The sequence below is a fragment of the Trachypithecus francoisi genome, unplaced genomic scaffold (genome assembly GCF_009764315.1).
Source record: "Trachypithecus francoisi isolate TF-2019V2 unplaced genomic scaffold, Tfra_2.0 Lachesis_group0, whole genome shotgun sequence".
Taxonomy (NCBI): Eukaryota; Metazoa; Chordata; class Mammalia; order Primates; family Cercopithecidae; genus Trachypithecus; species Trachypithecus francoisi.
In genome coordinates this window covers 154,680,366-154,752,454 of record NW_022681453.1, presented here as the reverse complement: position 1 = coordinate 154,752,454, position 72,089 = coordinate 154,680,366, and the positions used below count along the sequence as shown (strand labels likewise).

Genomic DNA, 72,089 nt, shown 5'->3' with positions numbered 1-72,089 from the left:
CTCTGTGGCAGGAAGGAGAGAGGGTGGAGGGTCTGTCTGCAGTGTCAGTGGAGAAGGTAGCATGAGGCTGCATGAGAAGGAGAATGCATTCTGTCTCTGTGTGAGTCCGAGAGATGCCCAACACGGAGCGGGGCTGCCCCAGCTCCACTGAGGGCCTGGCCTGGAAAGGCACCCTAAGGTTTAACCGCCTGGGTGGACGCCCTGCTCCAGCATCTGGCTCCCCACGACGGTCCCACAGCGCCACCTAGCGTCCCCCGCCCGGAGAACACGCGTCCCTCACTACGCGGAGAGGGCGCTGTCCAGGAAGTCGCAGCACCTCCGAACTGGCCAGGTGTTTGCATGCCACCTCCAGTGCCTGCCGCTTGGCCCACACATGCCTTGTCCACGCTGTCCCTGCTCCTCACCTGCACCCAGGTGATCATCCCTGCCCTTCCTCTCTCAAGTGATTTTGGGGAACAAATGAAAAGGCCATAATGTAAAATGGTAAAGTGCTCTGCAAAGGCAGGACTGGGTACCACTCACTGAGAACCTTCTCTGCACCCCACGCTGCTAGACATTTCGTGAGGATTATCACTAAACCCCACGGCAACACCGAAAGGTGGGGATTATCAAGCCCATTTTACAGAAGAGAAACTGAGTTTCAGAGAAGTGGAGTAAAACATACAAATTCACCCCGCTAGTACAAGACAGAGCCGGGATTCACATTAATTCCAAAGCCTGTGGGTTCCTGGCTCCCTTGGGAAGAACCATTGCTATTATCGTCATTGTATTCTTAGAACTGCTGCTGGTGCTGCTGCAGTGGAAGAACACAGGCTCTTCCAACACACCGATATGGGTTCAAACCACTTGCCGCTCAGCAGCTGTTTGGGCTTGGACAGGCCACCTACCACCCCACAGCTCCACCTCGCTCCTCCTTCCCAGAAGTGTCCTCCCCTCTTGCCATACCTCAATTATCTCTTCCTCTAGGGAGGCCTCCCCCACTGAGCACCCAGCTCTCAGGGTGAGGGGGCTCGTTGTCCCCTGGTCTCCTGCCACCCTGCTAGGAGCTCCAAACTATCTGATGCCAGGCTGTCATGTTGTCCCCATCATCACCCACTCCTATGTCAGCATCACCTGCCCTCAGCTGTGCTGGGGCCTCCTCACAGTACACAGGCCCAACATGCGGCAGCACTCCACAGGCACTCTGCAGGGCGGTCTAGAAACATGCCCACACGTTCTTTCACACTTGTTCCTTCAAAAAGTGGAGTCTATTTCATCTCTCCTTGAATACTGGTCAGCCTTAGCAACTTGCCTCTACAGGATAAAGTGAGATGGGAGTGATGGTGTGTGATTTCCAAGATCAGGTAAGAACAGGTGAGAACAGCTTTGGACTGGCTGTCTATCTCCTAAGATGCTGACTCTTGGAATCCAGCCACCAGGATGTGAAGAAGTGCAGACCACACAGAGAAGCCATGTGTGGGTATTCTGCCTGACAGCCCCTACTCAGCTGATGAGATCTCAGCTGACAGCCAGCATCAACTGGCAGACATATGACAAATGAGCCTCTGGATAATCACAGGCACAGCCTTTGAGCTACTCCAGTTGGTACACAAGAGGGCAGAGATGAGCTGTCCCCACCAAGCCCTACCCAAATTTCAGATTCATGAGCAAACTAAATGCTGCCAAGTTTTGGAGTGTTGGTTACAGTGCAGTGGACAACCAGAACATTCTGCTAACTTGCACAATTGTGAGCAGCCACTAAGTACTGAGCACACACGAGGGTGAACTGTGGGCTCTGTCCGCCCCCCAGGTCCTTATCATTGCTGCTCTCCAATTCTTAGAAGGGCTGGTTCTTCTCATCCTTGCCTGGAGGCCTGGGCCCTGCTCTCCTAATTCTACTCATCATTATTAATTTATTTGTTCATTTATTCAGTGGGATTTTTTTTTTTTTGAGACAGATTCTTGCTGTGTCACCCAGGCTGGAGTGCAGTGGCATGATCTTGGCTCACTGCAACCTCTGCCTCCCAATTTCAAGCAATCCTCCTGCCTCAGCCTCTCGAGTAGCTGGGATTACAGGCGCGTGCCACCTTGCCCAGCTAATTTTTGTATTTTTAGTAGAAACGGGGTTTCACCATGTTGGCCAGGCTGGTCTCACACTCTTGACCTCAGATGATCTGTCTGCCTTGGCCTCCCAAAGTGCTGGGATGACAGGCATGAGCCACTGCACCTGGCCCATTTATTCAATGGCTGTTTATTGAGCTTCTACTATGTGTCAAACACACCGATGTCTGCTGAAGGTATAGTGCTAAAGGCTCTGCCCTCATGGAGCCTTTAGTCAGGAAGGTAAAATAGATAATAACCAAGTAAACTAACAATTATTTAACTAAACTCTTCATAAGCACTCTAAATGCAGGGCTAGGATACTATGACAGCATGTAACAGGGGAACCTGCCTTAGTCTTGCTACTCACCTCTCTGCAGCCCGCCTCATCCTTTAGCTCACCCCAACCATTCATTAGGAAATTCTCTACCATGGAGACCCTCCATCCTAGATATTCAGTGGCAGTTCCAACTTCTTGGAATTTCATGCTTTTTATAATTGCTTCATGATTTGTATTACTTTGTGAGTCCTCATCAACTATAGTTTTTAAACCAGAAGAAAAATATCCTTTGAAAATTCTAGGTCTAGAAAATGCATGGCCTGCAATCTTAAATTACTCCCTAATGGTATCATTGAGGTGTTTTTGTCCTGCCAACTTCATTCAGAAGGACTTCCACTTCCAACCAAGATAGAGGAACAGGGACCAGACTTACCTGAAATAAGGAAACAAAATAGCAAAATATATAAAACTGGTTTTTAAGATACTGGACAGTGGCTTGAAATGAAGGTCAGTGATTCCTGAAAGAGAGGATACAAAGAGGAGGATCCCTACTATTTTCGCAACTTACTGCCCTGAGGGACTTTCCAGGCGACGGCACAGAGAGGGGAATCTAGCCAGAGCCTAGAAAACTCCCTGCATTCAGGAGATAATGCTGATTGCTCAGGGAGACCAAGGTGGCTAGGGTTTGCTAATCAGAGTACCAAACAGACAGAGAGCTACACACAGAGAGAACTCAGAATCTGTAAAGGGTTCTCATCAATTACTCAGCAGAGTACTGATCAGAGCATGTGTATAAAGAAACTACCTGAGAGCTGTGGGTCAGGGAAGGCATCCAGGAGGATTAGGAACAGTGGACAGTACACACAGAGTGCTGAAAATAGTGCCTGATTCCACCAACAAGAATGGAACGACTCCTATAGTATGGGGATTGGGTAGAATCTTTGTAAAGGTCTTGCCTCAGTAATGGGAAATAAATAGCTCTAGACAGAGCACTACTCCAGACCCACCCAACAAATTGTAAAGGAATATCCAAAAAAACCCAAATGTTTCCAATTTGCTCAACTACACTCTGGACAAGAATATCTATAAGAATATCAAAAAACGCAGCACCCAACAAAGTAAAATTCGTAATGTGTGACATCCAAACAAAGATTAACAGGCACATAAAAGCAGAAAAAACATAATGCATCATGAGAATTAGTTAATGTAAACTAACCCAGAACTGACACACACATAGAATTAGCAGAGAAGGACATGAAAAGTGATTATAACTGTATTCCATCTCTTTTAAAAGTTAAACATAAACATAGAACTTACAAAAAATGCCTAAATCAAAACTTGTAGAGATGGACACTACAATCTCTGAGATAAAAACACACTGAGTGGGATTAATATCAGATGAGACATAGAAGGAAAGATTAATGAATTTGAAACCACAGCAATAGAAACCATTTAGAATGAAACACGCATAGACACAGAAGAAGAAAAGATTAATGAATTTGAAACCACACAAATAGAAATGGTTCAGAATGAAACATGCATAGAAAATAATTTTTTTTTTTTTTTTGAGACGGAGTCTTGCTCTGCCACCCAGGCTGCAGTGCAGTGGCCGGATCTCAGCTCACTGCAAGCTCCGCCTCCCGGATTTATGCCATTCTCCTGCCTCAGCCTCCCGAGTAGCTGGGACTACAGGCGCCCGCCTCGTTGCCCGGCTAGTTTTTTGTATTTTTAAGTAGAGACGGGGTTTCACCGTATTAGCCAGGATGGTCTCGATCTCCTGACCTCGTGATCCGCCCGTCTCGGCCTCCCAAAGTGCTGGGATTACAGGCTTGAGCCACCGCGCCCGGCCACTTTTTTTTTAACAAAATGGAAAGAGCATCAGTAAGCTGTGGGACAACTTCAGGTAGCCTAATATGTATGTAATTGAGTCCCCGAAGGACATCAGGAGATGGGAAAGTGAACACAAAATATTTGAAGAAATAGTGGACAAAAATTTTACAAATTTGATGAAAACTATACATCTACTGATTCAAGAAGTTCAATAAATCTCAAGCACAAGAAACATGAAGAAAACTGCAGAAAGGCACATCATAATCAAATTATTCAAAGCCAATTATAATAAGAAAAATCTTAAAATCTGACAGAGGGAAAATAATAGACACATCATGTATAGAGAAACAAAAAGATGACAACAGATTTCTCATCAGAAATCATGCAAGAAAGAAGACATTGGAGCCACATATGATTCAGCAATTGCACTCCTAAGTATTTACCTGAATAAGTTGAAAATGTATGTCTGCACAGAAACCTGCATATGAATGTTTATAGCAGATTTATTCATAATTGCTAAAAATCAAAAGCAACCAAGATTTTTTTTTAGTAGGTGAATGAACAAACTTTGATACATCTAGATAATGGAATACGATTCAGCAATTTATAAAATGAGCTATCTAGTCACAAAAAATATGGAGAAACCTTAAATGCATATTTACTAAGTGAAAAAGGGCAGTCTGAAAAGGCTACCTACTATATGATTTCATCTATAGGACATTCTGGAAAAAGCAAAACTTTAGAGACAGTGATAAGATCAGTGGTTGTGAGAGGTTGAAGGGGAGGAAAAACAGGATGAAGAGATGAAGCATGGGGGATTTTTGGCCAGTAGAGCTACTCTGAGTGATACTTCAGTGGTGGATATTTAACATCATGCATTTATCAAAGCTCTAGAACTGTACAACACAAAGAGTGAACACTAATGCAAACTATGGACATTGGCTTAAAATACTGTACTAATATTGGTTTATCAATGCTAATAAATGCACCACACTAATGCAAGATGTTAATAATAGGGGAAACTGTGTGTGTCTGTTGGGGGAAGAGGTTGTATGTGGGAACTCTCTGTACTTTTCTTCAATTTTTCTGTAAATCTAAGTCTTCTCTAAAAGAATATACTAAAATAAAAAATTGGCTTTTTAAACAAGATATAATAAAAAGATAATTGTTTAAACAAGAATAGTAACTGCATTACAGGCTTTATAATATATATAAAAGTAAAATATATGATAAATAGAATGAAGGCTAGGAGGGAAAAAAACAGAAGTATACTGTTGTAAGTTCTTACCTGTGAAGTGTTATACTATCACATGAAAGCAGACTGTGTTAGAAATACTTACTATAAATCCTAAAACAATGTCTAGAATGAAAATATGATAACACAATAAAGGATATAAAATAGAATTTTAAAAATTCAACTAATTTGGAAGAAAACAGAAAAAGAGGAAAAATAAAGCAATAAGAGTTTGGGCAAATAAAAACCAAATAATAAGATGATAGTGAAAAGCCTTCGCACAAAGTAAACTTTAGACTTAAATGGCTTCACTGGTGAATTCTACCAAATATTTAAGAAAGAAATAATATTAATTCTACACAACTGTTCCCCCAAATTAAAGAGGATGAAAGACTTTCTGATGTAGCCTGTGGCTAATATTACTCCAATATCAAAGCCAGACAAAAATAGTGAAGAAAAGATAACTGCCGACTAATATCTTTTATGAATATAGAGTAAAAATTCTAAAAATATTTTATCAAATTAATCCAATAATATATAAAGAAGTATTATATGTCCTTCTCAAGTGGGGTTCATCCCAGGAATATAGTTGTATTAACCTTACAGAAACCCCACAAAGGATAAAAGTAACACCCCATGCGTATCTTAAAAGATGCTGAAAAGGCATTTGATAAAACCCAACATCATTCCTGATGAAAAAAAAAAAACTCTCAACAAACTAGAAGTAAAACGGAATTTCTGCAACCTGACAAAGGACAAAAACCTACAGATGAAAAACCCACAGACGACATACTTAACCTAAAAACCAAATGTTCTTACTCTAAGATCAGGAACAAGACAAGGATGTCTGCTCTCATCACTGCTATTTAACATTCTCCCAGAGGTTCTAGTCAGTGTAACCAGGTCCTGCACCAGCCCTCCCAAGAAAAGAAAAAGAAAAAGAGGAAAACCTTTCCAGATTGAAAAGAAGAATTAAAGTTGTCTTTATTCACAGACAACATGTAAAACATCTGATATAATCTACTCACAATGAACCATAGATTTAAATGTAAAATATGAAACTATGAACTATGAAGATTCTACAAGTCTCTAGAAAAAAAACATAGGAACCACTCTTTGTGACTTTAGGTTAAGCAAAGGATGATCCATAAAAGAGCATGTTGATAAATTGGACTTCATCAAAATAAAAGACTTACCTTTAAAATATATCGTTAAGAAGGCCGGGCGCGGTGGCTCAAGCCTGTAATCCCAGCACTTTGGGAGGCCGAGACGGGCGGATCACGAGGTCAGGAGATCGAGACCATCCTGGCTAACATGGTGAAACCCCGTCTCTACTAAAAAATACAAAAAAAAAAAAAAAAAAAAAACTAGCCGGGCGAGGTGGCGGGCGCCTGTAGTCCCAGCTACTCGGAGGCGGAGGCAGGAGAATGGCGTAAACCCGGGAGGCGGAGCTTGCAGTGAGCTGAGATCCGGCCACTGCACTCTAGCCCGGGCAACAGAGCGAGACTCCGTCTCAAAAAAAAAAAAAAGGATATCGTTAAGAAAATACAAAGGTAAGCCACCAAATGGGAGAAAAATGTTTGAAAACATATTTTAATATTGGACTTGTATCCAGAATATACATATGTATATTCCGATATTTCAGAATTCATGAAATTAAAAAATAGAAAAACAACTAGATTTCTAAAGTAGGCAAAAGATTTGAATAGATGAATCGATAAATGAATGGAAAATTAGCACATGAAAAGATGCTCCACATCAATAGTCATTAGACCAATGAAATTAAAAACCACGGTGAGATACCACAACACATTTATTAGAAGGCTAACATTAAGAAGAATGACTATTTTAAGTGTTGATGAAGATGCTGAGGAAACAATACTCTCATATAATATGTTGATGGAGATGTAAAATGGTACAACTACTTTAGAAAAATGTTTCTTAAAAAGTTTCTTAAAAAGTTAAACACAGTCAACTATTCATTCCCAGATATTTACCCAAGAGAAATGAAAACATATGTGCAAAGACGTGTACACAAGTGTTTATAGGAGTTTTATTTGTCATAACCAAAGACTGGGAAAAACCCAAAAGCCCCTCGACAGATGAAAGGATCACAAGTTGTGGTCCATAAACCACAATAGATATTACTCAGCAGTAGAAAGGAACAAACTACGGATACACATGACACCATGAGTGAATCTTAAAATAATTACGTTAGCTGGAAAAAGTCAGACAAAAGAGAATACAAACTTGTGGTGCCTTTATATGAAACTCTAGAAAATGCAAACTATCCATAGTGAAAGAAAGCAGTGGCCTCCAGAGGAGAGAGTTATTTGGGAAGAGCAGGAGGAAGGGATTACCTACCAAGTAGTACGAGGAAACTTTTGGGGTGATGGATATTCTCATTATCTTGACTGGGGTTACGGTTATATGGCAGACACATATGTCAAAACTTATCAAATCATATGCTTTCAGTGTGTGAAGTTTGTTGTATGCCAATTATACCTGAATAAACCTATTTATTTATGTATTTATTTATATAAAAAAACAAAACTCCACTGGGAAATTGTTGAGGTTAGGGATATGTGTGTTCTCTTTCCGTATTTTCCACAGGGTGTGTCTCAGGTCTGAGTGTGCGGAAGGTGGCCAGCAAATGTTTGATTACTTTCATCCCTACAGGAATTACCAGCGTAGAAGGAAACTCACTGAGCAAGGATGTTTACTGGTACAATTCAGCTGATGGGGAAATTGTGATTTGCTGAAGTAGCAAAAGTCACAAGGGGTGAGGGGACTTTGTTTGATCGTTCATTTCTCTGGACTGCTAGATCAAGTCAGTTCATTTCAACCTGGAACATTTGCATCCCTGGACAGTTTCTAAAGGAGAGTGAATGCCACCCAGCATTCCTAAGGAATAAGATGAGATGGAACAAGAATGATCATGAGGAGGATGAGGATGAGAATGATGAAGATGATGATGATAGTAATAGTGATAATACTGTTTACCACTTGATGGCCACTGACTGTGTGCCAGAGCACCATCTGCTTCCTGTCTGTTCACTCTCACCCCAGGTCTATGTGGAAGTTGTTATCATCCCATCTTAAAGAGGAGGACCTAGTAGGTGGTGAGTAAAATGGGCTCATATAGCTAATAAGTTGCAGAGCTAGTATTTGAACCTATATCTGTCTGATTCCAAAGCCTGTGCTCCTCTACCATTAAGTGTATCCCATTCCCAAGCCAATATACACATGTGAACACATGTATTTCCACCTAAACACCCATGTAAGGCCACACACACACAGACACACACATGCTCAACCACACGTATACAAATGTACCTGCACACACATGGGTACACATACACACATGCACATATTTGAACACACATTTGCATGCCTACAAAAGTGGCCACACACATACACAAATGCATACGCATGTGTCCCTTGAACACACACACCTATGCACATACACACTTGCATGACACATACAGCTGAGCACCCACATATGTGGTTGCTCATGTACACAGGCACACAATTAGGGCATCCTAAGAACATACATTTTCCGTTTCTGGCTCTGACTTTCTGCAAACAGCCACCACTGCATCCCTCTGCCAGCCTCTCCCAGCCCAGGCCCCAGGAATCATCAAAACACTGAAGTCCTAAGTCTCAAGTGAAATTATGCCCGGGCCCCTGATCTGGGGGCTGCATGCAAGTCAGGGCAATCAGATACATCACATTTTCCCATGAAAGGAATTTCTGATGGGTTTATTAACCTTTGAAAATACCAATTCTTAGTCCGACGGACTTCCCGAGTCCAGATAAAATTGAAAAATAACCTAGTGACAGACCACCCGGTTCTGAGCTGATGGGAATTACTTTCAACCCAGGCCAGCATGTCCTTTAGACGAAATGTTCCACATACCCAGCCTGACAGCAGCCAGCTCTTGGGAGCAGGGGAGCCAAGTGCCATCTATTACAGAACATATCCACGATCGCTGTGTCATGGGGCCATTGCTCTGGGCCCAAGTCCTTGTGGGGGGCAGCTGGGGTGGCAGGAAGCAGCCAGCGTCAGTGCCTTTGACATTTAGATCCGTGTGCTATAGGACAGAGGGTCTGCCTGTCATCACAGAGTGATGTAGCCTTGGCCCTGGCAATCATTTCCTGTTTCAAGTGTTCAGTTTGGTGTAGGATTGTAGCTCAATGGATGCTATCAGAAGAAAAAGGACAGAGTGTCACGTGGAAAATTGTTGATCAACTGATAACTCCAGGGTTAGAGGAACTGACTCATCCGCCCCCACTGTCTCGTGGTGGAGGACAGTCTCCCTCCTTCTCTCTTTTGGGCCACATTCTGGCTCAGAAGTCAGTCTATGTAATTTCTGGAAGTGTCGGTGTTTTTCTTCACCCCATAGAACACATGTGGAACAGAGCTTTTCCATCATAAGAGCTGCCAGGTACCTCAGAGTTCAGCCTTGTCACTGTGTGGAATAAATTGGGTGGTCATGCACAGGACCCTTAACTTCAGAGCCTCAGTTTATGCATATAAAAGATGGGAATATCAGTGCCTACCCTGTCTGTCTTACCCACTTGCCATGAAGACCAACAGGGCTGATGAGAAGACAGTGCACTCTGAGTAAGAGGGAAGGGGCTTGGGCCATCATATCTTCAACCATTCCCACCATCGTTCAAGGATTTTTTGCTCAGACACACCCTCACACAGGCTTCCAGGAATGTCTTCAAATGTTTCCCCTCTTTCTCTGGAATTATCTCCTCTTCTGCACTGCCACTGACTGTCCCACTGCTCAGTGGGCTGCATCCCAGCCATATGCCCAGCCCCGGCAGATACTTCAAACTGCTCATTCCTGTGGTTCCCAACACAACTGTACCTCTTCTCAACGAATGATTTTGCTTTCCAATGCTCAGAAAAAGAGGGACAGAGAGACAGGAAGTCTCTCTGATTCTCTCCCCCAAACATATCCACTCTAACCATCCTTAACTCCTGGCCTCCTGGTGCAAAGGCTCCTTGCATCTACTACCAATGCCTCCACTTAGAATCTTCCTCCCCTGAAGCTTCCTCAGGGATCCACAACATCACTCGTCCCTTCTCAGCACACAAAGGGGAATTTCGGCCATGGAATTTGTGTCTCTGTGGGAACATGTAAGAGGTTTGGACTTGGAATAGGGGGCAGAAGAATAAAAACTCTGGGTGAAGACAAAAGTGGGGTGGATGTGGACCTTTCAGGAGGCCTCAAGGATAGAGAATTGAAGACTATATAGAAGTCACATGAGTGTGGTTGCTGGAGACTGCAGGGGTTCTTGCATTGTCCAGACTGTCACCTTTCTTCCTTGGGCTCTGTTCTTCCTCTCTCCATTCCTCTCCCTGACTTTTATGCCCAAATCCCATCTTGAATTCTGAAAGCTCGGAATAAAATCAATGTCTTTTAAAAAACACAAATCCAGACCCTGTTAAATCACTGAGAGTGGTATAAGGCACTCCCCACTGAGGCATCACTATGCTTTTGTTTTACAAATAATAGAAAACCATCCTTGCTCCACAGAGCTGTTGAAGATATGACCTAATGAATCCTAACAGTAGCTGCAGCCAGATAGCCTTGGGACTGTCAATCAGATGGTCAACGCTCCCCAACCCCCAGTGGTAAACAGGATCCCACCCAGGCCAATCAGCCTCTCTCACCAGGAACTTAGATTAGATGGAAGGCAGGGAGTTGGAACCAAGCCATTAGGACAGCAACCTCCTGGAGAGATCTCTTGAGTTCCTGCCTCTGGGGTTCTCGGAGCTGCCATCTTTCAAGTCCTTCTTGAGGCTTGGCTGTTGAGCTTTTTCTTAAATTCTGTGAGATATTCAGTATCCTTCCAATTATTTCCATTTCAGTTTTACTCAGGAAAGATTTGTTTCTTGCAACCAAAGTACCTCTGAATACCATCCTCAGAAAGTAACTGACTTGGGCACTGTGGCTCATGCCTGTAATTCCAGCACTTTGACAGGTTGAAGTGGGCAGATTGCTTGAGCCCAGGAGTTCAAGACCAGCCTGGACAACACAAAAATTAGCTGGGCATGGTGGTGTGCACCTGTAGTCTTAGCTACTTGGGAGGCTAAGGAGGGAGGATTGCTTGAGTCCAGGAGGCAGAGGTTGCAGTTAGCTGAGATCATGCTAATGCACTCCAGCCATGGTGACAAAGTAAGAAAGACTCTGTCTCAAAAGAAAAAAAAAAAAAACGAAAAGAAAAAAACAAAGTAACTGACTTGCCACCACACAACCTTCTCACACTATCTTTATGAAACACGGGACATCAGATCCTGAAAGTACTTTATTCTCAAAGTCTGCAAGATAAGTATTGTCATTATGCCCATTTTGCAGGTGAGGTACTGAGGCTCTGAAAAATGTGGGCATCTGTCCAAGGTCATAGCTTAAACCAGGAATCTTGGTTCCTCCATGTCAGTAAAACTCACTGTACCACAAGTAAAAGACGTCATTGAAAGGAAAGTGGGAGGCTCTCTGGCCAAGACAGCACCTTTCTCCATCTCTCTCCACACATATTCTCCCATCTCTGCTTCTGAGGATCTGCTCCATTTTCCTGCCTTTCTCTGAAGAGTGGCTTTTCCCTGCTCATTCATCAGTAGGCACATTGCTGAAAAAGGCTGCTTCAGCCCAAACCCTAAATACTTAGTTACTCACTTCAAGCTTCCACCATCAACTAGTCTATGTCTCATAGCTTGAATTACTGAGAAAAAAACTGCTTGGTGCCTGGTCATCTGTGGTAGGCTGAAGAATGTCCTCCTACTTCCTCCCAAGTATAACTGCACTCTAATCCATGGACTTGTGGATGTTACCTTATATGGAAACATGGTCTTTGCAGATGTGATTAAGTTAAAGATTTTAAAATGGGGATTATCTTGGATTATCAGGGTGGGCCTTAAATGCAATCACATACAGCCTTATAAGAAGAAAACAAAGGATGATTTGGCACAAATAGAAGAAGAGAAGCTGATGTGAAGATGGAGGCAGAGATTGAAATGATGCAGCCACATGCAAAGGAATGCTTACAGTCATCAGAAATTGGAAGAGACAAAAACAAGGGGCAGATTCTTCCCCAGAGATAGACTCTAAAGGGAGCAGAGCTCCCTTGATCTCAGCCCAGTAATACTGATTTCAGATTTCTCATGCAGAATTGTGAGAGAATACATTTCTGTTATTTTAAACCATAATATTTATGGTAGTTTGTTACAGCAGTCACAGGAAACTAATGCTAATACAGCAGCCAATGGATTCATTCATACTGCACTAAGTGTCCAATCAGCTGTGTCCAGGAGGATGTTTACAGGAAAAACATAGCCACTGAGGCCTGCTTTCTCAGCTATGGGAAGAAAGTAGAGGGTTGATTTTCAGAGGAAAGGTATGGGCTGGGAGACACCTGCATTCATCCTACCACTAGTCTCTGACACCTGCTATCATGTAGGTGTAAGCATTGGGATGTGCAGGGCAGCAGACTTGCCTAAATAGGCACCAAGCCTAGTGCTCTCCCTTCCCCTCCCAAATAGGGAATGAGTTCATAAACAGCATGGTTAATGTTAATGCTGACTTGCGGGAAAATAGGTGAGGCTGGAAGGTGAGTCTATTCATTCAGCTAATTCAAACAAGAGTTTACTAACACCCTGTTTTGCCAGGCCTTGGGATAAGTGCTTAGCACAGGCACCAATCTATAGTCTAGAGAAAGATAAGACCTGCACATCCTGGATAGTTGGAAAAAATATGAAGAATCATTTAATCATTCATTTATTCAACAAAAGTTTGCTGTGCACGTAGATGTACTAGGCTAGGTGATATTGCAATAAAATATGTAGAGTCACTGTCTTCATGGGGTGAGAAAAAGAAATAAGCAGATAAATAACAAAATAACAGATTGTAAAACGGGCTATAAAGGACAGGAGTAAGTAATGAGACAGAGAATCAGGTGTTATGAATTGGCAGTGGCAAGTGGTGGTGGTGGTAATCGGGGCTTGGAATCAGAAGTTAGATTTAGGGTGCGTGTGAGCAGTATGGATGGAGAAATTTAAAAAGTAGTTGGATTTAAACCTGAGGATGGGGGAGAAGTTTTGGGCAGGAAGTGGAATACATAAATTATTTGAGACAGAGCCTCACTCTGTCACCCAGGCTAGAGTGTTTGTTTGTTTGTTTATTTGAGATAGAGTCTTTCTTTGTCACCCGGGCTGGAGTGCACTGGCATGATCTTGGCTCACTGCAACCTTTGTCTCCTGAGTTCAAGCGATTCTCCTGCCTCAGACTCCCGAGTAGCTGGGATTACAGGCACCCACCAGCATGCCTGGCTAATTGTTGTATTTTTAGTAAAGACGCGGTTTCACCACGTTGGCCAGGCTGATCTCGAACTCCTGACCTCAGGTGATCCGCCCGCCTTGGCCTCCCAAACTGCTGGGATTACAGGCATGAGCCACTGCGCCTGGCCGGAAATTTGTTATTTAGAACGGTGGAAACGGGTAGGAAAAAGAGCATATAGGGAAAAAGGTGTAAGTTTTAACTTTATGCATAGGGAAGGACATAAACACCGTCTACTTGTGAATAAGTGGTTTAGAAGAAACAATCTACAAGGGCCCGGAAGACTTCCAGCCCTTTCCGCCTTTAACTAGACTACATTTCCCAGAATGCTGCAAGAACCGGGCGTGACTCGGAAATCCCTCCCAGCTACTTCCGGTGCAAGTGGCCTCTGATAATCATGGCGCCCCTCAGAACCACTGTGTCGCTGTGGAACCTCCTGAGGGGTTCTCCAGGCGTGGAAAGGGTCTGTTTCCGGGCTGGAATGCAGCCCTGGCTCGGTGGCCTGCTCCAACCGCTACCTTGCTCTTTCGAGGTGGGGCTGCCACGTTGCCGGTTCAGCTCCGAGGCCGGTAAGTGACTTTCCGGACTTTTCGCTGGGGCGTTCTTCTGGGAGACGTAGATCCTGTTTCTGGCAGGCGAAAACCACGCGTTAGCCCCTGCGACACGTGTCGTAGCGCTTCCTCAGATTCAGCTGTCTTCCTTCTGTACCTGTGGAGTTTGTCATCACCTGCATATCTGTTCATTCGTTCACTCACTCAGCTACAGTGCCTCAGTTCCGCTCCTTGCAGAGTACTGTGCTAAGCCCTGTGGGATATGGCAAACTAAGACTGACACAGACCTTTCCCTATGGGAACTCGTGTCCATGGGGAATTGGCAGTGCAGTGTGACCCAAGCTGTGATAGGGGACGCACACAGGAGAGGCACTCAAACTAGATTGGAAGGTCAGGGAAGGGTTCCTGGCAAATATGACCAAAGCGAGTGCTGGTTAGCCATGCTAAGGAGAAAGCAAGAAGCTTCTCAAGCATAAGAGACAATAGCAGATGTCTAGAAATGAGACTGAGCACAGATATTTGGGAACCCATTTTGGAGGTAGGATTGATAAGGCTTGATTAAGGCTTTGGATATGAGTTTAAAGGGACAAATTAAGATTGTTTCTTAAGTTTTTGACTGGAATAGAGGTTTGTCCCATTTACACCAAGATGGAGAAGATTAATTGTTGGAACCGTTATTTTGGGGCGGGGGGTAGTGCAGGAGTAGATGAGATCAGGAGATGAGAAAGGAGGCAGAATTAAACCTATTTGGGACACATTAAATTTGAGGTGACTTTGAGAGTCAACTGTTCAGTAGGGAGTTAGATATAAAGTGAGGAACATCGGAGTAAAAATGGTAACTAAAGCTGAACGAATCGGTGAGACTGAGGAGAGAGTAGTGTTGAGCACCTGCTGTGTGCTGGATACCCTAAGGAACCCTGGGTGCCAGAGATGAGTATTACACAAGGTTCTGGTCTTCATAGAGCACATCACTTAGTGAGAGACATAGTGTAAGTAAGCAGACCACCTTAACATTTTTTCTAAATGATGTTGGAAGCCATTCGTGAATTTTAAGCTTGGGAGTAATCTTGATTACATTTTAAAGAGATTACTCTGGTTGCTCTGTGGAGAATGATCTGTAGTGGGGCCAGAATGGAGAAAGGGAGGCTGATGCAAGAGATGAGGATGGCCTTGACTAGAGTAGTGGCAGTGGGAAATGGAGGATTAAAATGAGATTTATGAAGGCAAACAATCAGTATATTCTCTGCCGGTGTTTTTTTTTTTTTTTTTTTTTTGTAAAATGGGGATAATCGTAGTGTTTACCTCATGGGTTGTTGTATTAAATGGGCTGAATGTGTAAAGTACTTCAGTCAGTATTGGCATGTAGTAAATAGCTAATAAATGGTAGCTCTTATAATTACTGTTATTATTACTACAGCTATTTGATTACTATTGTTATTACTATTGCTATTGGCTAGATCTGGAGGATCAGGGAGAATTTAGGAATGACTAAGATTTCTGGCTGGATGATGCTGAAATAGGGAACAGTAGAAAATGCAGGTTTGAGACAAGGGAAAGTTGATGGGTTCTGACTTGGCAGTATTCAAGTACATGAGAGAGCTTGGGTAATTGGATGGAAGGTGATCTTCACCTAGAGATTCAGATTTTAGAGTTTCTGGCATATAAAGGTAATTGAAGTCACAGGAGGAGATTCAGATTTTAGAGTTTCTGGCATATAAAGGTAATTGAAGTCACGGGAGGATAGGAGAAATCATCGAGTAGGAATCTGAGAAGGGGGAAAAGGACATCGTTCAGAATCTGTAGGGATACCAACATTTGTAGGACTGGGAGAGGAAGAGGTGACTAGGAACAAATGACTTTTTCTTTTTTGCTAATGGAAATGGAAGTAGAAGTTAGGCAAAGCAGTAGGCAAACTGCATGAGGAAGAGCTAAGATTTGATTCTCTGCTTATGTCAAAGGCTCTTCCATGATACCACATGGCCTCTTCAGTATCATGTCCAGTGAACCAAGTCTCTCTTTCCTAGCTGCAATCTCTTAGCCTAGACTTTCCCTCCCTTTTTTCTCTGCCATGATTAGGCTCTTTGGACGCCTTCTTTGACCCTGTCATGCCCATCCCTAGTTCAGGCTATGCTGAGTTTCTTCCTCTGCAATCACCCAAGCCCCATACCTCTCCTGTATACCATACCTCTCACATTATGTCTCCCCACACCTCCCACTTATACCGAGGAGCACTATGATAAATTGGAAACTATCTAGGATCCAGAACCAGACAAACCTTGGTTTAAATTTTGACTCTATCACTTAATAGCTAGTTGTCTTTCAGTAGGCTTCAGCATCCTCATTTATGAAATTGGGTTTATCAGTACCTATTTTGTGAGTGGTTATAAGCATTCCTGAAAATGTATGTTATATCTGCCATATAGGAGACAACTCTGTAAGTGGCAGCAACCATTACAGTTATTACATTACTTTATTCCTGTTACTTCCTCTAATAGCCTGTCGTTTTGGCAGAGACTGAGTCTATCTCCTCATCATAATGAAAGATCAGTAAATCTTAAATGAAGAAATGAATGAATGCATCTCAATAGGTATTAGCATTTTGCAGTGCCAAGGTAGACATTGTGCTAATGCTTTTTATTGTTAACTTACTTTTCTATTTAGAGGTCTTGTTAGCTTGTCGTTTTTGTCAGCTTCTTATTTACTAAAGTCCATTTTAGCAGAATCTGGTAGCCCAGAGACCAAGAAACCTACATTTATGGATGAGGAAGTTCAAAGCATACTCACGAAAATGACAGGCTTGAACTTGCAGAAGACTTTTAAACCAGCTGTACAAGAACTGAAGCCACCAACCTATAAGCTAATGACTCAGGCACAGTTGGAAGAGGTACGTGAATGCAGGAATATTGTTAGAATACCTTTCTTTAAGGGGTTAAACAACATTTCTAGAGGCCCCTCCAGATGCTTATAGCTATTCTTCCATAGGCACTGGTGAAAGGTAGTACCAGGCATAGGACTGAGAAAAGAAATGTGAGTAGTCAGCCAGAGAGGGGCAGGGAGCATGGCTGGAATTGAGCAGACTAGGGCGTATGGATCAGGTCTGGGTATTCAGAGAGTATCCTCTCTCCTCTCAAGCCAGCCTGAGCACCCTTCCTTTGTCCTGCTTGCTCCAGCTTCCCTCCTGGAGAAACATCTACTGTGATCTGCCTTGGAGCTGAAGCTTTGGGGATATTGTGAGATCCTGCATGGAAACAGGATGTTTTCCAGGCACCAGTGTCCTCCTCAGTACCATGGGTACTGAGTGCTTTGTGGAAAACACTTTGATGTATGAATACGTAAAGCATTAATACTCATCTTTCTGATTCAAAAGTAATTTATAGTCAGCAAAATATATATCTCTCTCTCCAGTAGTAGATTACATGAAGAGTAAAAGTCCCCCTTTTCACCTCCTAGAGGTAACCGCTGTTAACAGTATGGCATGAAGCAGTGTAGTCAGTGGTTAAGAGAATAGGCTTTGAAGTTGGGTTGTCTAGGTTCAAATACCTGTGCTGCAATTTCCTAGCATTTACTTAACATCTGTGTGCCTCTGGTTTTTCTTATGTAAAATGTAGATGATAACAATTGCACCTAACTCATAAGGTAATTGAGGCCATTAAATGAGCCAAATACATTGAGACTATTTGAACAGTATCTGGCACATAGTAAGCACCCAAAAACTGCATTCCTTTATTCTGTTTCTAGCAGCTCTTGTAGCCTGGCTTTGCTCAAAGCATTCCTTTGTGGTTTTGATAATGGTTGAGCCTATAGCTGGTGGTCTCAGCCACATCGCAGAGGCAAAGGCCAGGGCTCACAAATCCAGGTTTGGTGTTTTACTCACTGATTTGTGGCTACAGCTTCTTTTCTTTGAAGTTTTTTGCATTTTTTATTAGTATCTGCTTTTGTCAGATGATCCTTCTGTTATGTAACCTTGTGGCTTTCCTTAATATTTTCTTTCATTAGGCTACAAGACAGGCAGTTGAGGCAGCTAAAGTACGATTAAAAATGCCACCGGTTCTGGAAGAGCGAGTACCAATAAATGATGTGTTAGCTGAAGATACGATTTTGGAAGGAACAGAAACAACCAAATATGTGTTTACTGATATATCATATAGCATACCACACCGGGTGAGTATATGTCTACTTGCAAAGTGATCTTTGTTTGAAATACCATGTGGAGAAGGGCTTGAGAGATGATGTGACCTGGCTGTCTCGGATGCGTCCAAACCAGATTTCCTCTGACTGGGTGAGACCCTTCTGGAAGATACACTATAAGAGGAATGAGAAATGCAGACCAGCCCCATGTCATGATGCTACCATTTCTCAGCAGATAATAGGCACAATATTTTCCAGATTCCAGATGTGCTGAGGCAGAACAAGGGGTACACAGATACAGACAGAAACCCATCCCAAACCACAAATGGATAAAAATCTACAAGGCAATGGAATCTGGAGACTCTTTTTGCCTAAGTTAGACGGATTTCTTTAGCTGAAGCTTTTTGAGAAGATAGAATGTTTCTGTCCTATAAATTCCTTGATGATGCCAAGAAACTCAGACATCCTAAAGGATTTTCACTTTCCAGAATTTTCAGTAAGAATGACAGATGTTTCTCAGATAATTTTCAGGCATCAACACTTCTTCTGTTGTGATTGTTATTCTCTGGCTCCTCTTTCCTTGATTGCAAATTTAAAAGAACACTCTGGCATTTTAGAAATATATCAGTTTTGTATTTGAGCCTTTGCAAGTAAAGAATAAAAAGAGAGTAGTTTACAGTTCAGCCCACAGAATACATTAGAACACTATAGAAGGCTGAGTTTGGGAGAAGGTCCACTCCACATTAATCTTTTATTATACATGATTATGGTTAGAAAATGATTTGAGCTATGTTCAACACCAGCCATCTGTATACTTGACATAATGAACATGAGTCACAGAGTTTCAATTTTAATTACAGTTTTTGTTTTGTGATGCTTTAATATATGTTTGCAGTGCTATGAAGGCTGGTTGGGAAGCATTTTGTAACTTGAAAGGGAGAAAGGAACTTGGAATTCAGGTTTCTCAAATTACCAAAATCCTTCTGAGGAAAAATTGTATTACGTTGGCATGTGCTTTTTTTCCCGATTGACTGTTGATGAAAGTTTTAATTATGTTATCTTGAGAACATATTTAGAGACTCCTACACCTCTGAAAAGTTGAGAGTCAGTACCGTTTGGTTAATTTATACATTAATCAGGTGTGTATCAATTATCAGCAGTGTGCGAAGCTCCATATATGCCACTCTGGGTATTGCAAAAAATTATAATACACATTTCCTGCCCTTTTCCAGTTATACAGTAATATCTGAGGGGTGCCAAAAATCTTGCCCAGCATAAATTTCCAGTTGAATGGTATAAAAAGTAGGTAGAATTTAGAGGAGGAAGTGATCCCATGGCCTGGGACTTGGCAGTTGGAAGAGCGAAGTGACCAGACAGGTGGACCAGACAGCCTCTCAGACATGTTTACGTCTCATGCCAATATGAGAAATCATAGAAGTGTAGAAGTAAGACTCCCCATTCTTGGGTTTTTTCCTTTTATCCCAAGGACTTTAAACATAGATCATAAAGTAGTAAAATCTGTTTAGATGAGACTTTGGGGTAGAGACATGAAAGTTTGGAAAGGTCATAGCACTTCTTTCCTCTAAAATGCATATAGATGAATCTCAGCTTAGCTTTTTTTGTATCGAACTCACGTTAGCACTATAGTTGGTACTTACTGAATACTTTCATTTTAGATTTCTGATTGTCAGATGCACAGCAGTGATTAGTGAAGTATCAAACCTTGCCAAGTCTTTGAGGTTTAAAATTATCATTGAACTCATATGCATGATTGCATTTTATATTGTTGATTGCAAATTATTCTTATAATGGCCTTAGTGGGACACAGGAAATAAAAATAAGTCCTCACAAACGCATCCTTGATTATGTTTTTCTATTTTAGGAGCGTTTTATTGTCGTTAGAGAACCAAGTGGCACACTACGCAAAGCCTCTTGGGAAGAACGGGACCGGATGATACAAATTTATTTCCCAAAAGAAGGTCGTAAAGTTTTGACACCAATAATTTTCAAGGAAGAAAATCTTAGGGTAAGGTGACTTAGGTTTTATATTTTAGAGCCAGTGGCGGCAATTTATTTGTAGAACCAGTTGGCTTTGTGCCTTGATCCAGATAAACATTTCTAATGGTAACTTGACTTCTTTTTTTTTTTTTGAGACGGAGTTTCGCTCCTTTCGCCCAGGCTGGAGTGCAGTGGCGGGATCTCAGCTCACTGCAACCTCTGCCTTCCAGTCTCAAGCGATTCCCCTGCCTCAGCCTCCCGAGTAGCTGGGATTGCAGGTGCCCGCCACCACATCTGGCTAATTTTTCTATTTTTAGTAGAGACGGGGTTTCACCATGTTGGCCAGGCTGGTCTTGATCTCCTGACCTCATGATTCACCCTCTTCCGCCTCCCAAAGTGCTGGGATTACAGGTGTGGGCCACCACACCCAGCTGACTTCTTTCTTAATAGAATCCTCCTTCCCACCTAAGATGGGTTGTACTAGGGTTCTCTCCTAATTGGCTTAGCTGGAATTTGAATCTAGGTGTGACAATTACAAAGCCTGTGTTATTTCTTTATGCTTCTTCATGAGCACAGAGTGGCCAGTATGTGGGTGGGCAGGCCTGTCATGGCATCAGGACAGGTGCTGAACTTCAGTGTTCTCATGTGATGCTAACTCTGCTGTGTGGTTTTTAGACTATGTATAGTCAGGACAGGCATGTTGATGTCCTCAATCTCTGCTTTGCCCAGTTTGAGCCAGATTCCGCTGAGTATATCAAGGTGAGTATATTTTAGTTTCTAAAATGTAGGCTTAAGTATGGTTATGAGTCTGATTTTTAATGTAGCTCAACGAATTTGGTTATAAGTTTTGATACAGGGGAAAGGGAAGAGAAATACCTGAAAATCTGTTGAGTACAGATGTGTGCCAGATATATATTTTATCATCACAACCACCCTTGATTAAAGATGAGGGAATTTAAGCTTGTAGAGTTAAGTAGCTTGCTGAAAGTTGCATAGCTACTAAGTGGTAGGGTAGTTTGATAACCCAAGTTTGATGACAAAGTCTATTCTCTTTTAAAAAGTTTACCATATAGGAATCAAATTATTTACTAAACTTTTCCCAAAGTACAGTGTGTTTGTCTTACAGCTCAGTAAGTATTCATTAGTACCTTCTATATGTAAGGTATTGTTTTGGTGTATAGGTGATGCCACGAACTAGGATAGGGTATGCTGTGCCAAAGCCAGCAGTCCAGATATGGCTGTGGGGAAAGGTGCTAGTACGTATACAGATAATTATCTCTTCAGGCCTAAAATGCTAGACATTAAGAGAAGATTACAAATTCTTTGAAGAAAGCCTTCATGGGGTGTTAAGGAGGGTTCTAGAAGTGCAGGAAATGTTGTGGCAGGTGGAGTTGGGTGAGGTGTTTCAGGTAGAGAGAACAGTATAAGCAACAGGCAGGAAAAAAGGAGGCTTGAGAAATGGCTAGTGATCTGGTTTGCTTGTATATGCCATGTATATGTAGGGGAGTGATTCAAGATTAAGCTAGGAAGGTGGATGCAGCCACATCATAGGTGACCTCAGATGCTAGGCTGAGGAATCTGGAATTCAGTCAGCAGACCTTTGAAAGCCTTTTGAACAGAGGAATGCCCCCATCAGAACCTTCATTTAAGAAGACCAATCTGGAAGGAGGACTGAAGGACTTTTAGTAAGATGGAATGGGCTAGCTGGTAGAATAGGGTAGTTGATGGGAGGCATAGGGGAAAGGGAGAGTAGTGAAAAGATATTCTTGATTTATTTTCTCCAATAGTGACCAAGAAGTGGGCCCTACATTATTTCCAGTGGTCTCTATATGCATAATTGGTGCTTAATAAATTATAGTTGGCCTGCCAAAAAGTAATTAATATGGCTATAAATGTTTGGTATCTTGCTCCAGGCTGCCACATACTTCTACAGTAGAGAAGGCACAGACTTGCTGTCATTTAGACAAATTCTTCTCTTTTTTATTTTTTTAAAGACAGGGTCTTATTCCGTGGCCTACCATGCCCAACTAATTTTTTTAAAAATTTTCCTCGAGATGAGGACTGCTCAAGCAGTCCTCCCACCTCAGCCTCCCAAAGTGTTGGGATTACAGGCATGAGACACCATGCCTGGCCAAAATTCTTTTTCAGTAGAATCCTCCTTCCCCCCTAAGGTGGGTTGTACTAGGAATGGTTTAAATTATACCTATTGGTTAATGATATGGAGGCAACTGTAAGTAGACGTGGTTTTACTTGCTTGGGCAGCACTCATGCTAATCAGTGTATGTTGAATAATGCTGCATACTTCTTTTTATGTTCATGTTTCTGAAAAGTTGCATTTTATGTGGATAGGTTCATCACAAGACCTATGAAGATATAGATAAACACGGAAAATATGACCTTTTACGTTCAACAAGATACTTTGGTGGAATGGTGTGGTATTTTGTAAATAATAAAAAGATTGATGGTTTGCTGATTGACCAGATTCAGAGAGATTTGTAAGTATGATCTTAGTAAGTGAAAGAATCATTCTTATTGCTCTAACAGTTCATCTGTTTTTAAGCTATGGTATTTTTCCAATGATAACAGTGTACTGTCTAGTGCTTGCTTACCTCAGTTTATGGATTTTTTCTTTTAGTATAACCTAGCTCTCCTAGTTTTTGCTTTCATAAAAACAGTGCTAGACTCTTGAAAGAGTAAGTGGCTTTGGATCTGTACTGTAAACCCTCAATAATAACTTATCCTGAGGTCACCAATGCTCCTAGGTTGGTGAACTTTCCAGATTCTGAAAGGAGGATTAAATAGGAAATGTAAAGAAGTAGAAATAAACTCTGTGGTTATTTTCTGGTAGAACTATTTCTAGGGCTTTTCAGTAAACACCATCCTTTAACTTATGAAAATACTTTTGATACCCTTGCTTTTACAAGATTTTTAAGGCATCAAAAAAGCTGCTTTTCCGAGTAGCGTGAAACAAAAAAGTATCTGTTGTATTTTAGCATGAAGCTGGTGTGCTCCCAGGCTTCTAGCTGGAAATAATAATACAACTTGTAATAAAACTGAAGAGAAAATAGTTTTTGAGCATCTTTCTATCAGTTGAATTAGGAAGGCCAAAATGACAAGGAAGTAGCATGGCTGTAGTAAGAAAATCAACTTTCTACAAAAAGCCCTTGCTGGACTCAAAAGTCTGAACTACAAGACAGTTTTGAGATTATTGCCACCGTCAGACTGTTAGTTTTTGACTCCCAGAGTATACTAACATGTAATACAAACCATATACACAAAGGTAAGGCATGTAGAACTGAAAGTTCCACAGAACCTATCTTCAGAATAAAATACAGCCCATACTTGGAAAAAGGGCATCATGTCTCATAGAAACAACATTCCTAATGCCCATTTCACCAGCATATGTAGTGCAATATAATCAGAGGGCAGAAATACACCTTCATACCCCATAATTGGGGCTGTGGTGATGGGAATGCTCAAGTGACTTGCCTTCATGTGCATTATCTCCTGTGAATGAATTTTCCACTTATAAAATTTCTTGAGTTTAATCATTCTGAAGTTGTTTTATTATTAAAACAGTATGTTCTTATAAAAAATTAGAGCAATACAGAAATGTTTGAAATTAAAGTTCTTATTGGAATGTATTAATAAATGATATTATAGTGATATTGCTCATCACATGTAAGCTTTACATCTGAAGCAATTCATGCTTACTGGGAGGGAAGTTTGGGTACTTAGCTTTTCTTGCTGTTCCTAGGTAAAGGCCCTCCTGTGGTCATTCTGAACAGATCAGTGAGCTTACTGCAAATCCCAGGCTGGACAGTAGAGGGTGCATATCCTCACTGAATGAAGCTCAGGCAAGAATTAGGATTCTGCAGACATTTATTCAGACTCAAGTCCCACTGTTAGTTTTTATATTGAGATTCTTTTAAAATCTTTTTGAAATATAATTTATTTGCTCTTGAAGTATGGGTGGGGTGTTAAGCTAAATTTAAATTGTTCTGTGAGGCACAGGCATTATACTTCAGCATGAACCTAATGAAGCCCTGAACATACCAACAGGTAGCAATCCAGTTAAGCTGTTTATAGGGCCACACGCCTAAGCTCCAAAGGGAATTTTAATTTTTTATTGGGGAGATATTTCATTGCTACATTTAGTAGACTTTGTTAGATTATAACAAGCACAATAGATTTGTAATGAACATTTTTTATTTTTTCCCCCCTGAAAAGCTTTACTATACCAACAGCTCTGTTTTCCCAAGGGATGGCCTTTAGGGTACATGAGCCTCAGGATAAGCCCAGAGCATTTCTCTAAGGCTTCCAAGGCTTGAGGAATTCTATACTTACTCCCACTGTCACCCGGCCCTTCATCCCCCAGCTCAGGTAAGGGGAACACAGGGAAGGCTGCAGAGTGCTAGCTGCGGAAGCACTGAATTAGGGTGTCCTCAGCCCTCCATTCCCAACTGGAAGCCAGTAGTTCACTTAGTGTATATAGCAGAGCCTCAAGAGCACAAGCATTTTGCATGTTATTCTTATATGCCCTCCAGTGATGAGACGGCAAATGGTGGGAAAGTGTCAGCTGTGTGAGAAGTGATTGTTTGGTTTTGCTAGGAAAGTTTTAATGTTGGTAAAAATTGTTTATACATTTCTGAGAAGTATAAACCAGAATAACTGAATTCTTGTTCTGGCTTTTTCATAGGTAGTTGTGTCATGCTGAAGTTAGACAGATTACTGATGTAGAACCCAATTTTCCTTTTTGTCTGATGTGTGTGTATGATTTCAAATTTGCTTCACTAGGATGCTAGTTATTTTACTAATCCGTTCCTGTGAATAGTATGGTGGCCTGAAAGTCTTTCCTTGGAACCTTAGGGGGGCTCTTGTAGAGGCATTTGTCTCTGTTAGCAGATGTCACTTAGAGGCAAGTGACTTTGAGCTCCCTGTGACCACCACCCTCCTGCTTATGTGGGATGAAGCTGTATTTCTGTCCTCTGAGTTGGGTTAGACTATTACATGCTGGTGAAGTGAGCTGGCGTGGAAATAATCTACCATTAGGAATGTTGTTTCTGTGAGAAATGATGCTCTTTTTCCAAAAAGAATATAGCCACATTTGGAATATATTCACTTTCATAAATTGGACACTTCCTGCAGTGACTCCTGCCCTACCTGCCTCACGGAGTTGGTGTGAGGCCTAAATTAGTCAATTTCCCTGAAAATGCTTTTGAAACTGTGAAAGTGAAGGTCCTTCCCCAATACCCCCAGCCTGAGGAAAGTCTGAAATGTAGTTTGAAGTTGGCACACACTTTTACAGGACTGTGAATCAAATGAAGAAAACCCCTAGATAATATTAAACTCTTTTGTTCTCAGAATCGATGATGCAACCAGCTTGGTCCAGCTGTATCACATACTCCATCCACACGGCCAGTCGGCTCAAGAGGCCAAGGATCAGGCTGCTGAGGGAATAAATTTAATCAAGGTAAAGTTGTTTTTTCCATATTGGTTGTTTTGTGGTAGTAATGGAATTGGGAAAAATTCAGAATTGGGTCATAATTAATGGTAACTAAACAGATTTGTGAATATGGGACATTTGTGGTCTTGAAAACATCAGTATGATTTGTCCCCCTATTTCTTCAGCCTGGACAACAGAAACAGGGGAGGGGGTTAGAGTGCAGTAAAGTAGGTTGAGTGACGTGGTGCTAGCAGCTGGAGTCCAGAGAAGTTCCGACAGTGCAGGGAGCAGCCCCCTTGTTCTTTGGAGTACTGGGGCTGAGCTGCATCTGAGGTGTTCAAGTCACCAGCAGGACAGGGTAGAGGACTAAGTAGCACATGTCCCCCAGAGCAGCTTCCTGTCTTTGTGTGGTCACATCACATTGGGGGAAATGGGCATGTGTCAAGAAGTGGAGAGTGTGATGCTTGTATATCACCAAGCCTTAGTTGTACTGTCCGTCATTTTGGAGCTGCACACCTCTCAAAACCATGGGCTTATATACATTTATCTGTAAATGCTGAGTTGAGATGATTTTTTCAGGAAGGGAAGGGGAGGAGATTGTATAATTTCATCTCTTCTAATACTCAGAATATACGTGGTTTTGTGGAACTGGCTTCTATCCTGGTAATACTGTTTGCATGCTGCAAAACAGTTGTAAGTTTTACTAAGGAAACAATGACCTGTGATGACATCCTAGGAAGAAGAGTAGAGAAACCACAGTACTGATTTTCTTTATGAACCTGATAAAGTACAATGTTTTTGGAGAAAATATTCTTTAAAGTGAAAAATCAGTTTGGTAACTCTTAGCCTCCAGATTTCTCTCTAACCTAATGGTTTTTGTTTTGATCTAGCAGGAAGTATTAATATTAATACAATGTCAGGGTCTTAATTGGATCCCTCTGGTGTTTAGAATTAGTATTGCTTGAAATGTGTTGGATATTGTTTTTCTGTCCATGTGTGTTTATTAGTGTATAATCAGGGGAAAAATTGTGAAATTTGAAAGACCTTTTTAAGTAGGACTCTTTGCTACTACAGAAATGCTAATGATGTCTTAAAACTGAAAAAGTTTATAAATAGCATATGTCCTATTGTTTACTTTACTTTTTAATTTAAACAGGTCTTTGCAAAAACAGAAGCACAGAACGGAGCCTATATAGAACTAACACTGCAAACTTATCAAGAAGCACTCAGTCGCCATTCTGCAGCTTCCTAAAAATATTTTAAAAATACATTTATTTTACTAAATACTGACTACATTTCTCTGTTAATATTGAGTTAAATGTTAAAAAATTGCCAGATTAAAAGGTATCAATTTGTAGTTCTCCCTAGAAAGCAAAAATTGTTACCCTACTCACTTTTCTAGGCTACAAGGATATTTGAGTGCCTGGTTATGAATTTTTTGAATCATGTTAGATGAGTATGCAGTTAAAAAGTATGGTTTTTTTGGTGTGTGTTACCAAATAGGGTAGATGGTAATTTAGACAGACCCCAGCTTAATGAGGTCAGAGGAACAGAGGTTTCACATCCTGACTCCAGAAATGGGTAGCTGCTAGATAAAATTGGGGCAAGACCTGTGGAATGATGCAATGAAGTCAAGAAAAAGGGTTTAGAGAATTACAGCATGGATATTCAGCTCTAAGAAAAATATGATTGACAGCATTTGAAAATGCAGATTTAGTTATGCAAAGAAAGAAAAGAGTGGGGCTGATCCCTAGGCAAGGTGTAGTTTCGGCTCAGCCTTCTAAAACTAGAAGCCTATTTTCATTACTGAGAAAGGAAACAAAAGTATCTTCCATAAATTCAAAAGGTTTTATGAGATACGGTCTCATAGTATGAAAAAAATCAAAGCCCATGTCTGTTTTAGTTAACAAGGAATACACAGTGATTTAAATGCTGCACATAAACTCTTCTTAAGATGATGTGGGCATTATGCTCCCAGTGGTCCACAGTATTTACATATAAAAATGTAAGAAATGTCTCATAGTCCGAAGCACTGTGGTCAGGGTAGCAATCAATACCTATATATAATAATAATCTTTTTAGTCAGGTAAATGGAAAGCATTACAGTCAATCATCCAAAATATCTTCATCCAGATTGATATCTGTTGTGTCAATATCTTCTAATTCCAAATTATCCAAATCTACTTCTAGTTCGAGTAAACTCTGCAAACAAAAGAGGGTAATTAAGTTTTACAGTACTGTTAAAGGGAAGTTATCCGTGGGTTCACGATCCAAAGTGGGAACTAAAATTTTCTTAATAGTCAAGAAAAGCATCTTCCCATTTCAAAGCCCCTGCTCTGAAACTTGATTCTGTCACTTAAACCACAGAGGCCTATGTATTCTCCAAATATTGATGGGGAGGAGGATGGGGTAGAGGGAGGTTTGAGTATGATGTCTGACCTACCTTTTCTTCTTTGTTGGCTGTGTGGGAGGCCACAATAACTGGAGTAGGAGAAGCAGGTTTCCCATCAAGTTCCTGAAACCCCAAGTGAAGATATATGTGAAGACAAGGGAATTTACTCAGGAATTTAAAGTTTTCCCCCAAGAGAAGGATGATCAGAATTAGGAAGTGGGAGATGATGTTTAAAAGTGAACCATCTCACCAAATTTATCACATGAAGTACTCTGCTGACCTGTTGAGCTGTAGATCTTGAGGGCTGAAAGCCTTTTGCCTCTTCCATGACATTTCTCTCTTCATTTGGCTATCGGAGAATAAAGCAATGATAAAATGAGATATTTTGAAATCATAATTTACCTATGAACTTGGCCTAAATCCCAGATATCAGCTCTTAATTTTAAAAAAAGTACTTACTGCAGTTCAAAATCTGAAGTCATGAATGTACTTCCACCCTGTAGTTACAATAAATGAAGCTTGACATCCTGGCCACTCACCGTGACAAGTGGGTACTGTTTGGCTGGCCACAGATCAGCATGTGTTTCCTTCACCCATTCTTCCACAACAAAGGCTTCTTTTAATCCAGGGAATAGGTTTTCATACTCTGTTGGATCAGCAAGAGATTCTGCTGCTTTCTGATTGACTTTTGAGAGATTCTCTCTCCAGAGTTTCACTACCCTATTATAGACATCATGGAACCGAACAGAGACTAAGTAAGTCTGCTCTCTTTTTATTGGAAACATTTCTTCCTAAAATTAAAAGTCTGTACCTTGAAACCTGACTGGGTAAGTAAGTTCGGGCCAGGAACGCAGCTTCTGGCAGCCGTCCAGTTCTAATCAAGAGCTCTAGGCAGGCATCAACCCTAAACATTAAAAAGGAAAGTTACTGTTACCAAGAATAAACACTATAATAATGGTACTTAACATAAAGAAAGGAAATTTAGTGTTGCAAAGCCAAAAATCTCCCCAATTTTCACGCATACATCTCATTTCTGTCACTTGTCTTTTCATGGTTGTTACATAACACACTCCAAGGGTATGAGGGATAAGACAGCTTTCCTGACTACTTTGAATCTACTTAATTTTAATAATTCCTAAGAACCTAAAGGGGCCTTTCAAGAGGAGTTAAGGCAGGTTAGATTAGCAAATATTAAAGCCGTAAGGATATATGTCAGCAGAAATTCAGTTCCACAAGACAAATATGTAGGGCAGTGTCTCCAACATGGGAAGGGCCAGACAAGCCAGTTGTGCCCAGCAGAATACCAAAGTCTTATTTTTTCTTCTATTTTAATTTCATTTTTTTTCTGTGCAAGTTCTATGAAGTGGACAATGTGTTTCAGAATTCAGAACTTCTTGGATTTTCGAAAGGTGATACCATATGTATACTATGTATTACCTCACATCCTCAGCATGAAAAAGCCACAAACAGTACTTACGCAGGAATGTTAAATGCAATAAAAATGTACCAAGTTGGTATAAAAGCAACTAAAAATAGGAAAACAGAGTTCAGCTCAAGTCTTGCCATCAAAACAGTTATAAAATGTTTTCAGAATATTTTTGGATTTTTGAATTATGGATAAGGAATAGTGGGGTCTATTCTTACAGGCATATAAATTCATAAATACATTCACATACATACAATGGGGTGCATATTCAAAGTTCCATGGCGAAGTATGGGATTGTAAACAAACGATCAGTATGTAGGGGAAGGTTAAAGAATACTTTCAGGCCAGGTGCGGTGGCTCACACCTATAATCCCAGCACTTTGGGAGGACTAGGCAGGCAGATCACTTGAGGTCAGGAGTTTGAGACCAGCCTGGTCAACATGGTGAGACCCCGTCTCTATTAAAAATCCAAGCCGGGTGTGGTGGCACATGCTTGTAATCCCAGCTACCTGGGAGGCTGAGGCAGGAGAAGGGCTTGAACCAGGGAGACAAAGGCTGCAATTAGCCGAGATCATGCCACTGCACTCCAGCCTGGACAACAGAGTGAGACTCCATCTCAAACAAAAAAAAAAGAATACTTTTGTTTTTTATTTCATAATACTGCCAACTAATGTCCAAATAATTTGGTTTATGCTAACTCAGACTTAAAAATACAAGACATCTTTTTGCTTTATAGTGTGCTCAAATCTAAAAGTAGCTGGCATACTTATCCCCTTTTGTTCTTGCCATAAATGGATCAAAATTATCCAATTTAGGTAAAATCACCTGCCCTTCAGGTACCTACTACAGCAGTTCAATAGCCTGCTGCAATCATAAAATAAAATGCTTCCACCATTATTAACTGGCAGGACTGTTGAGAAAGGTGTTTAACGTTTCTCCCACTTGAGCCTCCCTGAACAGCTCATTTAGCTCAAACATTTAGATCAGATGTGCTAAAGGCATCTCTTGCTGAAGGTGAGTGCCACCAAGGCAGCACTGTCCTGCTCTGACTGCCCGGTCTATTCAACACCATTTAGCCATTCATCAGTTCTCTCTAGGGCTCATTCTTCACATCCCTCTCCAAAAACCATCCTCAGTGTAGAATTAATTAATCTTTTAAATTAATACTCACTTGCCCTGTAAAAAGTAGCTCATGAATGCCACATTATTTTTGCCATCTCTCTCTGCACCCTCTGCTAGCTTGTTCACCATATTAGCATTTCCAGAGGCAGTGGCCAAAAGCAGCAGGCCCCCATAATCCTGTGCATGGTGCAGGCACTCCTGGGCTAGGCCAAACTGACATTTACTAATGGCAAGTTCAGCAAGTTGTTTCCACTTCTGTTCTGACTGTAAGAAAAGAGTTTCCAAGTTAAAATATCTTTAGAAATAAGCATTTACATTTCCAACATTATTCTGTTAACTGTGCGGACAATGGAAGATACTTATATATAGAGAGAGCTGTGCTTAAGTTGGCTCTATCAAAATAAGAATGGCTAAAATGTACAATCAGGAAATGGAAATTATTCACATATACAAAATGAATTTAAATAAATTTTAATGATGTGTGAATAATTATAATCAACCCATTATATTTTACCTTATAATTACACAGGAAAAGTAAAACCATCTCACTGGAGTTTTAAGGTAATTAGACTGCAATTATTTTAACAAGTGATTTAATACCGCTTTTTTGAAAGCATACAGAACTGTTTATGTCTTTAAATATTTCACAATAATATTATGTCTCACTTGTAGCTTTTCAAAACTCAAAATGCTGCAAGTTTAGATGATCTTAACACAGCTAAAATTTATTTTGCACATCCAAAATTAATTTACCAATAAATGCTAGTTTTAAACCACAATTGGGAGCCTCAATATACAAAGATCTATAAAAATATTACAAAAATGGTATTAACCTTTCTCCCACTTGAGTCTCCCTGAACAGCTCATTTAGCTCAAACATTTAGACCAGATGTGCTAAGAGCATCTGTTGCTCAAGGTGAGTGCCACCAAGGCAGCACTGTCCTCCTCTGACTGCCTGCTCTATTCAATACCAAAAGACAAAGGGGTTGGGCTGTCTTTCAAAACCCCTTTTCAAAACCAATGTATTTTTAGCTAGTTTCAGACTCTGGCAAATGACTGCTATGTCTGTACTCTTAGGCTTTCCAGACTAGTTTACATACTGTTTTACATCTTATCTTGCAAAATATATCTCACTTAAGATATGAAAACAATTTTTCTTAAACAGAGTGCTAAGAATATCTCCAATGTAATCAATTTATGCAAAGTTTAGCATAATACATCTTTTAAAAATACCAGAGACAATAACTTCACCAAAATGAGCCACTAATTTGTATTTGGGAAAACTTTAATAACAAAACATTATACCAAACACATAGAAGTACCTACTGACTTTTCCATCAGTTATGAAAAATCATGAATTAGTACATACCTCTGCTTCTACTGCTAACTGGTATGCAATTTTTAACTCTCCAAGTTGAAGAGCAAGCTCAAAACGATGCTCAGGATCTGTGGATACTGTAAGAGCTTGCTGCTTGAAGCCCTAAACAGATTTTTAAAAATTACATACATATGTCATTTATGCATAAAATATGTATGTTATATATATATATATATATATACACACACACACACACAGTGTACACACATTCATAGAGAAAATCATTTCTCTCTCAAACTAGAAACCCCACTATTTAATGAGAAGATGGAATAATTAAGGAGCCATTAAAGTAACTGGTAAGAACAAACCTGGCAGATAAAATATTCAGTGACAGAATTCTTCCTGTTTATTAGGATAATGGAAGCTTGCTAATGCTAAACTCAAGTAACTAGTAAAACTGAAAATGTAAATATAAACAGATATGTCAAAAAGAAAGGAATTTTGCAAAGTTGGGACTGAACAAGAATCATTTCAAAAGAAGAAAACTAGGCACAGCAGTGTAAACTTAGCTGTTGGTAATCTACTCAACTAGGCTGGGAAGTAGAGATCATCTAGTCCAATCCCTCATTTTGCACATAAGACTATTAGCAGTAAATGGGCAAAGAAAAGGGAGTCAAATTAAAACCTTCCAACTTTCTATCATCTGTAGGTCATAGCAAACATCGTGTATTCAGGTCCAGTCACCAATCAGGTGTCATTACCTATTCCTTTATTGTTGGTCTCAAGTCCAGCTTATTAGCAAGTATCCAAAAGACAGGAAGTCTAAAATTTCCTTCCCATGCTCCATTAAGGCATTAAGAACAAGCTTTTAAACCAGGGGTCTCCCAACCAACCGGTCTGTGGCTGTTAGGAATCGGGCCGCACAGCAGGGGGTAAGCAGTGGGTGGGTGAGTGAGCAAGCATTACCACCTAAACTCTGCCTCCTGTCAGATTTGTGATGGCATTAGATTCTCACAGGAGCGTAAACCCTGTTGTGAACTGTGCATGTGGTAGGTCTAGGTTCCGTGCTCCTTATGAGACTCTAATGCCTGGTGATCTGAGATGGAACAGTTTGATCCTGAAATGCACCCCCTCCCGTCTGTGGAAAATTTGTCTGTCTGCCACGAAACCGGTCCCTGGTGCCAAAAAGGTTGGGGACCACTGTTGTAAATCAACTATTGTAATTATTAAATTAGCCTCTCCTTCAAGACAAACAGTACTGATGGGATCATTTTTCGCTCTAGGGACGTAATGTGTTAGACTGAAAGCTCAGGGATAGTTTACCTCTTCACCAGACTGAGAGGGAATGCTCAGTTACAGGATAGTGAAGATTGAGAAGCTGGACAGCTTTAGGGTTCTGTCTGGCTGTATCTTCAGGGTGGCTTTATCATCGAGTTTGAAATGTTTTAACTTAGCTTATACAGGCTGCCACCCCGCCCCCATCCATCCATGAATACGATGTAAATAAGGCATTCTAAATAACCGGAGTTACTTTTCTTCACTAGCATTGATATAGATAACATAAAACCCAAAAGTGGAGGATGGAAGATCTCTGGAACTAGTCAGATACAGCCAAGGGCAAAACAGATGAAATAAGGCAGACTAAATATATATACTTTTGTTTTCTGCTAATTCCCTACTACTAATAAAATCACACTAAGAGGATTTTTTTTTAAAAGACACGAACTCCCAACACACAGAAAGGGAGAGGAAACTAACAAAAGTTTGGAAGCTGGAAAGCTGGTGGAGGAATATAAACATTCTGTTAAAACAGCAGAGAAAACAAATCCTAAATCAGGAGTGAGAACAGCATAGAAACAATGTGATTTACACCCAATGTGTCTCATGAATGGTAGTGCTGAAAACAAATTGCCCTAAAAGCATTTAGAAACTCTACATCTGCTCCCCTCTCCCATCTCTTGACAAAGAAGACGGGTTTATTCTTTGGAGAGGGCAAACTAAAGAGTCTCCAGACTAGGAGATTCCAAGCATACTTGGAGGAAGAAGTAAGAAGTATTAAAGGAAAACAGGAGATTATGAAAATGGATACAGAGACTCAATGAAATATTAAATACTGAGACTCCAAGGTATCTTCTATTGAGACCCCAGAATGATGGTGATTGGGGGAGCTTTTCACTAAAATCTACTGAGCCCATGGGAAAAGACTTCAAAATACTAAAATGTCAACTCCATGAAGGCTACATGTCAGCAGAAACAGTGCCTAGTATATTGTTAAATTCATTACATAAATGGAAAGCCATCAAAAATTCATTAGCTAAAGATACTGACATTGAGACTCCTTAATCAAATGGGCCAACCACACCAGATACTGTGAAGTCCAAACCCAATATGCCCCATCCACAAATTCAGACCTTCTGATCTGTTTCTTGTACCTTCACTCTTAAGTGAGGGCCCAAGGACATCAGATACTTGAGGAAAATCACTAACAGGAAAGATGGAGATCAAAATGAAGCAATAAAAGGAACTTGAAGGAAGCATACCATATAGGGGGAAGAGAAAACTTCAAAATCTAAAAACAAAAATATATCATTCATATCTGTAGAAGGATAAGAGAAACTTTTATCTATAAACAATAAGATTTTAAAAGAGAATAGGAAAATCAGTGCAGGACATACAACATTAACCATTCCAGAAAGACAGAATACAGAAAACAAAGGAAGGAAATCACCATAGAACGATTCATGAAAAGCTTTCAGAAATGTAGGATGTAAGTTTCCCATTAAAAAAACTCATCAAATAACTGGCAGGATTAATGAAAATTGATTCCTACCAAGGCCTACCATGATTATAACATTTCAGTACAACAGAGACGACATTCAGAAAGTTTCCACAGAGAAAAACCAGGTCATGTACTAAGAATGAGGAATAAAAATGGCTTTAGACTTAAACAATAACTACAAGGCAATGGAACAATGAGAGAAAATTACTTCCAACAATTCTATACCAGTTAAATGGTCGAATAGAATATGTTTTAGGGTAGAACAATGGCACTTTCAGATATTCAAAGTCACAAAACAATTTATCTACCATTAACAACCCTTTTCTCAGGAAACTGCTGAAGGGCGCGCTCTCCCAAAATGAGGGAGCAAAGCAGGAAAGGAGATAGGGGTATAAGAAACAATGGATCCAACAGGACAGAAGCAGAGGAAGCCCCAACATGATAGTGAGGGGAAATCCATGATGAGAACAGGAAAACCAGTGCAGTCTGAAGGAGACTAAGCAAACTGAAAGGAGATCTTCAGGAACTCTGGAGAACCAGCAAAGCCCAGGGAGAACTAATCACAGGTACACAGAAAATTAAGCAAAGGGGGAAAAAAGACAATTATAGACTCCAGGGAAAACAAAAAATTGCAGGAAAGGAAAGCTAGATAATATGCTACATGGTTCACCTGTGAGCAGTGATTGCACAGCCATAATAATGTAAACATTTGAGTAGTGATCAATCAAAATTAGAACTATTCTGGGAGATGAAGGATAGGAAAGTGGCGTGTATGTGGTAGACACAGGGGAATGAAAGAAGGCGAAATCCTCATCTTCTACAGGGGAGAAGTCACAAGAAATGCCTAAAGCTAAGAAATGAAGAAACTGCTATACTGCATGAAGTTACAGAAATAAATACCAAAAGAATTAGATAAAATAAAGTAATTACCTCTAGAGAGCAGGAAGCAAAAAGGAGGGAGGGCTGCTTTTTTCTTAAACTTTGCAAAACTTATTTTATGCTTTGCACATATGTAACTCTGCTTAAAAAACACTACATAAGAAAAAGTCATGTCATGGTACATTTTATGTTATATGTATTTTAATCACAATTTTTTTAAAAAGCAGATGGGATAAAGAGAAAAATGTAGTGTAGAATTGAAAATATCAGGAAACTGGAAAAGAAGCACAGAAGAGGAAGACTGATAAATCACCTCTAACATTTAAAGGGGGCACTGAGAAAGCAGAAGGAAGAGTGAAAGAAGGGTCCATCATATGCTGTAACAAGTGCCTTAAACTTACAGGAGAAATTCTATTGCCACAGAAATCAGTTGGCAATTAAGAAATAAAGTTTTTCAACTCCATACTAATTTGCTTTCAAATTGCTAGTTTTAAAAAACAAAAAGAAAACACAAAACAAAACCGCTTACCTGTTTTTCCAAAAAGTGTGCAACTCTGGTCCTCTGTTCTTTTGGAATGGTAGGAAGGACCTTATCAGCCATGCTAAAGTCCCTCCGCATGACAGCTGTCTGGTATTCCAGGACTGAAACCAGCAGCGAATAGCTAACGATGTTCAATTCTTTATCCCCCAGATAAAGCCTGTTGTCTTTAGGAATGTAGCCTAGGAGATACATCGTTCTATAAAAGACACAGAAACCAAGTTAGAAATTCAAATCTGCAATTACACAAACACACACCCCGCCAACCTGCCTCTTGCTCAAAACCTTCCCGTCTGATTGATACATTTTTGGTTAACAATAGACAACCTACTAAAATTATACCATTGAAAAATCAGACCGGGCGCGGTGGCTCACGCCTGTAATCCCAGCACTTTGGGAGGCCGAGATGGGTGGATCACGAGGTCAGGAGATCGAGACCATCCTGTCTAACACAGTGAAACCCAGTCTCTACTAAAAATACAAAAAATTAGCCGGGCGTGATGGCGGGCGCCTGTAGTCCCAGCTACTCGGGAGGCTGAGGTAGGAGAATGGTGTGAACCCGGGAGGCGGAGCTTGCAGTGAGCCGAGATTGTGCCACTGCACTCCAGCCTGGGCAACAGAGCGAGACTCCGTCTCAAAAAAAAAAAAAAAGAAAAGAAAAATCAGCCTATCATTGCTACAAGCCAGCAACAGATTTTGCTAAAATATAGGACAAATGCAAAATGATACTCAGGTACCTGTCCAAGTGGGCAATGGTGACTATTTCTCCTCCAACATAATAATTTAATCTGTTCACAGAACTTGTGTAAATGAAGCAATCGCCTACCCAAAGCCCCGTTTTCACAATTTCCTGAATCTCACCAAGAACCTGCAGAAAGAAAATAAAGACGATTACTTCACCCAACATCAGAAATCTCTCAATAAAAAGCTGAATATATTTGAGGGTGATATGGTAGAATAAGGAATGCAAAGTAAAATCCTTCCTATTTCCAGAAAGAAAAATTTTCCTTGGAATTTTTTTTGAGATGGAGTCTCTGTTGCCCAGGCTAGAGTACAGTGGTGTAACCTCTGCTCACTGCCAACCTCCACCTCCCGGATTCAAGTGATTCTCCTGCCTCAGCCTCCCAAGTAGCTGGGATTACAGGTGCCTGCCACCATGCCTGGCTAATTTTTATGTTTTTCGCAGAGACGGGGTTTCACCATGCCAAGTTAAGGTCAGGTCTTAAACTCCTGACCTCAAGTGATCTGCCCACTTTGGCCTCCCAAAGTGCTGGGATTATAGGTGTGAGCCACTGCAACTGGCTGGAATTTCTTTCTTCATTTAAGAACAGATTCCTACTCAATATAACCCTTAGGCTCAAAACAGAAAAAAACAAAAACAAAAACAGATTCCTAGATTAGTATTTGTAATGTGAAATCTTGTTGGGCCAAAACCATGATATAAAAGAACACTGATCTAAACTTAGACCCTTCATAACTTGAAAATGAAATATTAAGTATTTCACAAAATCTAGGATATCTGCATAATGAATGATTTACCATTTGGGAGCTCATTTAAGTCACTGACTAAATAGTCTTAGGACCAAAACAACTACAATTTCTTTACTGAAAGATATCAAAGTAAGTCTAAAGAATTCCTAAAATCAAAGCACAAATTTCTTTTAAACGTATTTTCAAAGTTTGATCTATGAGTCAAGATTTTAATTTTCACATTTCACCAGAAATCCTTAAATGCTGTCTCCTCAAACCTAATTTATAACGAAATGTTAAAATCAGTAAAGTCTGTTGTAAGAATATAAATCATTTAAATAGAAAGCTAAAAGCGAAAGTTGTGCTGATGCAATTACCTCAAAGGCATCTTCAATGCCATCTTCAGTAACTCCCTCATGTGTTTCCTGTGCAGCCAAGACTTTTTCTGACAGATACTTAAGGATAAAAAATGATTCCTCAGTAGCAATACAGACTAGCTCTCCAGAGTCAGACCAGAAAATCTGCAACACAACAAAATCATAGACAACTGATTTGGGTTTCTGAGTGGATATGACAAACTGCACATACTTGGTTTCTTACAACATTTATCTTCTTATATCAAGAGAATAAGTATTCACTTAACAATTTTATGTGGCATTATTTGGGAGGGTGGCCAGGGCAGGGCTATGCTATTTAGCCTAGCAATTGAAAGTCCAAAGTGAGACAGGAAAGGAGAGCTGTCAGTAAACACTGATTGTGCTACACAGAGGACCAGTAGCCTGTTCCCTATCGCTCTAAAACAGTGTTTATCACTTTTTCTTTTTTTTTTGTTTTCACCCACCCTCCCTAGAAGTCTTTCTGGACATTTTTCTAATCACCTCCCCCAATGAAATGTTAATACCACAGATATACATACATAATGCATACACATATGTATAGCTATGCTTTATTCATAAAGAGTAAGCCCCCCAAGCCAATTTTTACACCCACTGAGAATGCACACTCTAGAACCAGACCCCAGAAAAGCTGGTTTGTTTCCACAGATAATCTCCTGACAGTGAAAACTGTCAAAGCAGCGGGCAGTTCTAAAGGTAAACACTTTGTCACTGGAGATGGTCACCTCAAGTTCAAGCAGCTATCATCAAAACATATGAAAAGGTTTTCTGAACTACGTGGAAGAAGGCATTTCCAAGTCAAGAATTCTCTGACTTCTTGTTGTCAAAGCATGCTTTTTTCCTCTGTCAAAATGGCACTGCCACTTACCTCCAATTGCTCAAAAAATCAGGATTGTCGTACCCTAATGAGGCCGTAGACAATGTGTATTTCAAAAGTATAAAAAGTTATTTAAATTCTAAGTGCTGTTTTATACTTTAAATGGCTTTTGATAATGGAAGAGGGACAGCAGGGTACAAGGCACTTCTTGGCCTTAGGGACCCAGAACTCATCACAAAAATAAATATTCCAAAAACAACAACAGAGGGGGAAACTCACATGTTTGGGCTGAATTTCAATTCTTCGTATGAGTTCTGTATTGTCCCAGTCATAGAAAGCTAAGCCATTTACAGATCTGACTCCCAATAAGAAGCCGCCGTAGATACCTAAAGGGAACATAAAAAGAGTTTTGCTTAGGCATTTCGGAGCCATTACAAAGAATTTAAAAATGTAATATGTAGACCACACTCACTTTCTGCTCCAAAATCTGGTTTAAATGATTTTTTTTCCTTAAAGTTCTTAAATATCTTTACAACACTGTTGCTCTCTCTTATTGCATACCTGGGAGAAAAAAGGGAAGGCAAACATAACATGTTATATACTACATCATAATTCCACCAAATGTTGGAAATATCTTCAAATATTTTTCAGTAATTATGCAAAAATATAAAATAAATATTTGAAGATTCTCTGATGTACTGTTTTCCTAAGAGATCAGAGAACTCCTTACAGTTGGACAAATGATGAAAGGGTTTTTTACTGTATATGACATGAATTACTAGGGCTTACAAACCACTTTAGTAAATAAAAATGACGCAATGTCCATAATAGGTGAATGCTTAAACAAATTGTAGTATATTCATATAATGGAATAATACTCTGCAAATAAACCAATTACTGATCCAGGCAAGAATATGGATGAATCTCAAAAAACATTATACTGAACAAAAGATGCTAGACACAAGAGTACATACCATATGATTCCATTTATATGAAACTCTAAAGACAACTCTAATCCATATAAAGGCAAGAGGCTCTCATCAGTGTTCTCCTGGGCCTGGGGAATGGGTGGGTAGGGGGTGTGGACAGACTGTTAATGGAGACAAGGGGATTTTGGGGGCGATGATAGAAATGTTCTATAATTTGGCCGGGCGCGGTGGCTCAAGCCTGTAATCCCAGCACTTTGGGAGGCCGAGACGGGCGGATCACGAGGTCAGGAGATCGAGACCATCCTGGCTAACACGGTGAAACCCCGTCTCTACTAAAAATACAAAAACTAGCCGGGCGAGGTGGCGGGCGCCTGTAGTCCCAGCTACTCGGGAGGCTGAGGCAGGAGAATGGCGTAAATCCGGGAGGCGGAGCTTGCAGTGAGCTGAGATCCGGCCACTGCACTGCAGCCTGGGTGACAGAGCGAGACTCCGCCTCAAAAAAAAAAAAAAAAAAAAAGAAATGTTCTATAATTTGATTGTGTTACTGGTTACGGATTACATACGTTTGCCCAAATCTACTGACATGAACAGTAGTCCTCCCTTATCCACGGGGGATATGTTCTAAGCCCCAGTGGATGCCTGAAACCTCAGACAGTACTGAACCCTATACACACTATGTTTTTTCCTAAATGTAAGGTGGATAGCATATACAATGTGGATAGATATGCTAGGCAAAGGGATGATTCACGTCCCAGGTGGGATGGCTCAAGATTTCATCATGCAACTCAGAACACTGGGCAATTTAAAACTTGTGAGTTGTTTATTTCTGGACTTTACCACTTAATATTTTTGGAACACAGTTGACTGTGGGTAACTAAAACTGCAGGAAGGGAAACCACAGATGGGGGGACTGCTGTACAATTAAATGATACATTCTGTCTTCTGTAAATCATACCTCAATAAAGGTGATTTAAATAATAAAAACTGTGACAAATGGCTCATTAGTCAGCAATGATCAGCAACAACAGATTATATTCAGGCCTCTGCCTTGAAAAAAGTGGCTGTGGCTATCACTGGATATTTGAGATTGTGTGAGGAAGTGGTGTGATGAGGGCTTTGCTCAGGACAGGAAAGATGCTGAGCAAGGCCTTGGCTGGATAAAGCTGAAAAAAAGGAACTGTCAAAATAGAGGAAGAGGTATGCTCAGAGAGGGCAATTCATTATCAACTATAATTTTGCTTAAGATAACACAGTACCTTTGAATACATAGAACTATATGTATATAAGTGTATTTAGGAAATTTATGAAAAGATCAGAACAATTCCATACCTCTCAATAAATCTTACTGTTGTTAACATTTAAAAAAATGTATCTTATTACGCAGTGCTGAGCTTAAGTTACCCCACTGTTGGGGGCAAGATGCAACATAAAATGTGAGGCAAACAAAACTAAAAAAAAACTGTGAAGATGTAATTCACTTGTGTGGTCTGAAAACACTAAACCCCTAATGTTTATCACATGCATTAAACAGGAATGAAAAAGGAACCAGAGCCAATGACTAGTAAAAAAGTCAGAGTTAAATGATCTTTCCTGTTTTTAATGAGAACATTTTATGAACATTCTGAATTCAGATGGAAATTTGTTAAGAATGGGCAGCGGGTACTATCACAGAAAATAAGTTTTAAAAAAGATTTCATAAATTTCTCATCAAAATGATCAAATCACAACATCATCCCCAAGTAGCTCACAAAGGGCAGTAGCACCAGGACACTACATCATAGGGAGGGCATGCCAAGGCCTGCCAAAGCAGACATGAGGGTCTACTGTGCCTTAAGCCCATAAAGCACCAGGTCCTGCCATGGGCTCCACCAAAGAAATGGGTGCTGGGTCCCCAGTTAAATGGGATTATTTTATCAGTTTGAGTGAGCCAGCTCAACACAGAACAAAGAAAGGACAAAGACAGCTCATGCTATACAGTTGCCTCTGACTTTAATCTTCTTACGGGCAGCTCTGGTGAGAACTGTTTTTTAACACGGAGAAGCGCAGCCCACATCAAGCCTTGAGAGTCCTCAAGCAGCACACAACACATCTGCAATCACGGCAAGCTGGCTATCACGCAGCCAAAACTTACTCTGAAGAATCGTGGGCCCATGCAAACTCCTGAGCAGATCCAAAGCTCTTGTTTCTCAATGCCATTGCTGTGTAGATGATATACTCCCCATCACCACACACCACCACAAACCTAGAAATCACAGAAGCCAGGGAGGAAAGTACAAAGGACCAAAGACATGTAGAAGTTAAGAAACAATAATTCTTGTTATGGTAAAATAATTCTAATAACAAATGTTATTTTAGTTCATTATTACAATTTAATGTCTTTTAAAAGTTATACATTTCTTTGAATACAAAGCTACAAAAAAAATTCTAGCCAACAAATTAAAAAGGAAATTATGAATACAGCATTACTGCTGAAATGTTATTGGAATGGCCTTCTCATAAATAAAGGCAACTGGAGACAGGAAGGTGAGAATGGCTGGAGATGCAAAGGAGGAGGATTCCAATTATTCAACCAGTATTTGTTGAGCACCAAGATGCATAGCACTTTGCTCATAACATTTATACCACCGGAAGGCACTATATTATTACAAAGACTATCTTCATTTTAAAGCTGATCACTCAAATGAATAAAAATATCTCACTCCAGTTTTTAAAGACTGTTAATCAAAATACAGAGGATATTTTAACATTTAAATACTGAGAAAAAGACAATGCTGCATAGTCAACTAAAATTTTCCCAATGGACATAAAATAACTATCTTTAAAGTTATTTATAACACTGTAAAGGCTGGTATCAAAAGACTGGCAAAGGCAAAACTTATAGCCAAGAATGTTTTATGATATTAAGGGAAATGCGCATAATGCATTCTTAACCTTCATAAGACAAGTACGTTACAAATAATTATGGATACCATTTACTGAACTAGGCAGCATACTTGGTTTATATCTTTTGTCTTTTTCAATATTCAGCATAACACTATAAGATGCCCAGACCTGCTGTAAAATAATTTTAAAGCTCCACAGATTTAGACTTCACTGTGCTAGAAACTCCTCTCTCACAAGATGTTTGGTGACTTATAAATCTTAAGGGAGAAATTAAACTGACAGTTCAGATTACAAATAAGAAACAGAATTATTACCAATCCCAAAACCTTTTCAAAAGACACCTATTTCAGAGTCAGGTTTTCTTCTTAAGAGCAGTGAGTCAGCAAGCATTTAGAGAGGGCACCTCCTAAGTCTCAGCATAAGACATACTCCTTGCCCTCAAAGGAGCACCTAAGAACACAAACTCAATGCATGTGAAATAACAGTAAACAGTACTACTTAACTATTCAAAATTGTGTGGTATAGAACAAGGCCAGAGGGGAAACATGCTCCATCTTTTGTGCCAACTTTATCAAGTGGCATGCCTGCCTGCAGCTGTACTGAGGACTATGAGGCCAGGGCAAAAGCACACTGAGGAATGATTAGAGATGCCAACCACAGGGCAAGAGTAGACTGTGGATCTGCAAACCTGTTCTAACATACACAGAAGCTGAGAGACAAATTTTGGTGATGGCTTACCGCCCATTAGGATTGTGCTGAATAGTCTGAGGGTATATTTCACAACTGCCCATATCCTTTACTGCCAGTGGCAATCTTTCTCCATCTTTAATTTCAGCATCTCCCATTGCTTTTAGGTTGGCCTGCTGGACTTCTGAATGCTTGGCCCAAATTATCTTTCCATTGGCATCCATGGACATGGCAGGTTCCTCCCGACCAAGCTGAAAGAAAGACAAATAACTTTCAACAATGAAAAGGAAAATGAATAAAACCACAACAAAACAGATTATTTTTTCACCTAACAGAGAGCTCCGTTTCCTTTCTTCCACTTTAAATCTTCATTGCTTAATGTCTAGTGCTTAATGAAAGTGCCAGTTTTACAAAACTGGTGACTTGGAAGATGATGGTACTAAAATACAAAGAAAATGGTTTTGCCTATGTCCACCTACTGAGAGGGATAGTATAATTACCTTAACAATGATGCTCCCTTCATCATAGCCCAAAGCGACATTGTTTGACCCTCTTAGACTGGCCACACACCACACCCTCTCCATTCCATAATTCAGTGTGCTCTCAAGCCGGTAGGTGCTTGAATGCCAAATACGTACTGTTCCTAAAAAGAACAATGTAAATATTCCCTTTTGATACAAACATCCGATGATAAACTGTCAGGTGAAAGAGAGCCATAGAAGTCTTTCTATTCAAATAGATAACACTTGTGGCAGCTTAATGACCAATTTTTTGATCTACTGTCTTTAAATGATTTTTAAAAGCAACATAAACATAACAGATAACGTATAAGAAACAAAAACTAAGAATTATGATTTTAAACATGAAATAATAACAGGATTTCCTGGGTAGAGTGTTTCCTATGTGCCAGATGCTTTCTACACATGATTTCTTCTCACTATAATCCTATGAAGCAGATATATGTGTTTCCATTTCATAATCTGCCCAAACCACACATTCATAACATAACAGAGCCTGATTTTGAATCCAGGTTTGTTTGACTCCAAAGCACATGCTTTTTCAGTTTTTCTTCAGGACATCTGATGGTCCTCTTAAGTGACAGAATCAAAATGCATGAGAATGATGATGATGATGATGATGATGATGATGATGATGAATATAATGCCCCTTTACTCTTTTATAGCTTAAGTCTGGTACTTTACTAAAAATATCAAAATCCTTGGAAACCTCCAGTTATAATGCAGAGACATTACTTGCTTTAAATGCCCACTAAGTAGTAGTTACCAGCACAGGAATAAACATACCCTTCTAACTTACCATCTTCTGAACCTGTGATAATGATTGGCAACTCAGGATGAAAGCTGGCACAAGACACATTTTGGGCATGTCCTTCCAGTGTCTGCACACATGTTTTATTCTGTAATTAAGACATAGAAAACATTTTTTATTAGTGAAAAACATGTAACCAGCCCACCCTTAATTTTCTCAATGTACAGATACATTATAAATGATAGTAGTCATGACAATCTAAATAATATCCAATACAGAAGTTTTTGACATAGGATGATCTTGTTGTATATATGAATATTTTATCTAATTACTTTGTAAAATAAATGTAAATGTAACTATCATATTTAAAGAAGCGGAAAAAACCCAAGAAGGCTTTCGTCTGAATATTATTTCCCCAAATTCTCAGGGTAATAGATTTTTCCCCTTAAAACCCACACTTACTATCACTGGCTAAGTAGACAGTACTGCTTTAGCCTTTAATATTTTTATTCTGGATTTAAATACAAATGTGAAAATGTTTCAAGGTGAAACAGACTCTCTAGGCCTCATTTTATTAATTGCTTACGGGAACTTTTGATGTGGAAAACAAAAATATCTAAATATAAGAAAATCTTAGAGATAGGAAGCACGTTAACAAGAGCTCATAACTAAGTTTACAAGAGTACTATTTGGCAAAATGGTTGGTATTTGTTGATCTGCTAGCTTACAAAAATGAATAGAAGTCTATCAATGAAGATTATGGAGGATAATTCAACATTAAAATGTTAAAATTTCTAAGGGCAATTACAAAATGAAATATGAACATGTTGGTATTTTATTTTTAAAATCTTGATATGTATGCATTGTTTTCATTTTTATGGAGACTTCTGGGAACACAGTTTAGGTGTAAATACTGATACCTTAAGTTATTATGCTGTGAACAGATTTCAACAACCCAAGTCTTAGCTGTCCTATAAGAAATAGTAAGAAACATATCTAACATATGGAAGTAAGGTTATGAAAAACTGTACCTGATAATCCCATATTTTAACAAGACGGTCATCTGCACCTGAAATGAGGTATGGTTTGTCCCCACCACTGTAGTAATCAATACAATTCACGCCCTTCTCATGTCCTTCCAAAGTGAAGTTTGGTGACGAAGAGCCCAACTGCCACACCTGTGGAGAGAAACAGCATCTGCCAGTCAATATGGGGCCTTGCTTTTCAAAAGGCAAATCTACCACATTTCTGACACATTATGTAAAATGCCAAAGCCCAGGAGAGAAGAGCTATGAAATTTTATTTTTTATACTGTTTGGTTTTTGTTATTTCTCATTTTACTTGAATTCTCAGGGGGCAAAATCACTATGGCATTCTTTAAAAGAAGTGCCAATTTTCAGGCTTTATCTCTAGAGATTATAATTCAGTCAATCCACAGTGAAGCCCAGGAATCTAGATGTTTAAGACTTTGAAAAACACCACTTTAAGGGTACAAAATTATTTTATTATAGATTTAATATACAGCTCATGAAAGTGGATTTAGTAAGAGAGAGAGATATATATATATATATATATTTTTTTTTTTTTTGAGACGGAGTCTCGCTCTGTCGCCCGGGCTGGAGTGCAGTGGCCCGATCTCAGCCCACTGCAAGCTCCGCCTCCCGGGTTTACGCCATTCTCCTGCCTCAGCCTCCCGAGTAGCTGGGACTACAGGCGCCCGCCACCTCGCCCGGCTAGTTTTTTGTATTTTTTAGTAGAGACAGGGTTTCACAGTGTTAGCCAGGATGGTCTCGATCTCCTGACCTCATGATCCGCCTGTCTCGGCCTCCTAAAGTGCTGGGATTACAGGCTTGAGCCACCGCGCCCGGCCTAGTAAGATATATTAAAAGTGGCTAGGTGTGGTGGCTCACACCTGTAATCCCAGCACTTTAGGAGGCTGAAGTGGAAGGATCACTTGAGCCCAAGAGCTCAAGACCAATCTGGGCAACACGGCAAGACCTTGCCTCTACAAAAAAGGAAAAAGTAAAAAATTAGCTGGGCGTGAAGGCACATGCATATAGTCCTAACAACTCAGGAGGCTGAGGCAGGAGGACCGCTTTAGCCCAGAAGTTTGAGGTTACAGTGAGCTGTGATCATGACACTGCACTCCAGCCTAGGCAACACAGACCATAACTCAAAAATATATAAATAAATAAAAATGAAGATATATTTAAAGGAGAAAATTACTGCCTAATTAAAAATTTAAAGTGTAGAAAATTGTTAAAAATTACCACAGCACAGAATTAATTTACAAATATTTACTGAGTGCCTACCACATGGGAGGCCATTTGGGGAGTATAAATATGTGTGACAAATGTTTACCAATTACTGTATAAAATAAACTTTACTGGAACTGAAGATAAGACAATTCTTGCTCTCAAGATAAACCTAATTTAGTAAAACAAAAGTTTACAACTAATTTCAAAGTTAATCTATGTCAAAAGCAAGGAAAATCCAATCAAAGGCAAAATAACTAAGGTCAAAACCCTAAGATATTCAGACACATAACATTTTACATAAAGAAAAACTAGTAACAGTGTTTTATACAGGTGAAAGCAAACGTGTAAGCAAAAGTTAATTTATTTTAATTCAATGCATATGGAAATATTTTATTTATTTATTTATTTATTTATTTATTTTTAGATGGAGTCTCGCTCTGTCGCCCAGGCTGGAGTGCAGTGGCTTGATCTCGGCTCACTGCAAGCTCCACCTCCCAGGTTCAAGGCATTCTCCTGCCGCAGCCTGCCGACTACAGGCTGTAGTCTGCAGCCTGTAGCTGGGACTACAGGCACCCGCCACCACGCCCAGCTAATTTTTTGAATTTACTTAGTAGAGACAGGGTTTCACCATGTTAGCCAGGATGGTCTTAATCTCCTGACCTCGTGATCAGCCCGTCTGGGCCTCCCAAAGTGCTGGGATAACAGGCGTGAGCCACTGCACCCAGCATGGAAGTATTTTAAATATTATGATTTAAAAAAGGAGCATGATTGCCCTCACTGCAACATGTATTAAGCACCTAGATCAGGTAAGGCACTTTGCTGTTTGCTACTGAATGTTTGGGGAAAGGGAGTGACACATAGTTTCTACCCCCCAAATTCAGTATTTCAGGGGATAAAGATTTCCAAAAACGTAATTATAATTCATTCTGAGAAAGGCTGAAACAGAGGCAAAAAGCAATGGAAGAAATGGGATAAGCATAACTGGCTCTACCTAGAAATGAAGTGGATGTCTGACAAGAGCTTCTCAAGAGTAAATATTTGTGCTAAGCCTTACAAGCTGAGTAGTTCTCCGGAGGAAAAAATATATCAAAACAGGAAAATAAAGGGAAGTGCAGGCAGATGGAAAAGTTCAATGAAGTAAGGTTTTATGAACATTCATGGCCTCTAGAGGATGGTGAGTAGACCAGGGTTTTAGGAGATGTCGCATAATATTAGCCCAGGCTAGTCTTGGAAATCCTTGTATTCCACACTAAGGCATTTGGACTTTATCCTTAGATCAGGAACTGACAAGATACAATCTATGTTTCAGGAAGATAACAGACAGCAGTGTGGTGAAATGGAGTAAGAAAGACAGAATAGAGGCATATGGAATTTAAATGTAAAATAGATGAACGATGAGCAGAAGTCAACAATGAATACTAAAAGGAGAGGAAAGTAGTATCCTAGAAAGGATACTGGCATTTTTCTTATTCTGGGTTTCCAAAGGCTAAAAAATTTTTATAACATGCTGCTTCCACACAGAAAAACGCTCCTCATTAAGAGCACTGAGTTGCCACAATATTTTTCTAAACAGAACATGTCCTTTGGATTAAAATGAGAAATCCTATTTTTACTTCAAAATAGACTTTTGAGAAAAACTTTTAAGATGGATAAATTTCTGGCCAGTCAATAGTAAAACACCTAAGGCAAGTATAGTTCACTAATAATGATAACTGACACAAAATGTGGACACCCTACCTTGATAGTTCTGTCCAAAGAGGCACTGGCAAACTGATTGTTATCTTTGGGGTTGATCACAATCTGCATAACATAATGGGTGTGTCCTTCAAACACTTGTGAGCAAGACCATTTTTTATCCCAGTCCCAGAGCTTAATAAGCATGTCATCTAGGCCAAAATAAAGTCTCAAGTTAGTTGTAATTTCTATTTTTTCACTTCATAAGTAAGACACAGTCTTTAGAGGAAGCAAACCTAACATAAACCACATAATCCATGACTTACAGAAATAGAATCAAAACCAAATAGTTTTCAAAATGCTTATTTATCTTAAAAATAAATTTAACTCTCTACAGAAAAGTGGAGATAAAATAAATAAAATAGATTAGAAATAGCAAATATAAAAATTTTGTGAAAAAACTTAAAAATTCAGTGGGCATTAAAGAATGACCAAAGAGTCATACAAGTTTGATTAGAATCTAAGCGTGACTGAATACTGATAGCAATGACTATGTAGAGAACAAGCATTTGCCCTCATAAGATTGGTTTTTAAAAAGTTTTAAATTACTTCTCAATTTTTAATTTAAACACATTTCAAAGAGCTATTACCAATTCAGTGCTACCTCTTTTGCCAGTCCTCCAAGAGGTCTACTAATTTATACACTATACCAAGAAGCAAACTAGTTTGATTATGAAGATTGAACTGACTAGGCTCTATGGCAATCTGCCAAAAACTCACTCATCAACATGTAAATGGCCTTTCTGTTCAGCAGACATTTAAACATCTAGACTTGTAGGTCTTCTCTGACAGGAATTGGAGCAATCATTACACAGATCCTAAGTACAGTTGATACTTCATTAAAGTACAAACACAAGCAGCATCAATAGCACAGTAATGGATCTAAACAGTTTAAAGGCTGCTTGGAATTAGAATTCTATTTGTAACAGCAGTTAAAGAATAGCATGTCTCAGTGAATGAAAATGAATTACCCAAAGAGACGCACATGACCAAAAAAGGTCATCTCTTACCACTGCTAGTTAGAATGAAAGGCTGGGTTGGATGAACAGCAATACAGCGAATGTAGTCTGAGTGTGCTTCAAACATATGAACTCTCTCCAGAGTATTGTAATTGAACACTCTAATCTGCATGTCATCCTAGAAACAGAAATTTTAAAACCATCATCCCTATTATCAAGTAAATTATACAAAAAAACTGCATCACAGGCTCAAGGAATGAAGTCTACGCTTCAAAACATTGCTGTAATTAACATAACAAATCAGGAATCAAAATCCTGCAACTAACTTACATAATCATTCACCAATTCAGAAAATGGGAATAGAGATTCATATTAATTACTTACCGCTCCTGTCACAACCCAATTCTTCCTTGCAACAAACTTTGCAGCTCGAACAGGAAGATCACATACTTCAAATGTCTTCACCAGTGTCTTTAAAACGTAAAAAGAATACACAAATTGAGCTGTAAGAAAATAACCACAAAATCTACTCTGTTATATTTCAAACATCCAATTTTTAAGATCACTTCTCATTTTAATATATTCTCAGGCTAAAATATAAAAGGTCAACATTAAAATTTTTTAAAAAGATGAATTATCTTTTAATAGGTTCAAAATTACAACACTTTTTAAAAGACAAGAGAAAGCAAATGTCCACAAGATGGTATTCCAGATCCTCTGTGCTCCAGCCCTTCCCTCCCTTTTCTAGCCTCACCTTTGGCTACTCCCAGCCTTACCTCTGCTCTTCTTCTCTCTGCCTTGAAAATCCACCCATGGAAACCTGTACTTCCCTTTCATAATGTAGCACCTCATAATTACGTTTAGTGCCAATCTTTCCTGCTAAGCTCTCCAAAGGCAGGAATATTTTTCACACTGTATAGGCAGAAGCTAGAACAGTGGCTGGCACACTAAATTAGTGTGTAATAAGTATTTGTTGAATGAATTAGCTCTTAGTTTCTTTTTCTTTTTTTTTTGAGACCGTCTCACTCTGTCACCCAGGCTGAAGTGCAATACAGTGGCACAATCTTGGCTCACTGCAACCATCGCCTCCCAGGTTCAAGTGATTCTTATGCTTCAGTTACCCAAGTAGCTGGGATTACAGGTGTGCGCCACCATGCCAAGCAAATTTTTGTATTTTTCTTTTTTTTGAGATGGAGTCTCGCTCTGTCGCCCAGGCTAGAGTGCAGTGGCCGCATCTCAGCTCACTGCAAGCTCCACCTCCCGGGTTCACGCCATTCTCCTGCCTCAGCCTCCCGAGTAGCTGGGACTACAGGCACCCACCACCTCGCCCGGTTAGTTTTTTATATTTTTTAGTAGAGACGGGGTTTCACCGTGTTAGCCAGGATGGTCTCGATCTCCTGACCTTGTGATCCGCCCGTCTCGGCCTCCCAAAGTGCTGGGATTACAGGCGTGAGCCACCACACCTAGTCAGTCTTTTTGAAATTGAAACCCATAAAAGTGACTCATGAATAAGGTACAATTCTTTTGCATGCTTTAGCAATATGATTCCATACAAATGTTATTATTATTTTTTTTTAAAAATGAAAACACAGTGACCTGTATTTTCCTCCGAGCTACTCAGAATGGAAGTATACACATAGGATAAAGGTAGAAAACTAGAAGACCCTCCAAGAAAAAGCAGAGACAATGGTATACCTCTATATTCTCCTTCTTTGATGCCTGTTCTTAAAAGTCTGAAAGCCAAACTATCATTTTCCAATCCTTTTTTGTATCAGAGAGCAAAAAAGAAATAACTAAAAAAACCAATATAATCTTACTGCTTGATTAACCATGTGTACTAAAAAAGTAATAGGGACCAGTTCATAAGAACTGTCCCACTCTGACTTTTCAAGCCAGAATTCAAAGATTCTTTAGACAAAGGCTGAATGAGTAGGCACTTCAACTCCAACCTGTAGAATCACTACCAGCTGACTATGATACAGACACCGAGAGTAGACAGAACATGCAATCTGTAATACGGCAGAAAAATCCACACAAGCTCATGAGGAGCCAACAAACTCAGGGATCTAAGCAGTAAAAATAAAGCAGCTGCAGAGCAAATAGCCAAGGCTCAACGCCATGTTAGGGGCTATGACTGATGCAAATGAAGAGTAAGAAAAGCTACACATGCAATACACATACAAATACTCAGTGTAGATTAGGAAAGTATAACTAATGACTAATACTTATATGGCACTTAGGTTTCATATACAATTTTATCTAATTTTATCTTTTTGACAATCCTGTGACATAGGGAAGGCAATAATATCATCTTTACTTTAGATAAATAAAGAGGCTCAGCATAGTTAAAAGGCTAACCTATATAATTTAATCAGCAAGTTGGCTTCAAATCCTAAAATACTGTGTTTTTTTTTTTTTTTTTTTTTTTGAGGCGGAGTCTCGCTCTGTCGCCCAGGCTGGAGTGCAGTGGCAGGATCTCAGCTCACTGCAAGCTCCGCCTCCCGGGTTTACGCCATTCTCCTGCCTCAGCCTCCCGAGTAGCTGGGACTACAGGCGCCCGCCACGTCGCCCGGCTAGTTTTTGTATTTTTAGTAGAGACGGGGTTTCACCGTGTTCGCCAGGATGGTCTCGATCTCCTGACCTCGTGATCCGCCCGTCTCGGCCTCCCAAAGTGCTGGGATTACAGGCTTGAGCCACCACGCCCGGCCAATACTGTGTTTTTTAAACCACTGCATGTACCACCTCAAAGAATATATAGTATCTCCTTATTTGAAATTCAAGTACATTTAAAACCCTTTTTACTTCCAAAAACCTTTTTGGCTCTCTCAAGAATTTGCTCTCAATACAGGAGTGGTAAATACTGTTGGTGATATGAACACAGGGAAAAAACAGGGAGAACCAAAGACAGATCAATCATTCAACAAAGACTTACTATCTACTAGGAGCCTGACAGTGTATCAGGTAGTGCCTCATGCACTGGACCAACAGTGGGAAATAAGATGAGGGTAATCCTTGTCCTCACAGAACCTCCATTCTTGGAGGAAAGAAGGAAATTAAACATGAAATTACCAATGAGATAAATTATGAAAGGGGAAGCAGATGGTCCTGTCATAGGGCAGAAAAAGGTATAGAAGAAAAAAAGGAGGCAAAGCGGAAATGCAGATAAAGCAAAGATATATTACAATAAAGCCTAGAGAAAGATAAGTACACCTGGTCTTTAGAACATAAGATGATCAAGTGACAGAGCCGAGAGATAGGTAAATGTAGTTGATAAGAGGGAATCCCTAGGAATAACCAGAGAGAGAGGACACCAACATATCTGTTAAACATAAAATCAGAAATACTTTAAACATCTCAAGAACTAAACAAAAAGGAAAAAAAAGCAGTTATTTGCATCAAAGCAAAAAGAATTCACAAGATAAAGATCTGAAGTTGTAGAGAACACAAATACTGAACTAGTGATAAGTGAAATGCATATTATTCATTCATTGAACAAATAATTATTGAGCACTTACTATGTGCCAGGTAATGTTATAGGCACTGAGATACAGCAGAAAACAAAATGTTAATTTGTATAAAATGTCACTGATGGACTATGATATGGTTTGGATTTGTATCCCCACCCAAATCTCATGTTGAATTGGAGGAAGGCCCTGGTGGGAGGTGATTGGATTGTGGGGGTGGATTGGAGGTGATTGAAGTTGGGGATGGATTTCCCCCTTGCTGTTCTCGTGATAGTGATTTCTCATGAGATCTGATGGTTTAAAAGTGTGTGGCACTTTCCACTTCGCTCTCTCTCTCCTGCCATCATGTGAAGAAGGTGCTTGCTTCTCCTTCACCTGCTGCCAAGATTTTAAGTTTCCTGAGGCCTCCCAGTCATGCTTCCTGTTAAGCCTGTGGAACTGTGAGTCAATTAAACCTCTTTCCTTCATAAATTACCCAGTCTCAGGTAGTTCTTTACAGCAGTGTGAGAACAGACTAATACAGGATATAAGTTTAGTGTACAGTCATTTCTGTTTCATTACAGTGAGTATAAAAGTGTAAAGGTGTTTTTAGGTTTACTTCTGGCTTTGGTTCCTTGATCCTATTCTGCCATTTTAAATTCCTCAAATGTGAATCTCACCTGGATTTCAATAACTTAACTTTGGACATTAAGGATAATTACTACATAAGTAGACACAACTGTATGGTATAGTGCTAACTATATGCTTTGTACTCTTAAATACAGTCTAGAAAGACTAGAAAATATGAGATAAACTAATTTGAAGGATATGTTATTTACTCAGGTGAAAGAGAATGAGTCAAGCATTTAGGCAGAGAATCTGTAAGATGCATGTATAATCAAAAGCTGACTATAAATATTTCCCTGATATAATTTATATAGCTGAAAGATTTATCTGCATATCATTACATTGGGCATTTGGAAGAAAAATAAATACATTTAAAAATATCATTCTTAAGACAGAATATTCACTGAATGAAAAATTAACAATTAAATACTTTAGCGAGTGATCCTATAATGCCATCAGTTTTCTCAATTTCAAAAAAGAGCTAATACTACCTAAGTCAGAGTTGTCATATTTAAATATTGTATCTAACATACCCAGGACAGTTTCTCCTACAAACTATCCCCTCATAAATGTTAGTTCCTTCATATTTAAAATACTTCGTACCAACTGGAGAAAGCGGTTTACATATAGCTTCTGGATTCTGTTACAGTATTTGTTCTCTTTCATTATAAACACAGTCTAACATAATATTTTATTTCTAATAAAGTCCTGAAAAATTCCTACCTGTGTTTCATGATTCCAAACACACACACTGCCATTGTAAAGACTTGCCAACATCCATGGCTCTGTAGGATGCAAATCCACACTCTTAACTCGATCAGATCTAGCAGTTAGCTTTCTTTTGATATCAAGTCGCAGAGGCTAAAAAGAAACATTAAAAAAAATTAAATTGCTAAGCCAAATAAAATATGTTTGAGATCTTAACTAAATACAGTGCATGAATAGGCCTACAAAACAATTCAGTTACTACTTTGCTAAGCTTTTGACACAGTTTCAAGTCTAAGCACCTATTTCTTCACTCACACATGCAAAAAAATCAGAATATTTAACATTATAAGATTTACAGCAGTGGTCTTCAAACTTTTTGCTCTAAGGATTCTCCTTAAAAACTTTGAGGACCCCAAAGAGCTTTTGTTTATGTGAGTTTTATCTATTGGCATGTTACCATGTTAAGAATTAAACCTGAGACAACTTTAAGACATTTATATATTACTTCATTTTCAAATAACAAAAATAAATCCAGTGCATGTTAACTAAAATAACGTTTTTATGAAAAATAACTATGTTTTCAAAAAAATTTGGTGAGAAGAGTGGCAATATTTTACATTTTTGCAAAACTCTTTACAATCTGACTTAACAGAAGACAGATGGTTTCTCACTATCTGCTTCTGCCTTCAATATGCTGTGATATGTTCTTTTGGTTAATGTATACAAAATAACGCCTGGTCTCACAGACACATAGCTGGAAAGTGAGGAGTATTTCTTAATAGTTTTTTTAAGTAATATGATGTTATTCTTCGAAATTCGAGAAGTGGTAATTTCTTAAAGGTTACTTGAAAGGTAAAATCTGAAACCGTATCAATCAGCTGTTTATACTTTGTTACATTAAAATCCACTGGCTTAGTCCATACTTTGAATGGATCTTTCTCTCATGCATGTTTTTCTAACATTTAGCATTGGTCATTTGGAAAATGCTGGTTCACTGAATTATGCACATCTTCTAGATGCTAACAACATCATTATACTATAAAAATAAGTACATTCACTAATTTCACCACCTACTTCAACTGGTAAGGCTTTAAGCATTGGAAATCCATCAAGTTCAGTGAGTTTTTCAAAATTCAAACTTTCACTTGAAAGTTCTAATTTTATCATTGGCAACAAATACTGTCAGGGACCAGCCAATCTCTTTCAGGTTTTTAAAAAATGTCTACCAAATATTCAAGTCTGAATAAGCAGAGTTTCTCATTGTTTCAAGTAAAGCTCACAACTTAAAAATGGTGCGTTTCCCCTTGAGACCACCACCATACTTCAGTAAGCAGTAGAACTGCTTTATGCATACTCCCCATTTCACCACACAGAATTTAAAAGATGCATACTCAAGTGTGGAGAGGTAATAAAATTTTTACTGTTTCATCAATGACATTCTTAAGTGAAACTGGCTTTTTAAAAAACTGTGTAACAATGAAGACTATACTAACAGTACAATTTGGTGTCACTTCACTAGCAGTTTTACCTTCCATTAGTTTTACACCATCAGGGCAAATATCAACATCGTGAAAGGTGCCAATAGTGTCTCACTGTTAAGAAAATACTTTTAATTTGTGGACCTCCTAAAAGAGTATTAGGGACTCTTAAGGAATCGAAGACCACATTTTGAGAACCTCTAGTTCATAGATTTATCTAGTAAAAAAAAAAAAAATTTTTTTTTTTTTTGAGTCTCGCTCTGTCGCCCATGCTGGAGTGCAGTGGTGCCGATCTCAGCTCACTGAAACCTCTGCCTCCCGGGTTCAAGCGACTCTTCTGCCTCAGCCTCCCGAATAGCTGGGACTACAGGTGCATAATTTTTTGTATTTTTAGTAGAGATGGGGTTTCACTGTGTTAGCCAGGATGGTCTCAATCTCCTGACCTCATGATCTGCCTGCCTCGCCCTCCCAAAGTGCTGGGATTACAGGCATAAGCCACCGCGCCCGGTCAGTAAATTTTAAATATTCACAAATCAAAATTTTGTGCCCAGGTCAATAGTGTCATATCAGGAAATATTTTGAAGAAGTGTTATTCATAAGTTCCTAGTAACCATAAAGCATAATATTGAGTTCTTTGGAGAAAAGTGGTAGATTTATCTTGGCAAAAATGTTAGTAAATGGTAGGTAATGTAATGTATGATCAACAAGGGTTATATCCCTGTGCATGATGGCCTTTGGTGTCAAATGGGAATGTTTGAAATATTTTAATGGATTTAAATTACAGAAACTTAATGAAAATTGGAACAATTTAAAACAAAAATTAAAACATTCTCTCAAGTCAGAAATATGAATAGTTTATAATAGCATTTTCAAGCCAAATTCTTCCTTTGAATTACAGAACAGACAATTATTTGAACAACTATTTTCTCCATTCTCCAAAAAATGTCATTCTAGGAGAAAAGTTAATTCATTATATACAATGATATTTTAGGGCAGTGGGCTTAATTCTCTCTAGGAGGCATGCTGAGAAAAGATGATTTAAAATATATTTCCCCTTTAACAGGTCTTAAACACAACCTAAAAGCTCATTTGGCAAGTTGAGTTACTGTCAAATCTTTATTGCTGTGATCTTCTATGATGATCATGAATGGGACAGAAATTTAAGGTTACCTTTGAATATAAAAAGAAGATCTAGCAGAGACAATTTCCTGAGACAACACCTCACAACGCTTTTACTCATCTTTTTGGGGTTATCAAATTTGGATTATTGACTACTTCAAGTCTTGTTCTATCCACACCTCCTTCACTTTCAGCAACAACCTTTACCACTTACTTTAAAATATCAGAGTTCTCTGGCTCTTCTCTTCAATTTCCTCAAAAATGTTTTCACTGTCATCAGTCCCTTCCTCTCTTCAATTTTCTACTTTCTTTCTTCCTTTTTTTTTGTGAGACAGAGTCTTGCTCTGTCGCCCAAGCTGGAGGGCACTGGCGCGATTTTGGCTCACTGCAACCTCTACCTCCTAGGTTCAAGCAATTCTCTTGCCTCAGCCTCCAGAGTAGCTGAGACTACAGGTGTCTGCCACCACATCCAGCTAATTTTTGTATTTTTAGAGACGAGGTTTCACCATATTGGCCAGGCTGGTCTCCAACTCCTCTCCTGACCTTGTGATCCACCCACCTCGATCTCCCAGCCCCAATTTTCTACTTTCAAATAATCATCATCTTCACATTCCCTGCTAGTTCAGAAAAGCAAGGCTTTTTACTTCATCCATTTCTGAGTTCTGCCCCATAAATTACTATTATACATTTTAACTTCCCTTTAAATCTCTATGGAGTCAATAGGTATAAAGTGTCTATTGTGTACCAGGCAGGAACCATGGTGAGGGTTTTCATATAAGCCAGCATATCTCACAATTTTCCTCCAGTAATGAGCAAATTGGACACTTATAAATTGGGAACATTTTACTTTAAAATATTTTAAGTTATTGATTATTGAGTAAAAGTGACGCTCCATCAGTTGGGCCAGGGAACTCTGAGCAACCCCAGTAAACCTCTACATAATCCCAAAGCACAAATCTCAGTTTAAAAAAGAACAGGCAGCCAGGCGTGGTGGCTCATGTCTGTAATCCCAGCACTTTGGGAGGCCGAGGCAGGCAGATCACCTGAGGTCAGGAGTTTGAGACCAGCCTGGCCAACATGGTGAAACCCTGTCTCTACTAAAAATACAAAAAAAAAAAAAAAAAAAAAGGAAAAAGAAAAAAAATTAGCCAGACGTGGTGGCGCGCCTGCATTCCCAGCTAATCGGAAGGCTGAGGCTGGAGAATCACTTGAACCTGGGAGGTGGAGGTTGCAGTGAGCCAAGACTGCACCACTGCACTCCAGCTGGGCGACAGAGTGAGATTGTCTCAAAAAAAAAAAAAAAAAAAAAGGAACAGGCAAGGGTTCTTGTGATAATATTTCTCCCAATAGTTAAGTGACTATCTTGAATAAGACAATGTACTAGGTACTTTGGGACAAAGATGATTAGGATGCTCACACTGTATCCTCAACTCTAAATGTTTCCCTCCATCTTCCAAAAGCTGGATGCATTCAGGACTCAGTTTAAATGCCACTGCCACCAGTAAGACCTTTCTAGTTACCCTAGCCTGAAGCATTCTTTCCTAGGGAATCCTACAGGATTTCATTTTAACTGTTCATGGTACACTTGTGTACACACCTTTTCTTGCTTTCTAGAGTAGATCTTCCTTAAAGCCAGGGTCATTGCTTATACATGTCTTTATCTCCAGACCACCTTATATATTTGAGTATGGGGGTTTAAAGACAGATACCATAACATAAAACTAGAGTGTCACGATGGATTTAAATTTCAGTTCCACCACTCATTTCAGATGTGCAATAGTGGGCAAATTTACTTAAGCTCTTTCAAGTTTGACTTATGCAAAACAGAAATATTATTATTATCTACCTTAGTGCTGTAAGAATTAAATTCAGAGTTAACCAGTTAGAGCAGTGCCTGACCTACAGTAACCACTTCACAAACATATAACTCTATCTCCCAGCTGCTGTGAGAATTAGGCAACCATGTTTAGCAAAGTGCATGGCACATAGTAAATACTCTATGGTAAATGTACAAATGAATAAATTCACATTTTATATTTTCCACAAAGGATTTAAAATATATTAAAGAATGAAGGCAATATTTCATTATATAAATACACTGGTAAATGTAAAGATGGCAAAAGAAAATGAAATTAGGCAGATCCAGGAGCCTTTTTCAAAAACATCCATTACTGCAACCACAGCAGACCCAAACTAGAGCAGGTAGTTAGTAATATGAAGTGCTGTAATTAAGAGGCTTGAGGTTTGTTCAGTTCAGGGACTGTAACCCAGGTGCCTAAGAGAGTCCACGGATGGTGCCAGCTTCAGCAGCATATACACTAACACTGGAAGGATACAGAGAGAAGATGAGCGTGGCCCCTGCACAAGGATGAGACGCAAATCCATGAAGGGTTCCATATTTTTTATAAAACAAAATTAAAAAAAAAAAAGTTCATGGAATGACAGGGGCGGGGTCTGTGAATGAGTGCACTAAATTTTATGCAAAAATATTTGTTTCTCTGTGCATTTTCTCTGGGAGTATTCCTAAATTTTTCCTCTGTTTCTAGTTCCAACTTTGCCACAATTAACCTTGTAGAAACATAATTTAAAAAAATTTTTTAAACTGAAGATGAGGGACTTAATCCCTAGCGTCTTCAAGCTCCAAAATGTTTGATTCTGTGCTTCATAACAAGTTTTTCTTAAAGGCAGAAAAACATTTAAATGTAAAATATTTTATTTTATTTTTTTTGAGACAGAGTCTCGCTCTGTCCCAGGCTAGAGTGCAGTGGTGCGATCTCGGCTCACTGCAACCTCCGCCTCCCAGGTTCAAGCGAATCTCCTGCCTCAGCCTCCTGAGTAGCTGGGACTACAGGCGCGTGCCACCAAGCCCGGATAATTTTTTTTTTTTTTGTATTTTCAATAGAGACGGAAGATATTCTTACACTATTGTTTTCCTTCCTTATTATTATAACACTCTTGTGCAAACTATTCTAGGGCATTTTTTAGGGTTATGGTGATAATAACAGAGTGCTCTAACAATTACTGTTCTTACCAGTCACTGTATTTGCAAATGCATGAAAGCACACCAGCCAGCGTCATAAACAGCACCCCCTTCCTCCCAACCCTTCTCCCCTTAGAAACCTAAGAGCTGGCCGGGCGCGGTGGCTCAAGCCTGTAATCCCAGCACTTTGGGAGGCCGAGACGGGCGGATCACGAGGTCAGGAGTTCGAGACCATCCTGGCTAACACGGTGAAACCCCGTCTCTACTAAAAATACAAAAACTAGCCGGGCGAGGTGGCTGGTGCCAGTAGTCCCAGCGCCAGTAGTCCCAGCTAACTCGGGAGGCTGAGGCAGGAGAATGGCGTAAACCCGGGAGGCGGAGCTTGCAGTGAGCTGAGATCCGGCCACTGCACTCCAGCCTGGGCGACAGAGCGAGACTCCGTCTCAAAAAAAAAAAAAAAAAAGAAACCTAAGAGCTGAGATACCAAAGCATTTGAAATTCCATTTTTGACTCCATATACATTTGTTTTTGGCTTCTCTGCTTGTTTACAGCTTGTAGCCAGCACACACTATTCCCGGAATAAGCCCAACAGGAGTGCAGATTAACTACCACCGTTTTAAAAGGAAACTTTAGTTTTACCAAAAGCCTCCTACGGAGTTCAACATATTCGGCCTCTGTATTTCCCTACACCACCGACCCCGCTGCAGACTGCAGGAGCTCTGGCAAGCGCCACAAGCGCCAGAGGAGACAGAACCCCTCACTAGCAGGCATTGCCTCCCCAAACCATCCCAGTCCCCTGGGCCCCATCGCCTTCTCCCTTCCTGGAATCAAACTGGACCAAGACCCTGCAAGGCCGGAGGCGGCTGCCGCAGCGGGAGCCCAGACCACTGCTTACCGCGGCCCTCAGTCCAGAAGCTCCAGGAATCGGCCGTTAAGTAACCTATGGGACCCCGCTCCCTTCTAGGGGTCTGGACCTACCATGGCTGTGTCGGTTCGATCCCTGGCACCTCGTTTGTTACTGGCTACGCAGGCCCTGAGAGAAACCCACCGAACCTCTGACCGTCAGACTGACTGACGTGGAACTTCCGGGAGCCGTTTCTCGCGATAGTCAGAGGCCAGGGCCGAAGCGCCTGCGCAAACGGCGCGCAGCCCCATCCTTTCCCAAGCCCCGCCCCAGTTTCCTAGGCAACGTGGCCTTCCAGACCGCTGGTAATGGACCTGAGGCCGCCGGGAAGGAGGGGTGTGGCGTAGACCACCAAGGGCCGTGTCCTGGTGCTGCTAAGCTTGGACTCCGACCAGAAGATAGAGATTGAAACGATGAGGAAAACGAAGGGCCTAATCCCCGCTGGACGCTAACTGCAGGGCAAGCTCCCCGGTGCTGGAGTTGTGTTTCAGAGGCCGAGAACCGCTATCGGGCTTCCTCGGACTCTGGCCCTGAGGGCGGGGAACGGCGACGGAGAAGGCGTAACGAGACTCTTAAGTCCAGTGTGTTCTGGGGGCTTGTTGTGAGGCCCAGAGAGTTCTCTGCAGGCCCTGCCCCGGGCACTGATTAAAGCTGAGAAGAGACGCGCTGGGCTGCGGGCTGAGCTCCAGGCTTCTGAAGTCAGAGGGAGGGCTGAGAGCTTCCACTTCTGGAGCTCCCTGGGAGACGGCAACTACCTAACCGTGTGTGTGTGTGTGTGTGTGTGTGTGTGTTTGTGTATGTCTTGTGTTGAGCATCGGCTGGCTGTGTTATTCATTCAACAAATATTTATCGATCTTCAGCAGTGTGCCAGACATACTTTCCTCTCAAATCTTCACATCAAACCTGAATTATCTCGGTTTAATGATGAGGAAACTCAGGCTCAAAGAAGTTAAGTGTTTTAGCCAAGACTGCATAGTAAGTGGTAGATAAAACCTCAGAGTTGAGCTGGGCGCGGTGGCTTACGCCTGGAAAACCAGCACTTTGGGAGGCCGAAACGGGTGTATCACCTGAGGTCAGGAGTTCGAGACCAGCCTGCCAACATAGTGAAACCTCGTCTCTACTAAAAATACAAAATTAGCCAGGCGTGGTGGCAGGCGCCTGTAATCCAAGCTATTCCAGAGGCTGAGACAGGAGAATTGCTTAGAACCTAGGAGGTGGAGGCTGCAGTGAGCTGAGGTCGTGCCACTGCACTCCAGCCTGGGCAACAGAGCAAGACTCTCAGAACAAAAAACCTCAAAGTTTGTACTCTTTCTACTACATAAAAATATCTGTTCATTAGTGTGGCTAAATTCTAAGGGCCTATGCCATAGGGGTTACACTACACAATAAAGTTCGAGAACATTTGCCTATCACGCACACTTCACACTCCATTTCCTTTTTTTTTTTTTTTTAAGAAAACATGTGGACCGTATAAAACATGGCCTCTGGTTACACGTACAAACGTGTATCTTTAAGAGAAATCGTAAAGTCTTTTCAGACCTGCAGATTTTCAGAAAGGCAAAAAGAAAAATTATATATATGTGTGGGTGTGTAGATAATGATAATCAGAGGGAGATGATTTTGCACGAAATTATTTGGCTTTAATAGGAGCCTTGAGCTAATGTGACTGTCTTCATGGGCCTCAGTTTTCATCATCTTAAGAAAATATCCAGCTGCATGGTTTCTAAAGATCTTTCCATTTTTTTCTTTTTTTATGTTTCTATGGCATTCAGTAGTGGAAAAAAGAGTCTGGAACTGGAGTTTAGTGCCAGAAGTGTGATCTTATGTAAATCGAGACTAATAATTCTAATAATTGCATACTTTGCTTACTCTGTGGAGTGACTGAGGATCCTGAGTTGAAAAAATTATAAGAACTATACCTAATTTGCTTGGATAATGGAGCTTTCAATATTTCTAATTCCTGGATACTCTTGCACTCGAGAGAGTATTTTTGGATTTGGCACAGTACTAAGTAATACAAAATAAAATGATGTATCTCTATTGTCAAGGGGCTCAGCTGGGAATACTTAAATCTTTGTATATCACTGGGCACCTAAGGGTCTACCTAGCTGGTGTTGTGGGCCTGAACCCCCCAGTGTCATTCTTACTTGGACTATATCTTTTCTCATTTTTTCCACTGCAATTAGCCAAAATTAAGTCCTGCAATTGTAGACTGTAAATTCACTCTTTTAACCATTACATACTGAATGTGTACTATATACAAAGCACTATAGTAGGTGCTGCCTTAAGATGTTACCCATAGAATTTGGTGTTGGATTTTGGTTGAAATACATTTTAAAGAAATAAAATTCTCAAATAGGAACTAATACATAACATTAAGTATGCGCGTGTATTTCACTATATGTTCAACTGTGGGTTTAAATTAAAATCTTTTTTTTTACTCAGTTTGGAGGAGACTAGAAGGTTAGGAAAAATAACTGTTGGGAAGAAAAGAAATATAGACAAGCTTAGCAGATTTGTAAAGGGTTTCCCAAGAGGTTGACTGCAATTGATTAACAGATCTTAAAGTCTTACCTGGTCAATTTCTATTATGGCTGTTTCAGCCCTGCCTTTTTGTGGCGGCTGGGAGAATTCCAAGTGGGAATTCAGGTTGCAGTGCCTCTGTAAGTACCCTATATACAGCCTTCCCTTCCCACCCTACCCCTACCTCTTCGTAAGAAGTTGAGGAAATGAAAATAATTCCTTGAGAAAGAGTCAGGGTTTTTTGTTTATTATTTTAGCTTATTTGTATTTATTTATTTATCTTGAGATGGAGTCTCACACTTTCACCCAGGCTGGAGCGCAGTGGCGCCATCTCGGCTAACTGCAGCCTCCACCTCCTGGGTTCAAGCGATTCCCCTGCCTCAGTCTCCCCAGTAGCTGAGACTGCAGGTGCATGCCACCACGCCCGGCTTATTTTTGTAGTTTTAGAAGAGATGGGATTTCGCCATGTTGGCTAGGCTGTTCTCGAACTCCTTACCCCAGGTGATCTGCCTGCCTCGGCCTCCCAAAGTGCTGGGATTATGGGCGTGAGCCATGACATCCAGCCTTGTTTATTATTTTTAAATATACACGTGTCATCACTTAGCTAAGTGGTAAGTACTAGCATGAATACGAACCTAGTTTCTCCCTTCAAAGGGACTACAATCTATAAGCAGGAAAGGTTATTTATGCACAAATTACTGAATACCAGGCAGAATATGAGTACCCTCTGAGAGAAGTGCCAGTAAAATACTCTGAAGATCAAATATCCAGCTGGGGAGAGAAATTTCATAAAGCAGATAGAATCTGAGGTGGACTTTGAGGTGAAGAGTATACAGCATGTTTAAGAACCAAAAAAGGTCCATTTTATTTGGAGAATGGTCTTCACTTAGAAGAACAGTGAGGCAGAAGGTTGAAGAGGAAGATTGGAGCTAGAACCTGAAGCTTTTTAAATCAGGAGGAATTGAGCTTTGAGTCAAGCAGTTGAGACTTATTGGGCCAGAAAGGAAACCTGTTTATATCTGTACTCTAGATGATTTATCTTTTGTTGATGTGTATGACACATTAAAAGAAGTTGAAACAAACTATACAAGTTTGGTGGAAGTGAGTATGGAAATAACAGTAATAATGAAAAACTTTTATTAAATGCCCACTATGTACCTACCTGCCGTTGGAATATGTACTTTGCGTACTGCAATTCATAAAGTAATACTAAAAGATAGGCATTATTTTCTCCAATTTATAGATGAAAAACTGAGGCCTAAATTGGTTAAGTAGTATACCTCATGCCACATTGCTCATGAATGACAGACCTGAGACATGAACCTAAGTCATATTTAATGATATTAACACCTTTTTTACTGGATTGTAGTTTCTCCTTTTTTCCCTGAGAAGCTAGAATCAACTGGATACACAAATGGGTTTGTTGAATTGAGGGAGTAGGAGGCATCCTATTGCTGACGTTTTTAATCTAATGAACCCAGAAGAATATCTTTAACCAGAGGAAGACGTGGAGCCAGTGAATGGTAGTGGAGCCGATGAAGGAACAATCAGAGTAAGAGAAAGAAAGAAAGAAAGAGAAAGAGAAAGAAAAAGAAGTAGAGTCAGTGCAGGAACAATCAGAATAAGAGACCCAGAATAACTGTATGTCACAGAAGGAAAAGAAAGGGAAAATGTAACTGAGTGACTAGCATCTTGATAGCTTTAGATAATTTAAGGAGGCTTAGTATTTGCAAAAACTATTGCCGATGAAATAAATGATTATGAGGACACTAGTAGCCTTCAAAAAAGTTGAGTAATGCTAGGGGAGGCAAGTTTACAAACGGTTTAGAAATTATTGGATGATAAAAAAAAAAGTGGAAGCCATGAGTATAAACTATTTTACCAAGAGATTAGTGAAGAAAGCCAAGTGTTGATGTGAGATATGTCTCACTGTAAGTGAATTGACTGTTCCTGCATTTAGGGTGTGCTTGATTTCATTATGATGGGGCTCCAAATGGATGCAGACCGCTAAATGGACCTTTGCGGTGTGAGTAGGAACTAGCCAGGTAAATGGCAAGAGAGTATATCTAGAGCATTTAACTTTTCCAGAGAGCTAAGAATAGTTTAGCATGCCTGGGCCGGACAGTAAGAAGGGGGAGGATTGAGAAATGGTACTAGAAAGATAAATGAGATTCAGATTCTGAAGATTCATGATAGCCAGTTAAAGGAGTCTGGACTTTATCCTGTAGGCTCTGGGGAACCATTTAAGAATGAAAAGTAGGGTCATCTTCATGCTCCATTACTGATATATCATCACATGTCAGTTACTTTTCCTATTAGAGGAAATGTTAAGATTATCAGCTGGATTTCCGTATGAGGTGAATGAAAGCGAAAGTTTTGACTACATAGTCAAATAGCAGCCAGCAGCAGACTAAATTGAGTTGGAGAACCACTGAACTGTCTTCCAAAAAAAATGGAGTTTGTGGTTGCCCAACACTTAGAGGGAAATGTTGGACTGATTGCAAAAGCATTGGCCAATCACAACGTGCTGTACACTTCATGTGACTACCTTCTAAACATTTTAAATTTGTTAAATTTACTCCATGGGAGTTTGATGTAGGATTCCAGATGCAGAGGATGTTAACTTTTGTTTACCTAAAAGTGTAAAAATCCAGATTATTAGTAATGTGTTTGACTTATGTGTAATTTTACTTTAAAAAATTACATTAACCTTATGTTTTTATAATGAACATTTTTAGAGGAGTCAAAGTTTAAAGTGAGCTTTGCATGAAACAAAGGAGGTAATTTCATAGATGGGAATTGCTAGACATTGTAAATATGGCAGTAGACTTTAGGGAGTTTGTCAGTTAGTGACCCTCAAAGTGCTCCACCTGTGGATTCGTTCTGTACCCCACTCTTCACTCAGGGGTACAGACCCCATGGTAAGTCATGACCGGTAGGCTCTGGGTACTTCTTTGCCCCAGGGTTGTCAAGTGAAGTGAATCTCTGGGTCTTAGTTTTATTACCTACAAAATAATGGACAGCATTAATTCCAAAGTCTCTTCCTGTTGTAAGCTTTTTTATGCTTTTGAGTCTGTGATTCTACGTTCTTGTCAAACGAAGTGGATGAGGGGAGTGGCTACAGGATGTTTTAATGGGCATTTGTCTTTACTTAATTCATGTGCCAGTGTGGTAGTGTTTCCCACATGTTTCATAGCATGCGTTGTTCTTTTTCTCTGGAAGCCACCTTCCATCAGCAAATTTTTGTTGAGATTTCGTTATGCTTGGAACAATGCTCTACAAACCTGAGGCTCCTGGGGCTCAGGACAGGGAGGCTGGTAGGCATGAGGGGACAAGGAATAGAGGCCCAAGTGTGCCTGGTATGTACAGGTCCCAGGTGAACATTCTCTCAACCAATGTTTAACTTTCTTTCTAGGAAAAAGGTTTCACAAAGTTTTATATAAGCAAGTAGATAGGTTTAGAGTAATTACGTTTCCTTAAGAATTATGTCCTTGGAAATGACAGTGTGCTGAATATAAATAAATGAATAATAATGATGAATAGCCTGAATATCTGGCATATAGCAGTTATCTTTAAATTAATTGAAAAAAATTTAATGTAAAAGTGAAATATCTGGAGTGACAAGGCACTGCACAGTGCAATTTTCATCAAATTGCTTTATTCCTCTTTCTTCTAAAGGATTTGTCAGTTCAAGTTGATCTCAGGGCATTACTGAATTTAAATTCAAATGTACTCCAAGTCCCAAGGTTTAAAAATGAATTCACTGGGCTTTGAACTCATGATATGCTTTTGTATCTGAAGATGATAATCCAAAACATATTGAGTGGCACTACGACAGGACTTTTCGTTTGATGTCAAAGCAACTTCACATTGATAGTGTTTGATATATTCACTAAAATCCAAATAAAGCTATTGTCTCTAGGAAGAAGAAATTGTTTCTTTAACTAAATATGGCCATACTTTGGTACATCTGATACTGACAATGAATGTAGATATAACTTTATCCTAAAAGGGTTTATAAAGTGTAACATTCACTTTATATACATACATATAGATGAACAGACATAAATATCTGAAAGAAGTAGATTACAAGTGATTTTATTTGTATTTTCTATTTTTCTATTATAAATATATACTGTGTAATAAAGTCATTTATTTATTTATTTATTTATTTATTTATTTATTTATTTATGTTTTGAGATGGAGTCTCGCTCTGTCACCCAGGCTGGAGTGCAGTGGCACAATCTTGGCTCACTGCAACCTCTGCCTCCCAGATTCAAGCAATTCTCCTGCCACAGCCTCCCAAGTAGCTGGGACTACAGGCGTGTGCCACTATGCCCGGCTAATTTTTTAAATATTTTTAGTAGAGATGGGGTTTCACCATATTGGCCAGGCTGCTCTCGAACTCCTGACCTTGTGATCTGCCCACCTCAGCCTCCCAAAGTGCTGAGATTACAGGCGTGAGCCACCATGCCCAGCCAGAGACAGAGTTATTTTAAGCAAACATAAAATGTACCAAAGGAACTTGCCATTTTGAAGAAAGTTTATTTTAAATCTGACAACAGCAAAGAAATACCTCTTATTTTCTGCATAAATCTAGATTCTCATTTTATAAAGCCTACTAGGGTGAAACGAAATGATACAGTCATATTCAGGAATGAACAGTCCACCAAAAGAGAATATGCAATTTCTGTCTCATTGTTTCAAGGGAACTGAGAACTAGGCTCTGAGAAAAAAATGGATTTTATGGTAAGGGATATTCCTGGTAGAAGTAGACAAGAAAGCAGCATTATTGAAAGGTTTAAAGTTGAAAGGGGAATCATAAGGCAGATGATGCGGGAGCAGAAGGTTGAGAGCTGTTAAGGATCCTGGTGGAAGGGCTGTAAACAGGGCTCATTATTCAGTTAGTATGTACTAGTATTACCAATATGTGTATTAAAATAAGGAAATACTTGTTGCTAAATAGCCTCTGACTTGAATATCTGCATTATCCTAGCTGATCAGGTTCCTCCCACAGGGCTTTTCCACAATCCAGCTACTAAAGTGTTTAACAATTTATACCGCAGGGGGCCCCCAGGAACTTGATCCTGTGCAGCAGTCAGGATCTGGACTTACATTAGGCGTCTTTTCTGATTGATGTGTACTGGTACTTAGCATTATTAAATATTTTGAATGTCAACCCTGCCGGTAAGGGATAAGGGATAAGAAACTGGTCCTTGATGTACCAAATGATGAGGAGTGAAGAGGAGAAAGCAGGTATTTTCCACCAACAAGCTATATTCACAGCAGGGAAAATTTTAAGGTAGGGCTGGGTGGTCTCTGTCAGCCACCTCCCACCTCTCAGGTACCCTCTCACCCCTTTTCACCAACTCTGTGTGCCATAGCAGGGCCTTGTTCTACAGCTTTCTCAAACATGGTTCTGATTAACTTATGACCTTATCCATTACTGGGCGAGATGGCGGGCGCCTGTAGTCCCAGCTACTCGGGAGGCTGAGGCGAGAGAATGGCGTAAAACCCGGGAGGCGGAGCTTGCAGTGAGCTGAGATCCGGCCACTGCACTCCAGCCTGGGCGACACAGCGAGACTCCGTCTCAACAAAAAAAAAAAAAAAAAAAAAAAAAAAAAAAAAAATGTAAGCAGCGTTGATTTTTCAAGTCTTTCCCAGAGTGTCTGGAACTTTATAGGGGATCACAGACTAAGAACAGGACCAAATTTATTCTTGAATGACACTCTTTGTTGTTGTAAATTCTAGGTTAGCACTAATTTTCTTTGACCGCATTAAACCTGTATCAGTCTACCCTTTTCTGACACGCTGTTAAGCAGCCTATTGTTAGTTGCTTCTTTGAAGAGAATTTTCTCTTTGACTGTTTTAAGATTTTCTCTTTATCTCAGGTTTCTGCACTTTTATAACCAGTTGTCTAAGCATGAGTTTCTTTTCTGCATGGAATTGACTGAGTCTTAAATCTGTGAATTGGTGTCTTATCAGTTACAAACATTTCTCAAGCTCTACCCTATTTGCTTATCCACTGCTTCCTGGCACGCCAATGTTAGAACTTTTTTTTTTTTTTTTTTTTTTGAGACGGAGTCTGGCTCTGTCGCCCAGGCTGGAGTGCGGTGGCCGGATCTCAGCTCACTGCAAGCTCCGCCTGCCAGGTTTACGCCATTCTCCTGCCTCCGCCTCCCAAGTAGCTGGGACTACAGGCGCCCGCCTCGTCGCCCGGCTAGTTTTTTGTATTCTTTAGTAGAGACGGGGTTTCCCCGTATTAGCCAGGATGGTCTCGATCTCCTGACCTTGTGATCCGCCCCTCTCGGCCTCCCAAAGTGCTGGGATTACAGGCTTGAGCCACCGCGCCCGGCCAGAACTTTGTATTATGTTCTCCTATCTTCTCCACATCTTCTATATCTTTTCCTCTCAGTACTGCATTCTATACATGATCTTCTGACCCCACCTCCTCAACCGACCCTCCAGTTCATTATTTCTCTGTTATACAGGTATTGGCAATATGTTGCAAATATGATTGTTGAATTTTTATTTCAGTTACTATGTTTTTGTTTCTAATTTCATTTCTTTTCAGACATGATATGTGACTTTTTATAGTCTACTATGGTTAATTTCAAGGTTGCCATTCATTTCTATAAACATCGTAAGCATAATTGTTTTTTAACGTAGGTCTAATAGCTGAAGCCTGTGTGGATCTATTCCTTCTGTCTGTTATTTTGCTGGTTTGTATTCTCGTGGTTGTTGGTTATCTTTGACTAGGTAACTGGCAATTGTCCTCAATTTATTTGGGGGGATACTCTGAAACCTAGTTTGGGTCTATCCTCCTCTAGAAAGGCTTTATTTTGTTTTTGCCAGGCACGTGGGGACAACAGTTGAGATCTTCTCACAGCACATGCATGGCTTAAAGTCTGGCTCACCCAGGCTAAGTGTACCCATGGTACAAAGTCATAAGAATTTGGTCTATGGCCACAGCTTCTCAAGGACATTTTGTTCCTTTTTTTTCTTCTTCTTCTTTGCTTAGTACCAAGGCAGGTTTTCCTGCAATCCTCTCAGGTTGAGGGGTAAGAGAGGCAAATTTAGGTCTGTGTATTAATTTGCATGTGTATTAATTTCGGAAGAGTACCCAATAAGACCCTCAAGTTTCTGTGGGCCCCAGGTCTTGATTAGTATCTGTTTGGCCAGTAGTGACTACAGCAGTATTGACAGATGCCTCTGAGGGTTTTGATCATTCAGTAGTCTTCTTACTATTTTGGTAGCAGGGTTTTATTCAAATGTTTACCTGGAAGTTCTTAATTGTGTTTTCAAATATTTGATTATTTTAAGGTAGTGGTGTTTGTTTAAATATATGTTATCAGTATTGTTGTTGTTTTCAGCAAGAGTATTGATTTGAATAATCTAGCCTGCTATTACCAGAAACCAGAAGCCTCTGAGGGATTTTATAATTGAGTCTTAATAAAATAATTTTAAAGATGAAGGACAATAACAGCGATAAGTTATTCTGATTTAGAGTAGATGAAAGAGGTCAAGGCTTAGTTGGCAAGGAGCTGCATAATGGAATAGTAGCTACATTTTAAAAGAAAGTGAGACAGAGGCCTTCCCAGTGCCCTGAAAATGGAACTCATCTTTGGATGATGTGGCTGGATAAAATTCTGACATATTTGGCAAGAACTTTTTTCATGTTTCTTCATATTCTTATTTTCTCCCAGCATCTCGTGGCCTTGGCTCTCTAACAGCTTCTGTTCAATCACCTGTCCCAAGTTCTGCCTTCATTTCTCTCTCTCACTGCTCCCTCTCTCACCTGGATAAGAAAATGAGTAAATGGTTCATAGCAGTCACCGGTATTCCCTGGTTAGAGCAGAATCTTCTTCCAACAGGAGAAGTGTACATATGCATGTTTTTTTCCATACACTTTCTGGGGATACTTGCCGCCGCGGGAGATTGAGGAAAATTTCATGGAGAAGGAGACACTTAAGAATAGGCCAGAATCAAATGAGATATCTCATTTGAGAGAAATTAGACATATCTTGATAGAAGACATACACATGGCTAACAGGTATACGAAAAAATGCAAAGATACAGAGAATATTTGAAAATGCAAAAAAAAAAGACAACAAATGCAAAAATACAGAGAACGGGAAACTCTTATATATTGTTGGTGGGAATGTACATTATGAAAAACAGTATGGAGGTTGCAAAAAAAAAAAAAAAAACCTAAAAATAGAGCTACCACGTGATCCAGCAATCCCACTACTGGGTATATATTCAAAGGAAAGGAGATCAGTATGTCAAGGAGACAGCTGCACTCCATGTTTATTGCAGCGTTATTTATAATGGCCAAGATGTGGAATCAACCTAACTGTTCATTAACAGATGAATAGATAAAGAAAATGTGATAATATACACAATGAAATACTAATCAGCCATAAGAAAGAAGAAAATTCTATCATTCGTGGCAACATGGGTGAATTTGGAGGACATTATGTAAAGTGAAAAAAGCCAGGCAGAGAAAGACAAATACTACATGTTCTCACTCATATGTAGAATCTGAAAATGTTTAT

General features: G+C 39.9%; 2 protein-coding genes and 1 non-coding gene across 5 annotated transcripts; 2 read left to right on the top strand and 1 right to left on the bottom strand.

The window, feature by feature from the left end:
• The first annotated feature begins 14,130 nt into the window (after positions 1 to 14,130).
• MRPS22 (mitochondrial ribosomal protein S22) lies at positions 14,131 to 27,251 on the top strand. 2 transcript variants are annotated; one of them, XM_033212499.1, is made up of 8 exons: positions 14,131 to 14,340; positions 17,040 to 17,206; positions 18,319 to 18,483; positions 20,333 to 20,476; positions 21,124 to 21,207; positions 22,798 to 22,943; positions 25,813 to 25,921; positions 27,051 to 27,251. In XM_033212499.1, the coding sequence occupies exons 1-8, from the start codon at positions 14,169 to 14,171 to the stop codon at positions 27,144 to 27,146; spliced, it is 1,083 nt and encodes a 360-aa protein (XP_033068390.1). In that variant the 5' UTR covers positions 14,131 to 14,168; the 3' UTR covers positions 27,147 to 27,251. The 2 variants fall into 2 exon arrangements, with proteins under 2 accessions (XP_033068390.1, XP_033068391.1); XM_033212500.1 differs by having other exon boundaries at positions 14,146 to 14,340; positions 17,043 to 17,206.
• A 131-nt stretch (positions 27,252 to 27,382) lies between these two features.
• Positions 27,383 to 61,261, bottom strand: COPB2 (COPI coat complex subunit beta 2). 2 transcript variants are annotated; one of them, XM_033212497.1, is made up of 22 exons: positions 61,083 to 61,261; positions 54,543 to 54,680; positions 50,134 to 50,220; positions 49,801 to 49,927; positions 48,794 to 48,942; positions 45,830 to 45,976; positions 44,847 to 44,946; positions 44,030 to 44,172; positions 43,581 to 43,780; positions 42,091 to 42,201; positions 39,503 to 39,591; positions 39,310 to 39,416; positions 38,196 to 38,339; positions 37,086 to 37,216; positions 36,340 to 36,547; positions 32,204 to 32,314; positions 30,884 to 31,098; positions 29,098 to 29,190; positions 28,826 to 29,006; positions 28,567 to 28,635; positions 28,338 to 28,415; positions 27,383 to 28,096 (listed from the first exon to the last, which is right to left on the bottom strand). In XM_033212497.1, the coding sequence occupies exons 1-22, from the start codon at positions 61,083 to 61,085 to the stop codon at positions 28,001 to 28,003; spliced, it is 2,727 nt and encodes a 908-aa protein (XP_033068388.1). In that variant the 5' UTR covers positions 61,086 to 61,261; the 3' UTR covers positions 27,383 to 28,000. The 2 variants fall into 2 exon arrangements, with proteins under 2 accessions (XP_033068388.1, XP_033068389.1); XM_033212498.1 differs by having other exon boundaries at positions 27,593 to 28,096; positions 28,338 to 28,409.
• On the top strand, positions 59,419 to 59,527 carry LOC117084599. The gene has a single exon (XR_004437529.1). It is a non-coding gene; the product is annotated as a U6 spliceosomal RNA (small nuclear RNA).
• Positions 61,262 to 72,089: the final 10,828 nt, after the last annotated feature.

Excerpts from the sequence above, each read along its gene's own strand:
- MRPS22 (XM_033212499.1), top strand. The coding sequence starts at position 14,169 with ATGGCGCCCCTCAGAACCACTGTGTCGCTGTGGAACCTCCTGAGGGGT. Across the intron at positions 20,477-21,123 it reads TCAAGGAAGAAAATCTTAGG|ACTATGTATAGTCAGGACAG; the intron begins GTAAGGTGACTT and ends TGTGGTTTTTAG. Across the intron at positions 25,922-27,050 it reads AGGGAATAAATTTAATCAAG|GTCTTTGCAAAAACAGAAGC; the intron begins GTAAAGTTGTTT and ends TAATTTAAACAG.
- COPB2 (XM_033212497.1), bottom strand. Across the intron at positions 48,943-49,800 it reads TTTCATTCTAACTAGCAGTG|ATGACATGCTTATTAAGCTC; the intron begins GTAAGAGATGAC and ends ATTTTGGCCTAG. Across the intron at positions 28,416-28,566 it reads CAAGATCTACAGCTCAACAG|TTTCAGGAACTTGATGGGAA; the intron begins GTCAGCAGAGTA and ends CTTCACTTGGGG.